This window comes from Lissotriton vulgaris, unplaced genomic scaffold (assembly GCF_964263255.1).
Source record: "Lissotriton vulgaris unplaced genomic scaffold, aLisVul1.2 SCAFFOLD_1829, whole genome shotgun sequence".
In the NCBI taxonomy this organism is placed as follows: Eukaryota; Metazoa; Chordata; class Amphibia; order Caudata; family Salamandridae; genus Lissotriton; species Lissotriton vulgaris.
In genome coordinates, this window is record NW_028244774.1 from 113,175 (window position 1) to 185,263 (window position 72,089).

The 72,089-nt window shown below is 43.7% G+C and overlaps 1 protein-coding gene across 1 annotated transcript; it reads left to right on the forward strand.

Annotated features, from left to right (window-relative positions):
• The first annotated feature begins 831 nt into the window (after positions 1 to 831).
• On the forward strand, positions 832 to 57,312 carry LOC147666744 (phospholipase A2 inhibitor and Ly6/PLAUR domain-containing protein-like). The gene is made up of 5 exons (XM_086948908.1): positions 832 to 883; positions 13,623 to 13,739; positions 14,347 to 14,502; positions 22,839 to 22,988; positions 57,182 to 57,312. The coding sequence occupies exons 1-5, from the start codon at positions 832 to 834 to the stop codon at positions 57,310 to 57,312; spliced, it is 606 nt and encodes a 201-aa protein (XP_086805034.1).
• Positions 57,313 to 72,089: the final 14,777 nt, after the last annotated feature.

Below are 72,089 nucleotides of genomic sequence, written 5' to 3' on the forward strand. Positions count from 1 at the left end.
TCCAACTGAGTATTGGATGTACCAAGTAGTAGCCGAGAGGCACAGTTCTGAACAACTTGAAATCTTCTTGTCTTTAAATTAGGAGATCTCAAATAAAGGGAGTCCCCGTAGTCCTATCGAGAGAGCACTAAGGCCTGGACCATGATTCTTCTCATGAGTAGGAGAGGTAGAATTTTCCGTAGGAATCATGGAAAGCCAGCATCACAGCTTGGTGGTCAAATTTAAATGATTTGTCTAGCGAAACACCTAGGCTTTTGATTTTAATATTGGGAGTAGAATTAGCGCTGGCAATGTGGGAAAGCATGTGGATGCAGTATTTACCACCACAAATTCTTCATGTTTTGCTTATTTTCTGATAAATTTCAGCTTCATTGACCATTCAAAATGTGTCAGCGGAAAACTGACAGAGATGCGGTAAATATCCTATGCAGCGATTTCCATTTGTGAGTTTGTGAGTCAATACCCTAAGAAGAAAATTAATGTTTCTCATTATTATGGCTCTTGCACACATTTTTATTTGTAAAGGAACCAGAATTCAGCCCTGCACTTACAGTTGTGGCTTCAGTACAATTTGGTAAGAAAAAACATTCACATTACATAATATCATAAGATTTTTTTAGTATATCTCTAAGTGCATCCGTTCACAAGGCAGTCACAAATCAAAGGTTCAGCAACATAAATATTGTTCCTGTGTATGGAGCTCAGGTATCCTGTGCCCGCCTCTTCTGTGACAGTATAAAAGACATGCCCTGAGCATGAGATGTACAAAGGACACAGGAAGGTGACCAGGCTCAGATACTCCATCATCCTACTTTTTACTCTCCTAGCACCATGAGGTCCATCCTTGCAGCTGTTGTCATCTTCCAATCACTGAAAACTGGAGGTAAGATAGTCATAACCTTCTGTGTTCTTGAAGAATGTCAACGCGCAAAGATGCACATTGATATGAAGAAGGTAGTGTTCAGAATAGGGCTTACCTCTCTCCAGAAAACTGCTGTTAAGTGACATGGTTCAAGCTAACTCTTAGTACTATCACATTATTGCCATTTCCTCTCCCCCCTGTATTTGTCTTCTTTAGCTCAGTTTTAAACACTCTTTAATTGTAATGGATGTCTCCAAACTTAAATGTTAGTGTTCCCTAGGTTTACTCTTGATGCACTCTGGAGTAGGCTATGATTCAACCTTGTCTCAATGACTTGTAGTCCTCACATGATGTCACACTTTACAGAGGTTCTACCTAGTTACACCTTGCTAAGATTTTGAGTTGCAGTAACTGTACCCAGGGACTATTCCTGTATCTCTCCGTGACATCAGAATCTAGTAACCTCATAGAAACTAAGCACGCTTTGCTAATGAATGTAAATCATCATTAACACGGTTTGGATTATGTTTCCAATAATTATCCTGTACATTGCAATAGGTGCAATGGACATATGATCACAATACCCTTCAGGGAACCAGTTGTCATGGTGACCATTAGATGATCACTAACACAGTTTTGCATGAAAGTTGACTATACGATGGCAGATGGCTTCTGCCAGTAGAGAAACAACAGATTCTGAAGTTTCACAACAACTTATTCCTGCCTCATGCTCTTTTGTCCCCAGTGTATGACAGAGGGGAATACACAAAGGTCCCTCTAGATTTACAGTGCACTCTTGGAAGCAGAGTAAACATTCTATACTTAGGAAGGACAGTCTGCTCAGAGTACATTGTTGGATATTTTGAGTTTTAGAATGGACCTAAACTGATTATTAAATAGTCAAAACAAGAGAGATGCTGTATTTCCACACTGCTGTCTTGGAATAAACAACCTGTTTGTCTTTATTTCATTTTTGTATACCTTCCATTAGCTTTTCATTTTATAACAGTGAGCCTGATTCATTAAGACATCAAACATAGTAGCTGCATTTGTGCAGATTTCTGATGTATACAAATTGGCAAACGTTTCCAACAACACTGGTATGAACATGTGACATTAATATGATTCAGAGGAATCAGTTTGTACATCTCAATTTGACATCAGAAGCTGTACATGCTTACGTGTGAACATGAGAAACAATATTAAATTCATGTTTTGATTTTCTCCATGAGTAAAATAAAAAAAGTTCAGATTCAACATGGCCTTGGGCTTCTCTCAAGCAGAGCAGATGCTACCTTTCTTCAGTTGATATTGTGTCCTTCCAGACATGACCAATAGGTTTCAGAGAATCAAGCTAAAGGAATATCTACTTTCCACTGGTGAACTAGTTCTCATTTGGTGACCCCAGCTTCTTCAAGACCTTTTATTATCTCCATCTTGACATGTCAAGGGTGTAAGCATGCTTCACTGGCAGGACCTAGACACGCATATGTTTGAGTCTTAGCGCATGTTTAGTGCAACTGGCCAATGGATAGGGTCTCATTCCCCAAGGGTCAAGACACAGCTGCAAACAACTGTTTCCACAGTCCTCTGTCAGGCGCATAGGAGTCAGTAACGTCTTCATCTGTCCCAGGTAGTTCTATGCTGGGGGTGGGTCACATTGTAAGCGGTATAACCAGTCAGCCATTGCTAATAATGTTAAATAGAAAAGAATTACAATTGTCAGGCTTTTCCACACAGAACTTGCATCAGTTTGACTCAATTTGTTTCTGGTGAATTAAATCCTATTGTCTCATTTAGCCCAGTAGTGAGTTGGTGAAATTGTGTTCCTACTCGCTATGATGGCCCAGTTACTCTTATGAAGTTTGAAACATAATCTGTTCCAATACCCACAATTATATATTCTTGGACAGTTTTTATGCTTATGGCTATTGAGCTGATGTCTAGCAGGGTATCTTGTGCTCTGTCTTTTTTGCATATTCAGGGCCTCAATTATGAAAGATGTTGCATTGCTGGGGGAAATAGAGATGCAACACTTTTCAGTGCGTCCTCCTTGCAACACCATTGATGACCCGTATTTACAGTACGGTGCTCCATGTAGCAACGATTGACAGATGCTTCCGGAATCCTGACTTATCTGTCGGCTCAAAACCCACGTATTGCTGGAGTTGTGTTGTAAGCGTGACGCAACTCCATTAATGCATTGGGGAGACCTATATGTTTTGCACTGCATCACCCCTATGCCTGCTGTGAGGCAGACTTAACGTTTTGATGCAGTGGCGTCCTAGAAGTGGTGCAGTTAAGTCTGATAGATTTCACTGTGTCACTTCTACAAGGCTTTCTTGAGTTTGGACGCCCACCATCCATACATTATACCTGTCACAAGTATAATGTATCCAGGGATTCACAAAGTGACACATCTGCACTTTGTAAATATGGTGGAACATGGCACATTATTAACACTACGATCGAAGGTAGGAAACCGCCGAATTTCATTTGAATATGGCTATATGTGTAAAGGGGAATGATATTCACGTGATTTTGGTTAAAGGTTATAGTGCTTAATTTAGCGCATAGCGGGAAAATGTCTATCAGTACATGTAGTAATGTTATTTTAATAACATGGTTGAAATACGACTAATCGGCTATACCGAACAGTTATGTTTGTTTAAATTTGTAGTGAGGCCCTGAAGAAGGGCTACACGATAAGCCCAAAATGCATTTGGAACAAGAAAAATCACTTAAGATTTGTTTTAAAGTACAAGGATGCGACAGCAAGAGGTTATTAACACAGCTGCCGTGTAGAAGCAGTGTTACTTTTTACTGTCTACTTTGTAACAAGCTCAACTGAGGAAACTATTTAAATTCATCCGTAAATAAAAGGATCAAAATCTGAAGTTATTAGTGGACTTTTGATATACACCGTTCTGGCAAACGCAGTGCGCTCGCGTTTGAGGTTACGCGCTTCAATTTCATTGTCATGTATACACCACGTGGTTTCAGGACAAACCACCATTGAGCAGTACCTTAAAAAGTTGTAAATTTGGATAAACAGAGAAATTGCTTTACCACATGGGAGTGCACTTGACCTTGAACGTTACATTATTAACAATGCCACTGCATCTAAAAAAAGTGATGCATCTGTGTTGCAAAAGTGTTGCAAGGGACTCATAAATAAGCCCTTACTTTGTTCATGTCCTGAGACTAGTTTTTATGAATTTTAATAAGGAACGTTTTTATTGTCCTTTTTATCTGTGTGACTCTTTTATGGATAGTGTTGAAGCAAATAAAGATGTATTGATTGGTTGCAAAATGTATAAGGCTTGTGTCCAAACTCAACTTCAAAGAGTATGGGAAAACTATTCAAAGCCAAATATACTCACAATTTTACCATCCAAGGCAACTTCGTTTGTTAAACCAGACCTTGGCTGGACCGTAACCAGACAAGACTGAAAAATCTGATCCATGCAGCACTACAGCTGAGCTTTGCGGACTGTATTGTTGCAAAATGGCGACATCTATAGGTAAACTATTTTTATTTTTAGTCCTCATTTCACTGTAAGCATCTGCAATTTTCACCATGAAAACCTCTTCCAACCTGGGCGCCCTATACCGCTTTAGGCCCACTATACCAGCTTCGTTTGTGCGAGGCTTGTTGTAATCATTGGACCATTAATAAAAAAAAATGTAATGATGATACTTGTAAAGCGCACTGTTACCCCATCTCGGGGTGTCCTGGCGCTGAAGACCGCTGGGGAACCCGTCCTGGCTTTCCCTGTGACATGGTCCCTTCTGGGTATCCCCAAGGTGAAACCAGGCATTCCCGGCGTCTGTGTGGGGCCGTTGTAGAGATGAGGCAAGCTTAATGCCCAGAGTTGCCGAGTGTGATCCCTGGTTAGAGTAGGCACCGAGGCGAGAATTATCAAGTCCGTTGACCCTGGTCCACGACCCTGCCGCGTCGGGAATTGAACCCTGGTCCCGGGCCGTTCTCTGCTTCCGGGTCTGCCGCCTCTAACAAGTGAGCCACACCACTCCAGACCTTAGACCAGCCTCATTTCCATACCCCAAGACATTAATGGTGACCAGATGTTTTCCCCACCATCAGGCCCGGACTGGCCGTTGCGGGCACCGGGCAATCCCCCGGTGGGCTGCATGGTTGGGGGCTGGTTTTGGGCCCCTGGGGGCCTTTTTATGTTACAGGGACGTTTTTGCAGCTATGCTGCAAAAACGGCCCTGTAACAAAAACGGCCGAAAACCGGCCCTGGCACAGAGCGCGGCGCACCCTTCCCCCCCCCCCCCCCCCACCCCCCCCCCCCCCCACCCCTCCTCCCGGAGGGGGGCCGGCCGAGCACTTTGCCAGGGCCGGTTCTGGTTCCCAGTCCGGCCCTGCCCACCATGGTCCAATCTCGACCATACCCAATGGTGCAACTAGCCAGTTTTCATAAAGCGGGGCTCTAGGGTCTTTCCACAATTTACAGATCTCCCTACAGGCTATTAAAAATAGACAGAGAAGTAAACCTATTAGCTTATTAGGGAATCAACATGTAAGGTTATTGTCAATACCGAATATAACTAGGGCGAGGTTAAGGTTCTACTTAAATTAGATTCCCTCCAGTGAATTCTCCACGTTCTGCCAAAAAAGTCTTTAGTGGACGCATTCAAAAGCATAAGAAATCATCCGCCTCCACCAAATCACACCTTGGATATTTGGGAGATGAACTTGGTGCAAATGTTGCTATTTTTTTGGCATGTAATATAACCTATTAATAACGTAAAAATGATTATTTTTTAAAGAAGCTGGCTTGACACACTTATATAGGTTTTGGAGAGACAGAGCGTAAAGGTTGACAGATGTATCTCCCAAAGCAGATGAATTCCATACTAAATCAGAGGGAGGAAGCTCTGCATCCTCAGCGTCAAGTGGACTCCTGTACCAAAGCACAACCTCCTTTTTTCTAGGATTTTGGAATATATATTTCACCTCCCAGTTTCCACCAATATGTTTCTTCTCTGCTGAATACCAGGAGCATAGTTGCAAATATTTAAATCTGGAAAAAGAGTCTCCTATTTTGGCCCTTAAAACCCCACACGAGTAGACACTGTCCGAAGATATTAAATCAGACCAGATCGAGATTCCCGCCCTCTTAATAGGGGTGGCTAGGTTACCTTTTAGACAAGCAGGGAGGCCCGGTGAGTCCCAAATTGGGGCAAAGTCTGAGTAGTATCTCATCCCCCATCCGCTTTAACATTATGCCATACATTGAGTGCAGATCGTATTACTTTTAGGCGCACCTTCTTGTAAAACCTGGGCTCCCGAAACTTATAGAGGAACCCAGTACCCCCTCCCTCAAAGTTGGCCATGACACTCAGGATCCTCCCCCAGTTGGTTTCAGCAAGACTAGAGAGCAAACAACAAATGTTTTCAAACTGGAAGGCAAGGGAATACCCAAACACATCCGGAAGAGCAAGACCACCCTTTGATAACCTCCGTTTTAGCTTCTTCCAAGATAACATGGAGCTTTTGTTGGGCCAGATGAAATTCCTTATTTTGCTTTGGATTTTAGCCAAACATTTTTCGGGGAAGCCTAGGGGAATAGTACCAAAAAGGTACGTCAATTTAGGTAGAATAACCATTTTGACAAGGTTTACCCAACCGTAGATAGTGAGGGGTAAATTCTGCCATCTCAAGAAAAGGTGGTCAATTTCCTTGGACAATTTCCTCAAGTTAATCAGGAGAATATCCGCTAGGTCTTGTGCTATGGTGATTCCCAGATACCTGAGCTCCCCACAGCATCTCCCGGCCCAGCTGGCAACGCCCCAGCAGATTACCTCAGTCTTAGAGGGGGTGACTGAGTACCCAGAGTACAGACCGAATTCCTTCAGGGTATTTTCTACCCTGGAAAGCACCTCCACAGGATTATTAGTATAGACCAGCAGGTCATCTGCATATAAGGCCAGCTTGCAGTTGTAATCTGAGACCTGGAAAGGGGTAATTTGTACATCGAGTCTCAGGGCTTGAGCAAGAGGTTCAAAATAGATGTTGAACAGCAAGGGTGAAATCAGGCACCCTTGTTGTGTTCCCCTTTGTATACTGAAGCTTGATGTCAATGAGCCGTTAAGGAGGATGCCAGCAGAAGCCCCCTCATAGCACTTGATAAGGGTGCCTATAAATGATGGACCAAACCCCATCTCTTTTAGAGTCTCCCAAAGGTAGGCCCAGTTGACACGATCGAACGCCTTGGCGGCTTTGTAAGTGGCCACCCCAAGGGGTCCGACCGTGCCACTGCCAGATCGATGCAGCCAATTAGTTGTAAAGTTTGTTCTTGAATAAATCTTCCCGGAATGAACCCTTTTGATCTACATTAATCAGCTGGGGGCAAACCCTGACCAACCTCCCTGCCAAAATGCTAGTAAAGATCTTATAGTCTGCCTTTAGCAGGGAGATTGGTCTGTACGAGTCCTCTTTAAGCGTATCCTTTGCGGGCTTCAGGATTAGCACTATTGTTGCTTCCTTCCATGATGGAGGGATCCTACCTTCAGGGCTATAGATGTAATTAAACAGCTCACAAAGTCTAGGCACTATCACATCTTCCAGGGCCTTACAATCGTTGCCCGGGAGAGCGTCTATACCTGCAGCTTTGTTATTCGTAATCCTTTTTATATGGCGCTTAATTTCTTATTCTAAAATGGGGCCATCTAGCATGTCCCGGCCCTCTCTTGTCAGTGTAGATAGGACTTTATTTTTTAACCATTCTTGGATTAATTCGGTACTTGCCACTGTCTCTTCTTTGTAAAGCCTAGAAAATAAGGAAAGAAGGCCCCTCTGCATATCCTCCTGTCGCACCGTTCTCATCTATAATTAATTTGTTAATATCATTCTTTACTCTGTCAACCTTTACCTTCCATGCCAAAGTGGCTCCTGCTTTTTCCCCATATTCATAATTTTCCAAATTATGGGCTTCCCATTGGGCTCTAACTTTTTGATCTAGTTTACCTCTGTAGTCCAAACGCAGGCGCTCCAGGTCCCTAAGGACTTGAGACAAATCGTCAGGTTGGCAGCTCAGCCTGGCTTTTTCTAGCCTGGATATCTCATTCTCTACCTTTTGAAATTCTAACGCCTGTTCCTTATTTTTGGAACATATCAAGCTGTGTAGCACGCCACGAACATGGGCCTTAAATGCGTCCCATACATAGTCTAGAGATGTTGACCCTATATTTTCGGTAAACTACTCGACAGTAGATGTTTTAATAACACTAATTATCTCCTGGTTAGATAGCATGGCCCTTGTTAATGTTCACCTGGGGGGGGGGGGGGGGTGTTAGGTATACTACTTAATATGAAAAGGTTATAGGGGCATGATCTGATAAGATGCTAGGAAGGATGGAAGTATCCACTAGATTCTCCAAACCCCGTTTATCACTAAGAATATAATCTATTCTCGAGCAATGGCCATGTTTTTTACAAAAAATAGTAAAATCCGGTTCTCTATCCCTATTAACCCTCCAAGCGTCTACCAGCCCAAGCTCGTGGATCAAATTAATCAACGCACGAAGTGTGCGAGGTGTGGCCACATGTCGGCCATTTGACCTGTCTTTTGTGGGATTAAGGAGAACATCAAAGTCGCCCCCGATTATTATCGGAACGGTGACTTCTACAAGTTTGGTCTGTACTTTAAAAAGGCAGGCAGGGTCATCTACGTTGGGGCCATAGTAAGATATAATTGTGAGTTTGTTCCCCCCTATGACCACCTGTACCAGAATCCACCTGCCAGATTGATCAGTTAGCGTGGACTTGATGATTCTGCCTACACCGGATCTTATCACAACCGCAACCTACTTGTTATGTACCATCTGCTCAGAACAGCAGAAATATTCAACCCAACAACGTTTACCAAAAACAGTTCTGACTCACTGTGACTTAAGTGAGTCTCTTGCAAGAGACAGACCTGGACTGAGGATTGTTCCAGGTATTTCATAATCAGCCTTTGTCTACGGGTACATTGAAACCCGTTGACATTCCATGAAATAAACTTTATCTTTATGGGCGACATTCTTTCCCAGGTCTTCCTCCCTCCCTCACCTTAGCCAGACACGTTAAAAACAGCTTACTCTTCAAAAGAAAATGGAAAAGAGGAAATGTTTTATATTTTCTCCCATTGCAACACCACCCGTGCACCCCCTCTCCCGCTCCTCCCTCCCCTGTGATCCCATCAACCCCCCGCATCCCAGGGGAACCTCCCTTTTCCTCTGGGCATATGCCCTGGACAGAAACTCTCCTCAATGTGTGGCTGCAAAGAACTAATTACACAGTTAATGCTAGTATACTGACCCTGCCCAACGGCAGCGGCACATCGCTGTTCTATTCACTCCCCCCTGCTGTTATTTTTTTGTTTTAACCTTTATAGTTAATTTCATTTAGGTGTTGTACACTCCCTTAAAGGTTACACCTTGCTAACACTTCCACTTCCATTTCCACCCCCGCCTCCATTTCTGTTCTTATCTATTAAGGAGTCTACTTCGTCTAGTTGGCGTATATTGCACATGTGGTTATTCCACATGTCCGCAAAGATGCAGGGAATCCTAGTTGGGTCTTAGCTCCTAATGCATTCAAGATTGTCATCCTTTTGTCCAGTTCCCACTGTTTTGTAGCAGTGATATGAGTAAAATCTGAACGAATGGAAACAGAGAATTGGCTGGAGAACGAACTACACTAGAGATGGCTGGCTTTCAGGGCTGAATATAGATGTCTCTCCTTGATAGTATACATGAGAAAGTTCACCAAAATGTTTCTAGGACGCTCCTTTCCGGGCGTTCTCCTGAATGGGCCGTGGTGGACCCTTTGGATGCCGGCAATCAAGTCCAAATCTGCATCCAGAGAATCTTTCAAAATGGTTACCTTCAAGAGAGAAACAACAAAGTTCTTAATATCACTCTTTTCCAGATCTTTCAGGAGATTTAAGATTTTCAAGTTATTTTTCCTGGAGTGATTTTCCAGGCGCTCAATGTCGCCTTTCAAATCCTGATTCTGGTAGGCCAACTTTTTCATCGTGACAGAAAACGTGTATAGAGCCTCCTTAATTTTAGGGATCTCAGCCTCGAGAGCATCCGTTCTCTGTGAAACCTCCTCTACCTTCTGTGCTAGTAAATTGCAGGAGGCATGCACCTCATTGGCCTCTGAAGTTGTACACCTCCTATTGATGTCGTCTCTCAAACTTAGCACAATGTCAGCCAGTGTCCAGGTGTAGGCAGGGAGGATGGCAAAAGTGTGACAGACGGTATAGTTGATTGAGACCCCGATTGAGACTCTTCCCCCTTCTCAGATGCCGTGCTGGGGACATTTCCCTGATCCAGGCTCTGAATTTCTAGTGCTGAAAAGCCGTTTGATAGTTCCACCGATGAGTGTACTATAACCAGATGATCTTGCAAGGGTAAACCCTCTACTGTTCTTCTCACTACCCATTTGACCAGCTACGGTGGCACTGGTTGAAACGGTGAGATCAGCAGGGGCAGTATCCATATTGGTAACTTTATCTTGCCCACAGACCACAGTAGTAGTGGAAAGAACCTTATAGAAAGACTTTAGCGATGGCATGATTTTTTATTTAGTAGAGGGCCCCCCCTCTTTTTATCCTGCCTATTCCCTTGCCTTGGGGTGTTCCTTCGGTTATACAGGCGCCTTTCACCTGTCTTGTGCTAGCCTTCACTTCTACTATAGGAGGTGAAACAACCTTTGGTCTGGACAAAACTGAAAGACTACTAGGGGGCCTGTTGCGCAAGGTGTACCGGCGAACAGCGGGCTCATAAGAAGATATTGCTTTAGCATAAGGCAAACCGCTGTCCGAGTTGCCGCTCCCTCGCTTCTCCATACAATACAGTACTTGATGTAGGGCTGCAGTCTCGACTGTATTGATGTTAATAAATGACTTTAAAGAGCCTCTAGGCTCTATGGTTATGGAGCGCTATTCCCTCTCCGAAAACCACCAGGGCAGGGGGAGACAAAACAGCTGCCGAGCACAACCCAATCTCCACAGGAGGCTCCCACCCCTTACCCCGGTCTCCGGTGCTGTGGAAACAGGCGCCCTCCGCGCTCTACGCCGCGGCTCCTACCGCTGTGCGCAGGAAACCGAGTGCCGCTCTCCTCGATGCGCTGAAGGCAGGAGGGCTGACACCGCGGGTGAGGACAGCCGGAGCTGCAGACAGGAAGCCCTCCGTCTCCACTCTCGTGCCGCGCCGAAGATACGGCTACACGGAGGCTCCAAACCGCCCCGCCCCGCCCCGCCCCCAGCGTCTCGCCCCATCAGCAAAACACCCGTCGAGTCGAGCTGCTCGAGGAGAGCAAACGCAAGGTACCGGGCAAAAAGAATGAAGGACCACGTTGAAAAAAATCCGAATCGTTCCCTCTGATGCTAAGACGTTTGACATTACGCGAGGAGGAGAAAAAAAACAGGAACAGCTAGCTGCTGTTATAGTGCGTCAGACGCCATAAACGCCACACATCCAGAGAGCTCTGCCACGGCCGTTAGCTTCCGGCCGCCATGTTCCCCCGCCAATCTATAGATAAACTATGACCAGCCCATTCATTGCTCTATACTGGATCACCTGCTGCAAATTCACGGTTATGGGACATTTTATCAAAATGTTACAAATAAATGTCTTCATCAAGATTTTATTTGAAAACAGTGTTGGCATCCTTTCTCCGGAAAGCATATACCTCTAAAAGCAAGTCACAGTTCAGGTGACAAATGTTTTACCTTCACACCAACAGTTTACTTACAAATGTAGGATAATAAACTAGATTTGGTTCATTGCTGATTAAGTACAGAATGTGCAACTGTTGATTGATCAGTAGATCTGACCCACAGAAGAGGTCTGAAGTTCTGTCGTGATCCTGTGTCTTACAGGACAGGACTGGCTACCGGGCTGGCAGGGTGGGGGCTGCTTTCACTGCTGTGAGGGCAGGTTTACTAGCTGGGGTTCTGCGGGCCATGTTCCTTCTTGCGACGCTTTTAAATAAACAATGTACAACAAATAGTTTCAAATTGTGTTTTTACCCTGTTTGTTAAGAATAAAACGCCCAGTAACCAGTCCAGCCGTGGCGTCTTCCAAGCAGAGACGCCTTTCATTTCAGCATGGAAACATGGGTTATTGAACATGCTGCAAGGGATGAACTGTTATTCCATCAAATGCACGTTCATAGCATGTTCTTCTGTTCTGTAAATGTGTCATGAAGTTATGATAATCCAGAATATGCAAAAACACAATCACTGATTGTTTAGTTCAGAAATCATTCTGTGGTGTGCGCTCTAATCTATGAGCGTGTACGCGATGACGCGTCACGCCATAGACTGGAGCGGTAGGCATGCGCAGAGCGGGATAAGGAGAAGGCGCGAACGGGGAAAACGGCAGTTGGCGACCGGAGCTTGAGCTAGATAGAAGCTCGGCGCCCTAAGCTCTGTATACCTTGTATAAATGCAATAAACCAGATCTTCACCTACAGTGGCTCAGTGTGTGAGTGTGGGGGCGAGGAAAAGACATTACACATTCTAAGCTATCATAAACACTACATCCGTGCCCCTTTAAAATTCTATTATTTCATTTATAATATTCATTTGCGTTTTAGGCTTTCTTTTTATTTTGGTAGAATGGTTGAGGTTCTTAAACACATGCAGCCCAATGTACTAAAGTGGGCAGGGGGTAGATCATATCGAAGCGCGGGCAGAAATTCTCTCCCCCTGCAGAGTTTTGCCCTCTCGCCGTTACACTTGTGATTCGGAGTTGTGGCACCGCTTTTTTATATGCATTTCGTCAATTTAAAATTGTCTGGTGCGAGTGAGACTTTGTTTCCCCTAGCTCCATTTTCTGAGGCTAAATGCCACCTGGCGAGAATTTCTTAAGGTTGGGAGTCTCTGTAGGTCGCAACCGTAAGTGTTCAGAAAGCTGCGTCTTGTGAAGAAAAGCGACTTGAGCAGCAGAAAGAAGTGGCGCCCTCTGGTGCACAGTGTGGTGCCAGTCACGATCATTTGAATGCGCTGAACACGCTCCGCTGCTAAAAATCAGTGCAAGCAGTGCGACGCGCCAAATTCTGCCTACCAGCTGAACTCTCAGGATTCTTGCAGAGTTTATGTATCTCTGCCCAATTCCAGAATGTAACTCTGCATACTCCACAGACCATTAATCATATCTTAGTAGATATGGTCCTGTTCTGCTCTCTCCCTTTGACACAAAGCAGCACATCAACTTTGGTTGCTGCTCTTAGTTGAGTCAAATGTTAGTAATTCTATCCCTCAGTCTTTACCTGTCTCTAAGTCTGTCTGTCTTTGTCTCAGTGTATTTGTATCTCTTGCTATCTGCCTCTGCCTACTCATTTCTCTGTATCTGCCTGACACTTTCTTTATGTTGTATTCTTCATTCTGCCTCAGTTTTTGCTTGTCTCTAGTCTTCGTCTCTTCCTCATGTGCCATTTGGAGTTTACGCTCCATCTCTTTTCTTCGCCCCAAAGAATGTAACTCTCTGCTACATTCAATTTCCATCCTCTCACCACTAGTTGCTGGTTCATTTGTTTTGTATTTATTTTTGCATTACACTGTGCACCAGAACTTTATTATCTTCTCCTTATCCCCAAAACATTTCAACCCAAAGAGTGAAAGTCCCCCACTCCAGTCACCCCAGCCCTTTTTTAAAAAAATCTGCATTGTTTTTTAAAAATAATTAAAAACAAAGTGATATACAGAACTTTCTTTTGAATTTCTCTTTTCTGCAGATTGCCTACAATGCGAGCAGTGTTTCGCTCTCCACACCAGCAGCTGCTCGGGTATCATGACGCCGTGCCCTCCTGACGTCACTCACTGCGTCGCAGGCCTAGAGAACAGCACACGGGGTGAGAGCAACGCGCTGCATATCTGTAACATGTGACCCCATTGGAAGCATTGTGGCCATTGATGAAGGTGCCTGAAAGCTTCCTGTTTGACCTCCAGAATGCCCCTCCCTTATGTCCACAAGGAACCACCTTCTGTTTGGCTAATATGTGCTGTCTGGTCTAAATTCCACAATTCTCACATCCAGAGCTCTTGCTTGCCTGATTTCAAACTCATAATTTGCAAACAATTTATGGAAGAAAACAAGCTCAGGAAGGGCAGAATTTTGGAAATGTATACAAAAGGATCTGATGTAAAGCTCAGGGGTAAGATGCCAGGGAGTAAGCAGCATTGTGGGTGGAGGGAAGTGTGACACCCAATTCATAAAAAGCTCAGAAAAATGTATTGCCTAATTAAAATTGTCATGGGATGAATAACATAGAGCTATGTTTTTAAAAAAAATAATAACACATGAACTCTTGCTCAAACACATTAAAGATGAACAAGTAGTGGCTGCACCTGTTTCACCACTGGTAAATCACCAGACTCCTTCTAGATGACCATGTATGTGCTGCAACTTATGCTCAGATCTGTTTTATGTTACATCAAAGTATGCATTTTTTCCAACAGGGGGTGATAATATTCTAACTGCGTTCAAGGACTGTCTGGATCCCTCCCAAAAAGCAGCCTGTGGCAGAGAGTTCTCTTACAAAAACTCAGTGGCCTCTGTATGGACAAGCAGAGTGTGCTGTGACTCTGATTTCTGCAACAGCGGGGATCTGAAGGGTACGTACAGTTTGTGAACTGCAAACCGTAAAACACAGGGATGGACAAGGTACATGCAATCTGTAACTCCCACATCAGTAATGCAGGAGATGTGTAGGGAATGTTCAGTCTGAGACTCCAACATCTGTAACAGAGGAGTTGAGTATGATACATACAGTTGTTGACTCTGAAATCTTTAACACAGGGGATGTGTAGTGTACATGCAGTCTGTGACTCTAACATCTGTAACAGAAGGAATGATCTGTCTAAGACTCTGATAGCTATAACAGAGGGGATGTGTAGGGTATGTGCAGTTTGCGACTCCAACATCTGTAACAGAGGGAATGTGTAGGGTACATGCAGTCTGCGACTCCAACATCTGTAACAGAGGGGATGTGTAGGGTACATGCAGTCTGCGACTCCAACATCTGTAACAGAGGGGATGTTCAGGGTACGTGCAGTCTGTGACTCCCACATTTGTAACGGAGGGTGTGCGCAGGGTACATGCAACCTGTGACTCTGATATCTGTAACAGAGGGGACGTGAATGTAAATGTATTTCAGCTTGTAAAGTGCAATGCTACCCATCCATAGGTCTCCTGGCGCTGTATAACTCTGGGGAACCCGTCCTGGCTTTCCCTGTGGAATGGTCCCTGCTGGGAGTCCCCAAGGTGGAGCCAGGCATCCCCGGAATTGATGGGGCCATTGTGGAGATGAAGCAAGCTAATGGCCAGAGTTGCCGAGTGGAACCCCTTATTAGAGTGGGCACCGAGGCGAGAATTATCGAGTCCGCTGACCAAGGTCCACGACCCTGCCTCGTCGGGAATTGAACCCTGGTCCCAGGCCTTCCTCTGCTTCCGGGTCTGCCGCCTCTAACCAGTGAGCCACACCACTCCACTTGTTCAGGGTACGTGCAGGCTGTGACTCCCACATTTGTAATGGAGGGGATGTGTAGGGTACGTCCAATCTGTGACTCTAATATCTGTAACATAGGAGATGTGCAGGCTACATGTAGTCTGCGACTCTGAAATATGTACCAGAGAGAATGTGCTTTGCACAGCAACAGAGGCGGTATGCAAGGTACAAACAGTCAGAGACTCTGATACTAATAACAGATCAGATGTGTATGGTACGTACAGTTTGTGACTCTGAAAAATGTATCACAGGGGATGTGCAGGGTACATGCAGTCTGTGACTCCCACATCTGTAACATAGAAGGTGTGTAGGGTATGTGCAGTCTGTGACTCCCACATTTGTAAACGAGGGGATGCACAGGGTACGTTCAGTCTGTGACTCTGACATCTGTAACAGAAGGGATATGCAGGGAACAAACAGTCTGTGACGCCATCTGTAACAGAGGGCAAGTGAAGGGTGAATTTTCTTTGCCCCTCTGACATCTATAGCAGAGAGAGTAGCAGAGTAGGAACAGTAACAGAGGGAATGTGCAGGGTAAATGCAGTATGTAAAGGTGAGTGTTTGGAAGGACGCAGCATAGGGGAGCAGTGGGCTTGTGTGAGTGTGGTTTGATGTTTGGTGTTTGCAGTGTGGGTTGTGTGTGGTGCATGCATAGGTTGTCAGAGGGTGCAAGAGACACCGGAGAAAGACTATATGGTGTAGTCTGGTGGGCCTTGGCCATAACTCAAGGACAAGCAGCTGCTCTGAGGTGCGTTGGATGAGCGGATGACCACGACAGGGACTCTTGAGACAAGTGCCGTGACTAGGTCCTTGGGATGCCTTCTGACAGGGACGCTCGAGACAAGTGCATGGACCAGGTCCTTGGGATGCCTTACCGCAGGGACACTTGTGACAAGGGCCCGTACAAGGTCCTTGGGTTGCCTACCACTTGGACTCTTGAGAAAAGTGCCTTACCAAGGTCCTTGGGATGCGTTTTAGCATGGACTTTTAAGACAAGTGCCTCAACAAGGTCCTTGGGATGCATTTCGGCAGGGACTCTTGAGAGAGGTGCCCGGACCAGGCACTTGGGATGCCTTACAGCTGGGACTGTTGAGGCAGGTGCATATTATTATTTGGTATTTATAGAGTGCATAGCTGCCCAAGGGCTTTCAAGCGTTAGGAGACTGAATGCTAGGTTTTTATTTTTTATTTAAAGAGTTTTGTATAGCGTGAACAAGACCTTTGGGTATCAGAGCCCTTTATATTGCATGAGGTAGAATGGAGACACAACTTGGATAGTAAGGCTATACACAGTGATATGACATTATTTAAGTATACATCCCTAAAGATAAAAACTAAATATACCGTTAACACAATATATACAATGCGTGAGATTAGATTTGAGATAGAACTATCTTTATATTGTGACTTCCTGATTGCAAAAAGGTTTTAAGTGACCTTTCCTAAGCATTCTATATTCTACAAATTCTGGTTCAAGATTAGTATAGTGCCGGGCGAGGCTATCTCCCAAATATTTGTATGCCTATAAAAACGGGTTAACATAGTATGAACAGTGACATGAGGTAGATTTGGGGTACATCCCAGTGTAAAGGATTGTAGTTGACTTATCCTGTAAATTCCACCTTCTCCAACCCTGGAGTACCGCCCTCGAGTAAGTCCAACTCAGCTGGTGAGTTTCTTTTCACTTCTCTTGAGTAAATGTCTTCCTAACTCTGTCACGGTGCTAAAAAGGATCCATATTGTCTATGGGAGGAACTTTCTCATTGGAAATATTTTCGTTCCCCTCTTAAATGTTGCTGTGTTTGTTATCTTTCTAATGTTTGGTGGAAGAGAGTTCCAGATTCCCGGAGCTGCTCCTGAAAAAGCTCTATCATAAGTTTTCTTCTTCCGGAAAATGGGTGGTCTCAGAACCAGCTCCATGGCACTCTTAGCTGATCTATTTCCTCCAGATACTTAAAATTTCTGGGCAAGGTATCTTGGTGTGTTGTAATGAAGCACATGAAAAGCATTAAACTGGCTTTGTACGGTAGCCAGTTTAATGCTTTTAGGTGTGGAGAGATATGGTCAACCTTCCTCGAACCGGTGATAATTCTTGCAGCTGCGTTGAGGCATGCTTTTAGAGGTGCTGTGGAAATTTTTGATAGACCTGCTAAAGTAGTGCAACCATATTCAATCCTCGAGATGACCAATGATTGGACTGCGAGTTTGAGATCTGACTTAGAAATGAAAGGTTTCACTTTTCTAATGTAGTTCAGGTGAAAGAGGGCACTTTTTGCCATTGCTTTGATGTGGGCTTTCATATCAAGGTTCTCGTTGAGTGTGATTCCAAGAGATTTAGCAGAGTCAACTAAGGTAGGGGTGCAGTTAAGCGCCATGATTTTTTTAGCCAATTCTTTAACCTCTGTGTGGTTCTTTGGTGGTGATATTAGAAGGAATTCTGTTTTTTGAGCGTTTAGCTTCAGATGATTGACCATTTTAATGTCATTTTTAAGGCTTCATTCATTAACCTGATGTCTTCCAGAGACGAGATCTTGATGTATATCTGCATGTCGTCCGCGTACATATGAAAGGCAATTTTGGAGTTTCGAAGAATTTCTGTAAGCGGTTCGATATACAGGTTAAACAGAGATGGAGATAGTGTACATCCTTGAGGGACTCCAAATGTGTTAGGACATGAAGGTGACAGAGATTGATTGACCAGGAATCTTTGCGTTCTATCCTGTAGGAAGGATTCAAACCATTTCAGCGCCATACCCAATATTCCCATCCTGTCATGGAGCTTGTTCAGAAATTTTAAATGATTTACCATGTTGAATGCAGATGACATGTCTAGGAGGTTGAGTAGACATGTTTAGCATCATTGACTATATGTAGAAACGCCGTTTCCGTGCTGTGTCCTGTTCTGAAACCCCACTGGCAGTCATCCAGTAGAGAGAAATTGTCTATGTGTTGGTTAAGTTGTTTTTGTACACATTTTTCTATTAGTTTGGCAAGCACAGGAATGTTGGTTTCCGGGTGAAAGTTATTCGGATCTGCCGGGTCCGCTGTCGGTTTTTTGATAATGGGGACTACTTGACACGTTTTAGGAAGTCTAGAAGTAGCCCTTGTGATAGAGAGGCATTAATAATTTTTGTCCATATAGGAATCACAACATGGCTGATTTCTTTCATGCATTTTGATGGGAGTGGATCATTATAGTGGTTATTAGATTTGATATCTAGTAGCGTTTTGACGATGTTATTCTGGGCGAATAACTTGAAAGTATCCCAATGTGCCTTGTTTTTTGCCCCATCTTCTTTAATTATAGTGTTGGTATTGCTCGTTGTGGGTTTTTGGTTGTCTAGGTTATCCCCTGCACTCCTGAGCTCACTTTCCAACGTGTTGGCTTTGTTGATGAAGAATGATGAGAATACATCAGAGTTTAGTTGTATCTTTGTGATTTCTTGGGCTGATTTGGCTGACTTGTTGGATTGTTGTTTTAATATTTTGAATAATTTCCGAGGTCTGTTTTTGGCAGAATCCAATTTTGATCTAATAAATTCCTTTTTGGAGTTGAGGATTTTTTTGTTACATTTTTTTCTGGTTTCTCTGAGGGATTTCAGTTCGGGAGATGATGAGTGTTGTCCCCATTTTCTTCCCGTGAGTCTCAGTTTCCGTCTTTCCTCATTCAGTGTCCCGTTGAACAATGGACTTTTAACCTTCTCTGTAACTCTTTTCTGTTTTAGAGGCATATCTGTTATTGATGTATAGTAGTGGTCCGTTAGATCATTCACGTTCTGCAAGTTCTCACAGCTTCCTAATAGAAGTGCAATGTTCAAGTCTTTAGTGTCCCGCATCCACTTTTTAACTATATTAGGTTGTGCGTGCTTTTTCTTTTTACATGTGGGAATCAGGAATATTATGGCATGGTGATCTGATCAGTCGCACGGCTCTATTAATAGAACTGAAATGTTCTATTTTTTTTAAATTATCCCGACCAACGTAGCTCCTTTTGAGTGAGTTGGCTGTGTGCATGCTTGAGAGATATTTAGCTTGGTTAGAAAGTCTTTACAAGCATTGACTTGTTTGTCATTGTTGTCGTTCCTCTGTAGATTGAAATCCCCTAGGAATATATTGTTTGTGTCAGTATTAGAGTTTGCCGTGATGATCTCCATTAGTTGTTCTTTAACCTCTTAAGCACTGCTGACGGCCAACGGTCGTCACGAGCGCTACCTCTCCAGTGCTGCGCACGACCATTGAACGTCCATTCAGCACCAGTTCCAATGGACAGCGCAGCACTGGGGAGGGATATTTGCGAAGCAGCTAAGGTGATAAAAGGCATATTGTTACCTGGTGGGTGACAAAAGTGCATGCAAATTGCATCTTTGGTTGTTGGCCGATCTTATATTGAGACCAAGGTATTCACAAGATTTGAGAGGTTCTGAATGTATTTTGCCTACTTCTATATCCGAGCGGTGGATGCAGGCTATGCCACCCCCTGTCTTTTTTTGTATATCCAGTCTAAATTATGCTAGTACATCCATGACCGGAGATGATGATTCCGATAGTCATGTTTCCGTGAGGACTGCAATGCCAATTTCCTGGCTAATGATAAGGTCAGCTATGTCTGATGCATGTTTAGCTGCGGACTTACAGTTTATCAGAAGGCATTTCAACATTTTTCCAGCGTTGTTTTAGATCATAATTTTTGGTTCGGTGATTATCTGGACTTGTAAGTTATGAAGGTTGGGTTTTCTTTCATTCTGTCTGGATGTTCTATTGGCATTGATCTAGACTGTTCTGATTTACTCCCCCCTAATGCGTTCTGTCGTCTCATACTCCCGGAGAAAGGATAGGGTTTCTTCTTCCGATAAGTCATTTATGTTTCCTGTCTGGTCGAGTATGCCTATTTGATAATGGCATCACCGTCTCATTACTTTTTCTTTGAGAGTTATATATTAGTTCTATGATGTGCTTGACTTTGGTGTGGGAGTTTTCTGTAATTTCATGTTGTTTTTCTATCTCTTGCAGAGCTTAGTATGTCTTGCAACATGTTGTTCATTTTTATTCGAAGCTCTTTAATTTCTCTCATGGTCTGAGGTGATGTTTGCTGTGTTCCCCTGTTTGTAATGGGATTCACCTTTTGTTTTCCTGTTTTTTTGTTCTGTTCTTTTCATCCGGATCCTTATCTTTTTGAGATTAGTTTGGTGGTTTGTTTCACCTTTATTTGTTTTGTTGGATGCTCTATCCTGACTTTGTGTACTTAATAGCATGTTTGGTTGAGATACCTTTCTTGCAATTCGAGATGTTCTTTGAGCTGGAGTAGAATGGGGCATAGCTGGGGTGAGATTTTCTATATCTGGAATTTATCGGAATTCAGAGTGTAGCCTAATCATCGGAGATGCTCCGTGAATGAGGCGGAGTGGTGATTCTTCCCTCTGATCCTCTATGCCATTTTTTGTGTATCGTGTATATATTTCTGTTATATCTGAATCTTTTTTGGGTGACGTGCTTCCTAATCCGCTTTTGTCTGTAACTTGCGTAGATTGTTGTGGTTCCTGAGGTTCTATAGTTATTTTGTTGTCTGTGGAGGTAGTGTTCTCGGAGTCTGGAGTGCCTTCTCGTTGACTCAGGTGTTGTTCAGATCTTGTGTTCTCAGTATACTTTTTGAAAGTTGGGAATAAGTTGACACATTTTTCTAATTTGGTGCTACTAGAGTGTATCAGCACTATTAAGTTCTTGTACATAGTTATGCAGAGGTCAGCTCTGCATCTTGGTGCTGACTTAGTCATAATTATTGTGCCATGTTGTATATTGGTTATAGATTTTATGTTGAGCATATTAGTAATGGCATAGCGCCATTTAGCTGTTCATCTTGAAAAGAATATCATGTCATTCACGATAGTGCCTTTAACTATGTTAAACGTGGGGTCTGATATCAGCGTTTATGGGATTTTCCTCATTAGTTGATGCTCGAATTTTTTAGCTGCATTCTTGGTAGGATACCTTATGATATGGGTGTTCATGTTTACTCGTTCTAAATAGTTGTCTGCCTTGATTGTTGACTGACCGTGTTGAAAGTTCCAGTAATCTTGACTAGCTAGATTTTTGTTTTCTTTTCGTTTACCTTCTGCTTAATCTGAGTAGCCAGCCCAAAGATCATTGATCTTTCTTTTATTTCAAGAATATTATAAGAATATTTCAACAATATTTCAAGAATATTTCAAGATGGCCACCGATTTTGTCAGCCTTCTCTGTGATCTGATTGCCTTTCTTTCTCTCTACTGCTGAGTAGTCCTCTTTCCCTTGCTTTCACCCGGTGCTACTTAGTAGTCCTTTGTAGACCTCTTTCCCTTGCTCTTACTTGTTGCTCCCATTTTGGAGAAGATAGTCTACAACAATATACTCAGGATGGCCGTACTCAACAGCAGTAGACGATGTCCTACAGTGTGTGCAGATCGAAATTGCAGTAACAACAGAGAGGAGGGGACTGCTGTAACTGACCACATAACTGGATGTCCTCGGCAGCTGCCATTTTAAGGTCAGGCACGCCGGGTCCTGACTCCTCTGCTATCTCCTCCCTTTTCAAAGTCTTTCTAATGTCTTAATATATTTTTCTGGCGATCATATTATATGTGTTTTCTGCTGTACGGGGGTCCTTTAAAGAAATTTAAGGAAACATCAATGATAATGGAACATTAGATGGGCAAGTCTTCATTGGTCTGATTCACAACAGTAAAATACATTTTAAGTAACTGTACAACTGTTAGCAGTCACTAGATCTGAGTGGAAGTTACTAGTAAAAAACTAAAAACAAAAAAATTAGTAGGTGCATCACCACACAGGGCCAACCACTGCTACTGCAACAACCTCAGTTAGAAAATAATGGAGGTAGGAAATTAAAATAAAACCCCATGGAAAATAATGTTGAATTCAGTTATTGAATAAAAAATAGTAAAACATGCAGATAAATATAAATTAGGTGTACTGTTACCTTAATATTTAAGTTGCAAATTAGTTATTAAAATGTCTTATAATTATTTTTTTATATTCACCATTTATATATCTTTTTTGGAATTCATTTATATTTATTTAGATTTTGAAATTTTTAAAATATTTTTATTTAGTAGCTTAAAAGGCAAGGGTGAATTGCATATTATTGTATTGTGGATATGTGTGTGTATTGATTCGCTTACTACTCACTTGGATGAAACAAACAATGAGGCTAGTCAGCTACTCAAACCACATACAATTCTACAGCACTCACTGGTAACAAAACCCTTTTATAGACAAACATACAGTTGAAAAATCTCAGACTTAAGAGACAAATCTAACATTTCTGTAATTGCATACAAATTGGGGTGTCTAAAGTGGTTATTGTGTGAATATAGGGATTTAGACATGAGTTAGCTCCTTTTTATGAACAGAAATGTGCTTCTCAATTCCTGTCCTTGGTTATTTCAGTGCCTCCTGAAGACAACACCCCCAATGGCTACATATGTGAAGATTGTTTCAATGACCAGTCCGATGACCTGTGTACAGCGACTGGAGTAGTTCAGTGCACTGGGAAGCAGAACGCCTGTGGCACCTTCGCTGGAACTGTCTCCATTCAAGGTGAGATACATTGATTCTTACAATTAAGAGTTTTGTATCCCGCTGCATTACACCTCATGGTTTCCAGCTATTTCTTTAGATTGTAATTATGTTCACGCTAATTATTTGCAATTCATAGAAACTGAATGTCTTCAGCAAGCATCATCATTGTACAAAGCACAAATCATGTAGATTAACCTTACGGTTTTTATGGTTATGTTTATCTGATCAGATTGTCTACATATGGTGCCAAAGTCCTTTCAAAAAGTGCCGGTTTTTGTAAACCTGAATGTTTGTGAAACTAAGTCCAAGGCTCCCAAAATGTGCCTGTCTTTTTGCATCCATTTTAAGTCCAGATAGCTGTAGCTGCACTTCAAAAGGTCCATCAGCCTCAATCAATCAATCCATTCTTTATTCGATCCGTTAAAGGTACGTCTGGGCCATGAACTCCGCTCTGCTCACTGAGTTTACAAAGATTTCTGCACTCACCTTTAAACAGAGCACGCAGAGTTCCAAAATACTCCGCTCAGCAGGCAGAGCAGAGGCTTTTTTTCCACGCTTGTGTTCATCAACGTCCAGTTGGCGAGTGCGAGTTAGGAAAATCCACCTCCGGGCGAGATTTTATCCTCGTTCGTGATCATCAACATCAAGTTGGTGAATGCAAGTGTGGAAAATCAACCCGATTTCTCAACGGAGTCAGTCAGATTTCTTATTGCGAGTGGTCGTGTATGCTTATGCCCACTGACATTTAGTAACTGTCTGTTTGCGTTAAGAGAGCTGCTGCTGGAGTGAAAACCTACTTGAGCGTCAGAAAGGAAGCAGCGCCCACTTGTGCTGTGCATGGTGCCATTTGCGATGATTGGACAGTGCAGGCAAGCACCTGGGGCCTGATTTATGAAAAGTGATGCATCCCTGCGTGAAAACAGCGATGCGTCACTTTTCACTGCGCTCTCCTTGCAACACAAATGATGCGTCATATTTACAGTATGACACATCATGGCGCAAGGAGTTACAGATATGTCAGTATTTCTGATGTATCTGTAGGTGCAAAAGTGACACATTGCTGGGGTGTGTCACAAACATGACACAACTCCAGCAATGTGTCCTTTCACATGGGGCAAGCCCCATGTGAAAGGGCCTGCATCAGTCTTACGCCTGCTGTGAGGCAAGTGTAAGACATTGACGCATTTCTGTCCTAGAAGTAACACAGATAAATCTTATAGATTTCACTGCGTCACTTCTATGACCCTTTCTTGTGTCAGAACGCCCCCCCCGCATACATTATACCTTGCGTAGGTATAATGTAGCGCAGGTGTTTACAAAGTTACGCATCTACCTAGATGCATCACTTTGTAAATATGGTGCAACAAGGCGCATTTTTCACGCTGTTGGTGCGTCACAAAAAGTGACGCACCAGCGGCGTAAAAGTGACGCACGGCCTCATAAATGAGGCCCCTGGCACTGAAAATCACAGTGCACTCCGCCACTTGTGGAGCTCCGCATAGCAAGGCAGAGTTTTGTTTGCACTTTGCAGAGTTCCGCATAGCAGAACTCGGCAAACTCCACCCAGGCTTGGTTAAAAGCAGTTACAGATCACAAATATAAAGAATATAAAATGAATATCAAAAGACCATACAACAAAGACACAGTTACGTTCAGATACGTCTTAAACATAGCAAATGAGAAACCCAACTTGTACCCTAATCTCTGAAGTCCATTAAATTCAAAAAATAAATAAATAATTAACAATAAAAAACGTATAACAAGGTATGAAATATGATCACAAAAATGGAGAAACAACAATATCATCAGACAAACATATACATACATTTTTGAAAGGACAAAATACCGTTTTTGGGACTAAAAGAGCTGCTTTCATCTTTTTCAAGAGCACAGATGACAAAGTAATTTCTACTTCCTAGGCAAGCGACTAAAAGGAGGCTAATGCAAAGCAAATGACTGGATCATGAAGATTCTTCTTTGAAAACAATAAAGCGGGTGACATTGCCCGTTTTTAAGTATCTTTTCAATCTCATAAAAACCACAAAAAAGAATATATGAAGGTCAGACTCCTCTGATCTCTTGCCACAAGGGCAAGGCGAAAGGTCAGTATTTCTATACCTCTTAGCAGAGAAGCCTAACATCAGTGGAATTATATTTAGTCGAAATCTCAAGAGAATATATCTATTTTGACCATTTCCTACACTCTGTAAATATTAGTAGTCCCCCTCAAGTATCGGTGATGACAGTTGGTACAACATCACTGTTTCTTTAAACAATTTTCTCTGTGGCGGTCATAAGCCGCCTTTGAAAAGAAGATGGACTTCAGAGTATGCTTCAAGATTGGTTTACACGCACTGGGGGTAATAAATAGTTCCCAAAGCAGGCAGGTTTCATCTCACATACTGGAGGCTAGGAATTTTCCATCGTTAATACATACCTAGGCAGTTTTTAATTATAATCTGGGTTAGGTTCAAGAGTAAGGGGTCGAACTAAATAGTTTCTGTTATATAAGGTACTCCTGATTCAAGATGGCAAATATTATTTGGGCACTATGTGGTAAGGGTGTTATATTTATCAATTATCATGGGTAAATTGAAGCACTGGTCTTCAGAGTCTTTAGCACTCTGAAAATCATATAGCACATGCAACAAAATATCCTTCTCTTTTGCCCACTCTTCCAGCCTATCTAAAAGTAGGCACCCCATTTACTTGATTTGGTATCCAGCAGTGAGATGGGTCTTTGAATCTGGGGCTTTTCTTGTTCACCCTTTTGTATATAGGAACAATGGGCCATATTATCAAGAAAGGGGCGATACATTATCGCCGCTTTTAGCGGAAGGAAACTGGTGCTGTTAAACTGGGCTTCTATGGGAATTCACAAGCGTATATTTTCAAACACATTATCACCGCTTTAGCAGCAGTGCCCTGCCGATAAATGCAGCGATAATGTATCGCCCTTTCTTGATAATATGGCCCAATAATAGTAGTTTTCCATGATGCCTAAGGGGTGGATTTACCCATTTCATTACATATATTAGTTAATAACGGGGCACCATATATCTTGGTTCTCAAGGAAAAAGTAAATAGGGACACCATCAGGCCCCAGTGCCTTTCCACTAGAGCACTTTTCCAATCCCTGCCATCCTCCTGTACTGAAAATATCAAAGTTACGCTCTGTGATGATTCTACAATTGGGCATTCAGTTGCTGAGGTGTTATTTAAAAATGAATGTGTTCAAAGTTGGCCCCCATTAGGCTTCACTAGCATGTGAGTCTAGACCGGGGTCAATCGTACTTTTAAAGAAGGGGGCATTAATCACCTTCTAGGAATATTTACAATTCTTCTGGCTCCTGCTATCTCTAGGTTTACCCATGCGTCTTCTCTTAGAGCACTTTCCCTATTCTTCCTAGCTGCCACATTCACTTTGCAGGGCATCTTAATTTGGTCCTTAACTCTGGGTTGTTTTTTTAAAGTCCTAAGCAAGGTCCCCAAGGCTTTAGAACAGACTTCATAAACCACCGTTTCACTGGGAGTTCCTTGAGTGGACTCTCAATAGAAGAAGGCAATAAATATGTATTACCCTCCAATTATATGCATTTTAAGACCAGCCTCATATTTCAAGCTCTGAATTGTGGGACCAAATTTATCGATTTAGGGACATTTTAGCTGGTTTCCATTTTTTCTAGCCAAGATAGGTTGCTTCATATTTTGTACGAGTATATATTTTTTTACCTCTACAAATAATGTAGTAAAAAGTATAGCGTGGTCAGTAAAAGCTGTAAATTGTCAGTCTATTTGAGCAGTCTGTCTCCGAATAGACTATTACGTATTCAATAGTGGACTCATAGTGACATATTCACAAGGACTTATCACCGAGTTAGTGGTACTTTATCGCAGCCAAAGTGGCAATAACTATATCGCCCTGTTCACAAGCTGGTGCTAACAGCTGATATCACCAATTTTCCTGCAATAGCAGTCGCAAAAAACATTGCCACAGATGACACTGGCAACTAACGCTAATGATATGCAGAGTAGGCGTTCCCATGCAAAAAGCTGTGAAAACGCCACTTTTCAACGTTCTCAACGACCAGCCAGATCGGTGGTAAGATCCAAAACTGGCAATAAGGCACGTTATCAGCAGGGATTTGACACCTGCTCTTAACTGGTGTAAAGTCAGACGACATCCTGCACCATAAAAGGGAGCCCAACCCAGAGCCAAATCTGAAGAAGAAGAGATGACATGGAGCTACTTATCATGCAGCCCGGACACGCAAGAGGGCCACAACACCCACCGCCACCACCTCCAAGGCCAGCCCCCCCTCTGCCGGGTACCCCCGAACAAAGATGTTACATCAACTTTACGAATTCATAATCAAAACAATTCACCTGATGTCGCACAAGTACAATAATCAACATTCATGTGTGGTCAGAAAAAGAAGTATCATTCATTCATCTTTGAATTTCCAAACAAATCATTTTATTCAAATTAAACTCAAAACAACTATTTGGATGAGTCATGGCGGGTATTCTCTGGACAATCTGTAAGTCACAGCATGCAAGACAAAAGTCAAGATAGGAAGGTGTGTCATGTGCTCATCAACAAACTGAGAGAGAGGGAGAGAGAGAGAAAAAGAAAGGGAGAGAGAGAGAAAGAAAGGGAGGGAGAGAGGGAGAGATGGAAGGAGAGAGAGAGAGAAAGAGAGGGAGAGAGCGGGAGAGAGAGAGAAAGAGAGAGGAGAGAGAGAGAAAGAGAGAGAAAGAAAGGGAGAGAAAGAGAGAGGAAAAGAGAAAGAGAGAGAAAGAGAGGGCAAGAGAGTGAGAGAGAGAGAGAGAAAGAGAGAGAGAGAGAGAGAGAGAGAGAGAGAGAGAGAGAAAAAAAAGAGGGAGAGAGAGAGAGAGTAAAAGGAAGTGAGGGAGAGTTAGAGAGAGTGCTGACACCGCGGTGCCAAGCCTCACTGCTAACCTGTTGCCACTGGTGTGTTTCCACCCACGTGCCGGTATACACTGCAGTCCACCAGGTCCCTTATCTGAAACAGAGTCCAGATATATCAAAGGCAGAGTCCATATAATTGCACATGCCATCATCGCTTGCCCACCCATGCGCACAAAGGCTGCTGCACCCCAGCCCCTCCTGTCTCCCATCGGTGATTGCCCGCCCCTGCGCACCCAGGCTTCACTGCTCACCTTCCACCACCAGAGTGTCTCTAAGAGGGCCCACCACGTGCTGGTGCAAGATCCAAGCCCGGGGCCCACCAACATGTCAGCCTCCACATCATGTAACCTGCACCGCAGGACACAAGGTCACACATGTGATAATGTGTCTTGATTTTGCAATGACAGAAATCATAACAGTGCAAACGCCATCATCGCAGGCTGCACACCCTCTCAGCTCTTTAGGTGCCACCAACTGTGTGAACTGCGAGGCAACGCATGCTACCCATTGGCTCAGGCCTACACTGCAGTCCAGCCGGGCTCACACAAGTCTTTACCAGGACGGCACATCAGCGCAGGCTGCACACCCACTCAGTACTTAAGTTGCCCCTACCACAGTGCATCAAAATTCACCGTCCCTTGGTGGTAGGCCCGTGCCGGCCGCAGTGTATCTGGTGCTACCAACTCTGTGCTACACAAGTCATGGACCCTCTATGATTGAGTATTGTGGTGTGGACGCCAGCATATCACCTCCAGCAGTGGAGAATGTGATGTGGTAGGGCCCTAGGCCCTCATGCATAAATAATAACTACACAGATACACCCAGATAGAGTGGAAATAGCATCGAGCATGTGCGCCCAGCCCTTTTTATTAGCAGGGTCACATGTCCTGTGACACGTGTGCTGGATGGGTGTGGTGTGGGTGTAAACCAGCCGTGAGGAAAATTCTGTGACATGCTGACAACTAGACCTGTGATCAGCAGATCACTACAGGGAAGACCCAGGACATGTAGCATTGTCATCCTCCTTGTAGGTGTAAGGGGCTCTGGGCGTTGTTCCGTCCTGCGCTGGACAAGGAAATAACTAATGCATGTGTCTCTGCTGTATTGTCTGCGCCACCCCGACAGCCATTGGTAATGTTGCACCCTGTGACTTAAGTCTGAGCAACATGGACATAAGGGAAAATCAGTGTCCCTACATTCATCCATACTTCCACAATTGAATGATCATAGACATGACACATCTGTGTGGAAATGAATGTTTAATGCACATTCAGTGGAGTGTTGTAGCTCGAGCAGAACAGGGCCCTGCAAACCCCACTTTACATTGTTGGCCCATGGAGGGCCAGTCAGAGGCCTTGAGGGAATGACAAGTTCATCGGAAAAGGAAGATTTCAGTCCACAGTCTGATTGCTGTGTCATTGGTAACCAAACTGAATATGGTAGTCCATGTCGAGGTCCAAGGTGAGTGTCTCAGATTGTGTCAGGGGACAGTGGAAGGTGATGGTGCAGAGGCAAGAACCAAGCAGACACAGGCCATATGGCAGAGATGAATGCTACTACGTCCTTCTTACCACTAAGGCAGAATCATCTGCATCATTGTCCACTGCTGTTTCATGTGCCTTACATGTGGGTGGTGGTGTTCTGTCTCTAGCACTGTGTGGCAGTGACACCTCAGGGGATGGAGGTGGAATGTATGCCACACTGTCTGGAACTGACATTTCGGTGGGAGGAGATGTGGATAGAATGGTACCAGCAGCATTCATCTGCGCCAGGCCTTGTGGCAGCAATGCCATGAGGAGGGTCTGCAGGGCATTGAGGAATCCAGCTACCTCACGCTGGTGTGCAGCCGTGGCAGCTGTTCTTTCTGCCTGCATCTGCTGCATGTTCTCCCTTTATCCTCCGCATGTGTCCCAACTCCCGGGTGACATTGCTGGAGCCACTCTGACTAGAAAGTTATTCTTGTGTCTGAGTCAGGACTCTAGCGATGTCAGTCATGGATGATTGGAGAGTTTGGAGCGGACTGTGGGTGTCCATTAGGGACTGTGAGTGGTCCCTGATGGGACTTAGACACCCACGTATGGCATCTAGTTTGGCTGCCATGTGGTCGAACCCCACTCTCACCTGTTCAGCCATCTTATCCTGGCACCCCAACACACATAGTTGGAAGGCCATGTGTTGTTCATGGGGGTCCTGGGAGGCCATTGTGGTTGTGGGTGCAGCCTGAAGTGTGGTCTGTGCAGGGGGTGGGGTCTCATCGATGCAACTGGGCTGGCCTGATCCTGGAGGCGGGTTGACGAAGCTGTCAATGAACTCTTGGAGGGCGTTGGTGTCAAAGATTTTGAGGTCCTCTTCGTCATCAGAGAAGAAAGGTTCGGTCTGCTCTGCAGGAGGTGCTGGTTTTCCCTCTACAATGTGAGGGGGAGATGCAGTTTAAAATTGTGTTCACATGTATGTTGACACATTGTTCATGTTTACAAACAGACTGCATGACATGGTACTTTGTGACTGTTTGGAAGGAGCTGCCTATTTGATAAGGGACAGTGGACATTTTGAGAACATCACGGATGTATTTGTACTTATACATTATCAGCTCATACTTCCCTGCTATGCCAAATGTGATTGGCCAGTTTCTACCCACAAGCGGCAACCAGTTGTGTCCTATCTTCTGTTGTGGATGTGTTGTGGTCTGTACCACATTGTTGTCGATGTTGAGATGCTCTGAATGTTATGTGTGTGTGCTGCATTTTGGAAGAGTCACCCCTGCGGCTCTGAATTTGCTACCCCTTAACCATTTCATGCGGTGTGCATTTGACTTCTGTGCTTATACAGTGCTGCGATGTTGCAGACTTCGGTACATTGGGCTCTTGGTGGGAGTTGTGGGTCTGGGGCATGGTTTGTCTGCAGATGTGTTGTTGACGTCAGGGGTTGTTTGTGCACGTGTATGTTTCAGAGTGGGACCTGCTCCTTTCCAGACGTGTTCCACACTCAGTGTCGTGGCATGCAACATTTCATGATATCTTGACTGCAGCAATGCTATTCGTCATGCAGTGTCACTTGCATTGTCAGTGTTGCTCACAGACCAGCCGCTTTGCTGGATTTGACACATGTGCATGGGTTGGTTGTGAGATTGGTGATGTGTTGGAAGGGCCCCCTCTGGGCACATAGTCAATGGAGGCCTACTTGCTGTTTCTAGGTGTGTTGCAGAGTGCCAAAGGGATCAGGGACATGATCCAGAGTAATTGTGGCTGTGCACTGTGCTCTACTATATTGTGCACGTCTGCCATTCTGCCCTTCTCCCCCTGTCCCCCCAGACCCTGAATATTACTCACCCTGTTGCTGTTGTACCAGGTCATATTGAGCAGTGCCCGCCCCCCAACTCCTGCCACTGTCTCCACACTGATGACTGTAGACACTATATTCTTCATCTCATCCAGCTCCTCCTGTGGTGCTGGACTGCCACCTCCAGTCTGCATTGCTGCCTTCTGGTTGTTGGTGAGTTTCTTCATGGTTTTGCGCTTCACATCATTTCAGCGCCTCTTAACCTCTTCCATTGTCCTCCTCAGCACTCTGACAGCATTCACCTTGCCCACAATGGACTGCCATATTCAATTTTTTGATGCTAATGGCTCAGTGGAGGTGACGAACAGTAGTTGATGGTGTTCTATCACCTCCGTTATCAGGATCCTGTTTTCCTGCAGACTGAACCGCAGCTTACTCTTCTTCTTGTCCTTGTCCTTCCCTGACTCAGAAATGCCAGGCTGATTCTCTGGGATGCTTGTGGAGTTCTGGTTGTCCTCTGTACTTGCCCCGGCTACCTCTATTGAGCTTCGTAATTCTTTTGCTTTTGATTGTATTTTTTTTTTACTTTTATGGTGATTTTTCCCGCCTGACATGTATGAATTGCAGGCCCGGCGCAGCTTATCGCTGTTTTCTTTATCGTGGTTGGGCAACTATTTTTATGTTGGGGTTTAGATTTTTATCACCATCCCGTTGCCTTTATTGTGGACATTTGACACGTTATCAGGAGACTATCGCATGTTACTGCTGTGTTGTGAATAGGACGTGATAGACAGCAATATGAGACATTGCGTTACTCGATTTTGGCGATGATTTTCGCACGTTGTTGAGAATATCCCCCATAGTTGTTTCTAGTGCATGTCTTGTGAAGTTTACCATTTCTTGTAACCACCCCATTTCCAATTTCCAAATCTCTTGCATAGAGCAGTCTATTCAAACACTTTCCAAATTTATGGTGTGTAAAATGTTGAATCGGCTCACCCTGTGCATCTACAAAACAACACATTTTGTTAAATTTATATATGCACAGCTGCACGTTAAAATCGCCCATCCAGACTATGTTAATGGCTTTCTTCCCCTTTACTTTGATAAATTGTCTTGGTTTGCTTTCTAAGGGATGCACACTGATTGTAGGTCTCTAAAATTATTATAATAAAAATGTATTGACAAACAATCTTGGTAGCTGTCCCCCTCTAACAATAAAAAATACGATTGTGAACTTAGGGTCACAATTTTTCATAATGTTGATAGGCAGTGCCCTCGCTATTAATGTTAGGAGATCTCCTCTTGCTCTACCTGCAAGAGATGGAATTGCATTTGTTTAGTATGAGCAGAACTCATCTATATAAATGATTTCAGGCATCTAAGTCTCCTGAAAGCATACAATGTCCTGGTTTTCTCACACTGCTAACCACAGAGAATTATTCAATTTTGTGCATATACCTTCCAGATTCTAAAAAGCTATTTTCAAGCCATGGTTAGAAACCTCACTCCGGGTTATAGGGTTATTTGTTCTTTCCTGTTTAGGTGACAGTGGTGCCTTCAATAATTCCCTTTATACGGTTTGGTTTAGACCTGTGGAAGTTAGTCAATCACATGCTTCCAGGTCTGTAAGCTGTGCAGATCTGTTTCCCACTGTTACTCTTGGCTCACCTAATAGGGCCATGTTTCTTACATTGTTAGACATGGGTTAACACAAGATCTTACAGTAGGAGCTCTAGCCAAAGGATTAATATAGGGTGATATGTGATTACAGAAAAGGTCATGAGAAGACCAAATATATGTGACCTCAGAGGTGACAATTCAGCCACCTGAGCCAACAGGAGCCTGAATACCGCTTTGTTGTTCAAGCTTAATACAACACAATTGCCTGGATGAACTTTATTGTACTTATTTTATTTTATTTATTTTTAGAGTTTTATACAGCGCTTACAAGACCCTTGCGGGTACAGAGCACTTTACAGGGAAGTGTCTTAGTTACATAGTACTTGTAAATGACATAGGGTTTAATGCAAGTCAATAATAGTATAGACATAGTCTCATAGATACATAGTTATGTGGTACATAGCAAAAATGATCCCAAAAGAACATGAATCATGTAGTTACACTGTCTAGGATATCTGGATGAACAGTAGGTATTCTAAAGTCGATATCGAAGATACGTTGGGTTGCATAATATCAGTCATCCAAGCTCAGGTGAATTTAGACACGAGGAGCGATTTCACTTCTTTTTTGAAAGATGCAGTAGAGGGAATAAGTCTGGTTTCTGGGGGTAGATCATTCCAGATTCTGGGCGCCATCCCTGAAAAGGATTGTTTATATGTTTTCTTCTTGTTGAATCTTTGCGGTTTCAGTAGCAGGTTTTTAGCACTTCTTGAAGATCTGACACCAAATGAGGGCACCAGTTTCTGTGCCAGATAGCTGAGTGCATGGTGATGATGGCTTTATGTGTCATACATGCTATTTTTAAATGAATTCTGGCTTCAAAAATGTAGCCAATTAAGGGATTTTAGGTCCGGGGAAATGTGGGAGCTTCTTTTCAAGCCAGTGATAAATCTTGCTGCAGCATTGATTGATGCTCTTAGCGGGCTGTTGCGGCTTTGGGTAGGCCTGAGAGAGAGACACTCCTGTAATCCACTCTTGGGATGACTAGTGCTTGTAATGCCAGCTTGATGTCCTTTTCCGGCAGGAAAGGTTTCAGCTTTCTCAACGTATTTATCTGAAAATTTGCTCTGTTTGTTGCGTTGCTGATGTGTTTTTGCATATTGAGGGTTCTGGCCAGTGTTATTCCCAATGATTTAGCTGAGTCCACGATCATAGGTTGGCAGATGAGTGCAGTGCGGCGTTTGATACAGCCTTGCATTATGGGTACTTGGGCAGGAGGGGCGATAAGGAGGAATTCGGTTTTGAGGGCATTCAATTTTAGATGGTTTTCCACCAGCCAAGAGTTGTGCTGAGCTATCCAGATTCTGGGCGCCATCCCTGAAAGTTGTGTGTCATCAGTGTACGTGTGATATTGCACGTTAAACACGTGGAGACTTTCGGAGAGTGGTTCCATAAAAAGATTGAACAGCATCGGAGATAGTGAAGAACCTTGTGGGACGCCTAAAGTGACTACGACAGGTTTGGACAGGGAGTGGTTGACCTTGAATCGTTGTGATCTGTTTTAGAAGAACGAGGTGAACCAATTTCGAACTGATCCCGATAATCCCATTCTGAGTTCCAGAAGGTCTATCAGGTTATTGTGTTTGATGGTATCGAAGAGCGAGTAAAGGTCTTGCAAGATGAGTAAGCAGGCTCCATTCTGATCTAGGATTTGTAGAGCATCGTCAACTAAATAAGGTATGGCGGATTCTGTGCTTTGACCTGCATGGAAACCTGATTGATATTTGTTGAGTGGGTTAAAATGTTCAATATGTCTTATCAGCTGAAGGTGCACACATTTTTCTAGGAGTTTGGCCAAGGTAGTGATGTTGGATATAGGGCGGTAGTTGTTTAAGTCTGCAGGGTCACCCTTGGGTTTCTTTAGAATATGGGTTATCTGCCCGGCTTTGAGGGTGTCTGGGATGCAACCTTGACGCAAAGAGTTATTTACGATCTTGGTCCAGTGAGTTAACAGCAGTAGGGTGAAGTCTTTTACGGCGTTTGCAGGGAGAGGGCCAGTGAAGTGATTGGCAGGGTTCAGAGAAATAAGCATTTTGCGAATAGATTCTTTGTTGTAAGTATTAAAGATGACCAATATGCATTATTTTTTAGGTCAAACTTTGCTGAGATTCGATGTGGTGCAATTGGAAGGGATGTTGAGGGGTTCGTATGTGAGACAGAGTATATGATTAGATCATTGAGAAGGTCCTTCTTGATGCTGTTGGTCTTCTGAGTGAAGAAGGAAGCAAATTCTTCAGTTGGGTCATGGACCTAATGTATCTTGGGGGCGGTGAGGTGCATCCTTAGATTGAGTTATGATTAACTTGAAAAGTTTTTGGGGGCAATTTTTGCCTAGTCTAATTGGTGGCTGAAGAAGTCTGCTTTAGTGCGCTTGATCTTTCTGTAGTATGCGTTTCTCTTCTTTCTTGGTATCTTGAGGTGATGGATCAGATCTCCATGTGCAATCAGATGTTCTTAGAGATCATCTGTCCTCATTGAATCTTCCATTGTTTCAAGGCTTAAAGTATTTTGTTGAAACTCTCTTTAGTTGAAGGGGGCTACCTCATTTAGTATCAAGTTCATGGAATTGAAGTAGTGGTTGGTGAGATCATGAACTTCGGATATCCGTTCAGGGGGAAGAAGTAGGTTATAGCTGGGAGTTGTGATTATGTTGGGATAAATGTTTTTCAAATTCCTCTTCCATACTTTAAGTCTTGTGGTTTGAACCGAGTTGAGTTTTACAGTTTCATTGATGAAGAAGGTGATAATATGATGATCGGACCAATCACAAGGATGGATCATACCTAACTGGTTAGAGTCAACTTTAGAAATGACTAAAGGATTGATCTCCGAGAAAGATTTGGGTATTTTGATGTCCGGTATTAGAAGAGACAATATCCATGAAATGTTCAGTAAAGGTCAGGTTATGACCTGGTGGATGGAGAGGGTGTGTAGGGAGCATACTGGTTTGCCATTGCAAGTTATGTTGAGGCATAAGTATTCACAAGAAGGGAATACAGGGGATATGGTTCCGTTTACTGAAATATTATTATGGTGTATGCAGGCGATACCACTCCCTGTCTTATCAATTCTATCCAGTCTGATGACGTCATAGTTTGGGGGTACTAGTATGTCAATAATGGATGTAGAGGATTCTTTTAGCCAAGTTTTGGTTAAGATTAGCAAGTCCGGTTCTTGTGTGAGAATGAGGTCAGCTATGTCGGCTGCGTGCCTTGAGGCCGATCTACAGTTTATGAGTATACACTTAAGACAGGACGTGATGTGGGATGTATTGGGTTCCTGAATGAGGGTAACTTGCCTAAGGTTGTGTTTGATTATGCCTCCAGGCTTCTGTTTCGTGTACCTGTGAGTGTTAGGGGAAATAGTTGATATTGGAGCCATTTGGGCGGATGATCTGGAGACATAGGGGCCCATTAGGATGTCGAGCGGATAGCCCCCACCAGGCTGGCGGTAGCCACCGCCGGCCTGGCGTGGGCAATCTGCCCGACATCCTCACCAGAATTCCCCCCGCCATATTAGAATGGCGGGGTGACTGCGGTGGAAGGAAAGACCGTCCGCCGCTTTTTCGCCCCAGTCATAAGGCGACCAGAGCGGAAAATGGTTTCTATGGTGGCGTGTCTGTCAGACACCGCCTGCCATATTAGGATGCCTTATCACTAATGCCTGGTCCACTGTCCACAACACTACCAACACCAGCATTATATTTCGACATGGATATGTGTGTGGTCTGCATACTGCAGTCTGTCCAGCACATCCACGCCACATTCATGGGTCAGTCGCCTCCTTCACACATGCCTGGTTCACACCTCTACCCACCTACTGCAGAGGTGCCATGCCATTGATGGCGCTTGTACATGGCTAGCCCATGTTGCCAGAATATGTTGTGCTGTTTTGTCTGGTGGGTGGATATGTTGTTTGGCATGTTATATGTGGGTTTGTAACGTGTGTATTGCAGGAGTTTTGAGTTGCATGATTATGGAGTATAGGTGTTTGGTGTGTTCATTTGGTACTTACCGACGAGCACTGCATTTCCGTTTTTGCCATTCTGGAAGCGCTGGTTATTGATGGATTTTTTACAATATGTATGAGTCATGCACACTGCCTGGGTAGTTGGTGTCAACATTGGTGATGAATTTGTGGTGGTTCACCATTGCTCTAGTGGAGATTGAAAGTATTTCAGGTGTGTGTCTCCGCAGTATAACTTAACAAAGTATACTTAAACAAAAGCCCTCAACCTTCCCCACACTGCGCTTTACAAACAAAAGAGTAGAGCAAGTTTAAAAACACAGCGTGTAAAGTACATGCTGTATTTTTAACTTGCTCCACTCTTTGGTTTGAAAAGGGAAAGCCCACAACCTTCCCCACACTTTGAAGCAGATGCCAAGAGCTTCTCCCCTCAGCGCAGTGACTGCAAGACAGTAAATTGCAGGTGTAATCTTTTTTCAATAGAACTGTGTCTAACTGAAAAAATCTTTTATTCAATTATGAACTTATCAGTGCTTTGTTTTTCCCAATGGCGATGGTATAATGAGTCATGAATAACTGACCTGGAAAAGTCTGAAACTCAAGTGTATATATGTAGATTGAAGCATCACAATAATATTTGTAGATAAATACCTGGATCACCTCCTTTCCCCTGTGCCCATGACACAGCCCACAATTTTGTGAATTTGCGATTCGCAAATTTGTGGCTTTGCGAATTAGTGATCCGCAAAATTTGCGAATTTGTGCGAATTCGCACATTATTTTGCATGTTCGAGGGGCGATATGCGTGTTTGCGGGGCGCTTTGCGTGTTCGCGGGTTTTTTTGTGCGAGACATCTCGTTGCTGTGCCCTTCTGCCTCTGCCCCACTCGTTTTTGTGCCATTCTGCCCTCTGTCCTACTCGTTTTTGTGCCCTTCTGCCATCTGCACACTCGTTTTTGTGCCATTCTGCCCTCTACCCCACTCGTTTTTGTGCCCTTCTGCCCTCTGCCCCACTTGTTTTTGTGCCATTCTGCCCTCTGCCCCACTCGTTGTTGTGCCATTCTGCCCTCTGCCCCAATCGTAGTTGTGCCCTTCTGCCCTCTTCCCCACTTGTTGTGCCCTTCTGCCCTCTGCCCCACTCGTTGTTGTGCCCCTCTGCCCTCTGCCACACTTGTTGTTGTGCCCTTCTGCCCTCTGTCCCTCTCCTGTTTTATTTTAGAATGGTACCGGCAAGCTGCCAGCGCCATTCTAAAAAAGTTACTAAGTTAGCTTCATCAGGAAGCACTAATAGATAAAATAAAGCAGGTGCTCGAATTCAGTTAAACTCGAGCACCTGCTTCTATTAGTGCTTCCTGTTGAAGCTAACTTAGTAACTATTTTAGAATGGCGCTGGCAGCTTGCCGGCGCCATTCTAAAATAGTTGCAAGCTTGAAGCTTGAACTTTTGCCGCCCTGATCCGTTCCCCTCCGGATTCGCGAATTTTTGGCAAATTTGTGGGAATTTGCGGATTGCGTATTTGCCGAAAATCCGCAAAATCCACGAGTGGAACGGATTTTGCGCCCATACTTATTTATGAGCGATACATAAAGATTTAAACTTAATCCTTTCACGAATGGGGAGCCAGAAAAGCGATTTGAGTGCTGGCTTTGTTGACGTCCTAGCTGAGATACCCATTAATAGCCTAGCTGCGGCATTTTGAGTCTGTTGAAGTTTGTTGATGGTGGCTTCAGGGGCCCCCAAAAAAATGGCATTTCAGTAATATAATCTGGACAAAACTAGTCCTTGTACTAGCAGCTTCCTAGAATACTGGGGAAGGAGAGGAAGAACTTTTCGGGCAGACCGTAGAAGGCCTAAACAGGTTCTTGCCGTTTTTTTGCTTGTGCAAGAGATCCTGTTCCAACCAGACCCCTAAGATTTAAATTTCTTTTTTTGGGCTGGGAAGATCCCCCAGACAAGCAGGCCAGATGGTAGTGGGTATAGAGGTGCCCTTTTGACCTAGTAACATAATTTTGGTTTTAGACCCGATCAATTTGAGAGAGGAATCACACATCCAGGCATGTATTTTCGTCAAACAAGAGTGAAAACAGTCCGGGCATCGATCAAGTTGGGAGAGTGAAACGACCAGTTGGGTGTCGTCTGTGTAACTTACAATTTTAATCCCAAACGGGACAACCAAATCCTCCAGGGGTGCCATGTACACATTAAACAATGTGGGGCTTAAAGACGAGCCCAGCAGCACGCCACACTGGAGGGGGATTGAGGCAGATCGTGAATTGCCTTCCCAGACTTGAAAGGTGCGATTGTTCAGATAAGATGTTAACTAAGCCAGAGCGGACCCCCTTACTCCGACCTCGGCCAGGCGCTGGATAAGGACACAGTGATTAACCGTGTCAAAGGCTGCACTCAGATCTAGGAGGATCACTGCCACTGATCCCCCTGAATCCAAGATGCACCTTGCCTCCTCGATGACGGAGAGGAGGGCTGTATCCGTGCCCTGGCCTGGGCGGAAACCGGTTTCAGAGCTCCGCAGTAGTTCGTTTGACTCCAGAAAGTGGGAGAGTCGGAAATTCACCAATCTTTCTGTGATCTTACTGAGTCCTGTGAGTAGTGAAATAGGTATAAAATTTGCCATCTCCAATGGGTCAAGATGAGGTTTCTTTAAGAGGCCCTTCACAATGGCTCCTTTCCAACTTGGTGGGACAATGCCCTGGGAAAGTGAGGTGTTAATAAGCTCAGTTGCCTGTGTAGTAATGGTAGTGGCGATCTGTTTAAGAAACCGCATAGGGACCGAGTCACTAGGGGAGCCACTTTTCATAGCTGCTAGGACTTTAAGAAATTCCTCACCTGATACATAATTAAAAGCATTAAGCTGAGGGCCCACGGCAGGGAGCAGGCTGTTGGCGTTTGCATGACTGACCAACTGAGGCTGGGTAGTTAGGATGTACGCACATACGCAGACGGCATGCTACACTCTGACCAGGGTCCTGCATTTAGCTCTCGAGCTTACAAGGAGGCCAAGGCCAAATAGGGTGTTGCATTGCAGTTTTCTAGTCCATTCCATCCTGCAGGAAATTCGGTAATAGAGAGAAAAAAACGGGACATAAAGCAATCTATTACAGCTAGGGTATTAGGATCGGGTGACGGGTGGGTCAAGCATTCAATAAGTGTGCAACGTAGTTGCAAAGAAGTTCTCTAGGGAGTATCACTCCATATGTGGTCCTTTTTGGAACTAGAATGCTGGTTGCAAACCTTGATTGTCAATGGTGGATCAGGAAGATTTTGATATCAAAGATCATTTGGCTGGTTTACAGGGCTTAAAAGAAATAAGAACAAAACAAAGTAACGTTATGCTGAAACCCACCACCACTGAGGAAAAACCGACCGTCCCAGCAAGGCCTGTCTGGATCCCAAAGCTTGGTGATCTATTCAGAGAGAAGATCGTGGACAAGAAAGAATTTGGGCCTTCTTACAGACAACCAGTACCTGTCCTAGCAATCCACGGATGAAGAACAATATTAATGCCGCCCATGCTTGTGTCCATCGACCTGGTCAAACTACATCATGTGGCTGATAATAAGCAGTAGGCTGAGTGGACTCCACCAATGTAGCAGATACCCTGCTCTAGCTACTATCCAAGAGGTTCAAACTGAGAGACTCATTACCTTTGAAGAGTCTGCAGTGCAAAATGAAGGACTAAGCAACAAAGCTATGGAACGTGTACCTCTTGAAACCCAAATAACAGTTTGTTAAGAAATACCTGTCTACAACAAAGTAGCATCTGTCTACACAAACAAAACAAGTGATCCTGGATTTCCAGTGATTTCAACGAATCCTGATGCAATCCCTACAGTTGACAGAACTGCCTCTGGCTATTTCATTAACGTTTTCTGAGAATCACAGCAAGCCTTAAACAATGCCAGTAAAAAGAACTTTAAAAGAACAAGCAACAGACCTTTTTCAACACCTGGATAAGACTCATCTGGTTTCACCATGGATTGAAATTTGGATTGTGTTGGGTGTACTTTTTCTTCTACTTTGGTGGACTCTGGTAATAACTTTGGGAATGCTGATAAATATATGTCAAAATGGACACAGCAAGTAAGAACATCAACCTACTCCTCAAGCCACACAAATCATCCCATCTTGAACAAAGAGACTTGTCATCAGTGATCATCACAGCCGTTCCTATACCTGGTGGTATAGCTTGGGACAAAACAGATTATGACATTTTTGGCCCATCGGAGCTGTTTAAGATTTCACACTTATTCAAGATTTCATTAAGTGACTTTGTTTCATTCAGTACCTTTTCTGATAATTGGGATTTTGAGACTGTTAATAATATGGTGTAAGACTTAGAAATGTCTGCAGTATTTACAAATCATGAATATTTAGAAAGTTCATCCGACTATGAACAAATGCATTGTTATAATCATTATGGTCATCATTTCTTGCACAAATCTACAAATCCTAGAAATGTTTTAATGTACAACCAATGGGAACAGTGTCCTACGCCACCAAAGGGTAGTTCAAAAACATTTGCGAGAAAATGTCTGTACTTTTCAGGGTTCAATGTATCCAATCAAGAATCATTTTACTTTATGAATGTAAACAAGACAGGCATCAAGAGTATGTTGACAAACACTAAACAGATTTATTCGGTAGCCTTTAATGCTCAAATGTCTAAACTAGGTTTTGACTTTTGGAAAGACAACATTGAGACAACAGCTGTCTGGGGCACAAAAAGTTGGCAGGTCCAGGGCATAGAAGTTTATTTAGAGCCTGTATCATGGCTGAGCAAATTATGTTTTTGAATGAAACTGTCCAACAGACGCCTTGCCTTGGGTTAGCCAATATAAACGACATGAACAACCCATCCATACCTACCTACATCTGTTAGTGATAACACTTCAGAGGGGGAGGTCAACGTACATGCTATTTTGCTTCACAGCAGAACAGATCCAGATTGGAATAAATGGTAGATATGGCCCACAGACACAAACAACTGTCAAGAGAGATTCCTGAACAAGACACAGGGTTTCACATTCAATAGGCCAGACCCAAGATACGTTCAGAGACAGCATCCAGGAACAGTAACAACATACAGTGTAAGGAAGATGTGAATTGATTGGCTATATAGATCTACACTTAAGTATGTAAAGCAAAACTTATTTTTACTTAAAGATGGCGCTGATCTTGGGGAATTCTTGCTAGGACCAAGAACACTGCGTCAAAAATGTTTTATATATGCCAGTATCTATGCTACTTATAATGAAGCATGGAAGATTACGTAAGCAGAGACTGCAGAAAGAATACAAGAAATTGATCATATTATTTTAGAGAAAACTCTCTCTGTGGTTGACAATGGGTTGACGACTCTGTTGTCCAGGATATATTCATTGGATAGCATAGTGTCTTCTGCCATAGACATCATGGAACAGGATTTGGTCATGCTGCAACATGGTCAATTGCAACTACGTTCTATCATGCTATTAGGCTGGATGTTGCAAAACTTTTGTTCAGGATATGTGCCTTGGCGTTTAATCAATACTATGTCACCGTTTTCAGAATTCAATCTCACTGATGAACAGATCAAACTGGCACAGAGGGGAGCAGACTATACAGTGCCGAGCATTGAAAAACTGGAAAGATTGCCATTTACGGTAGCAGAGAAACCAGCTATTGAATGGATTATATACGGAACAATCACTCTGCCTGTTACAATTTTTCATTTTCAATGTTGCCTAAAACACATACCAGCAGGCACATATGAAAGGCTGGGTAAAGAATGTAACAAGACATCCTGGGAATAACAGTACACACATAGATGTTGGAGTAGGGGAAGTGAAGTGTTTCTAAGTGGGAAAAACTGTAAAAACGCACTAAGCGGTTCTCTCCTTTGTCAGGGCATAAACTTAACGGGGCCTGCGATGATTCCTCTAACAACTTATCCTGCCACCTGCAAGGTTCACCAGCTGCGGTGATTGATCCAATTTTTGGACAACTTTCAAATGGAAGTTACCTCATGTTGAACTTTACTGTGATTAATTTTTTTTTTCTTCCCAAATCTGTATTTTTTCATTTTTGACACAAGTAATCTGCTTATAGTGGAACTATTCATATAGAACAAGATTTCTTTGAAAACTTCCAGAGACAATATTTGACCTTGTCCACATACAAATCATTTTTATGTAATCTGACGTGAAATGGTTTTGGTACTTTTGTTCTGTATTTATGAGCCATTTCACATTTTCGTGATTCATTCAGTCAGCATTTCAAACGTCAACTACATGCTTAAGAATGGAAAGTTGCTTTGAATGCATACAGCACCAATGCTCTTTTGTGTACAACTAGTACTGATGCATATTTGTGTGTGTTTTGGGTGAGTTTTAAACACTTGTTGTGTAGATATATTGTAGATATGTTTCAACATGTTTAGGACTTAGTATTTAGTAGAAGTCATACAAAAGAAAGTGGAGTGGGTGTTGTATGTCGATTTAGATTACGTATGAATTTCCCGATTCATGCCCTTATATAGGTACAATTCGCGTTACCCATATATAGGCATAGGAATCAAGCCTTTATTTAGGCATAGCCCATGTTGCCCAAATACAGGCTTGGCTACTTCCATCTGTTCATCTACGTCACAACGATTTCTTGGAAAACCAGACTCTTAAGCTGTTAGGGACTTCTCCTTGCTTAAATATTGATTCCTTCAATAACTCAGTTATTATACATGAACATCTATTCCTTAGGGGTTCATACATGATTTTCATATGCCTGACTTTACATCAAACCTGGCATTCCTAAACACCTTTAAGGTATTAATATACCTTCACTTGCTATGGCAAAGCACAGTGTGGTTTGGTGCAGTTTGACTACCTAATTGCACGACAAAGTTCGCTACAGCAAGTGCCGAAGGAAGCCAACTTTCCAGCTGTAGCACTGATCCAGAAATCCAGCTCCAGTGCTTCTGACTCCCCTTGCGCGGTGTTGGGAAATCGAGTGCATGAAAGACATACCAACCTCTCGCTTTCTACGGTATGGAGCTGTTTAGAGCCTAGAGAAACCTTTGGCAATTCTTGGAAACATATGCTAAAGACAGCACCTACTTCTCTCCTGATACTTGACCTAGGTTAGGTACACTGGGGTAGGTATATTTTAGAAGCACCAGTTGAGTATTTTATCCTGTGTTATTTATGTATGTATTTTTATATGTCATAGCACCAGACAATACTATTACAGTATTATTTTATATTACCATTTACGCTGTACGCATTATACTTCTGTCTAACGATTGTAGCAGTTCACCTCTCTTGCATGAGAAAGAAGACTGTCCAACAAACCCCTTCTATTGAAACACCTGTGACTCTATTTATATACAAATCTGTAGAAACAAAGCATGTTCGATTGACTGAGCAAAATAGTTATCTATTGTTTCCACAACTCTGAAGATACGTTTTGTTCTTGGGAGACAAATCTGTCATATTTATGCCGTTGTCAGAAACGAATCCCTTCTTGTTCATTTGAGAAATTTCTAGTGACCTATGAGTTAGCTGGCACTCACAATTAAGTTTAGTATACTCGATAGAGACATACTGACCTCGGTCCTATGTCATATCTATAGGGTATATTATTCCAATGCGCAGAGCCTATTGGGAATATAGGAACTACACTACAGTGGGACCTAACAGCATACCCATAGAACTCTACAAATAAACAACTAACACAATTGCCCCATATCTCTTTCATATGTATCTAGGAAGTCTGGAGGCGAAGGAGCTCCAACAAGATCAACGTACGGCCACCATAGTAACGATACCTAATCCAGGTAAACCTCCCGAGGAATGTACCTCAAACCGCCCAATATCATTGATTAATGCTGAGGCTAAAATCCTTTCTAAACTCCTTGCCACTAGATTAACCCCCATCTCGCTGCCCTAATACACCCAGACCAACCAGGTTTAATGCCTGGAAGAAACATGGCCCTCAATCGGAGACGCCAACGTGTAGTGATGGCCCACATACCCTATATCCAGGAAGCAGTCGTTATCCTCTCATTGGACACCCTATGGCATTTGATATGGTGGAGTGGCCATTCCTCTTCACGGTTCGAAGTTCTTGGGCTTTGGCCCCACATTTTGTGCATTGGTGCACTTGCTCTATTCAAAGCCTTTGGCTCATGCAACAGCAAACAGTCACATATCAGAAGATTTGTTGCTAGGGCGAGGAACACGTCAGGGATGTCCTCTCTCACCACTACTATTCGCCCTCGTTTTGGAGCCCTTGACTGCTTGGATTAGATGGGAACCAACTATCCGAGGGCTCAAATAGACAGCGGGCTGGGAGGATCGCATCTCCCTATAAGCCGCCGATATATTATTATATATGACATCTCCCGGGCGATCCATCTTAGTGCTCCTCAATATCTTTAACCTCTATGGCCAAGTCTCTGGTTACACAATTAATTGGTCTAAATCGATTATATATATACTTCACGGCCCACCACCGCAATTCCCAAAAGGCTGTGCATTGCAGATTAAAGAGAGCAGTTTTAAGTACATAGGTATCCACATCACACCAAGCCCTGATGAATTTATTTTTAAAAATCTTATGCCTCCCCTGGAATGTCTACAAAGGGACACGGTACACTGGCTTTCCCTACCATTGACATTACTTGGGAAAGCTGCACTTTTTAAAATGATCGCACGCCTCAGGTTTCTTTATGCTCTGGAGAGTACTTCGTTTTTAGTGCCACCAAAATATTTTAAAGCAATAACGGCGGAGGTTTCTAGTTTGCTGTGGCGGTATAAACTGACAAGCAATGCCATGGACAAATTGGTCCGAGGTTTGTACAACATACAATTGTATTACTGGGCCTCACTGATGAAAGTGATTAATCAGTGGATACATGCCCCGCAAACAGATCCCGCGTTTAGGGTGGACTGGTGTGAGTTAGGAGAGGGAGGAGTCATGAGGGCGCTATATAACAAAAAGCGATCAATCCCCCTAATTGGACCAACGGCACATACGGTTTAGATTTGGTTGGAATTGGGCCCGTACCCAACTCACCCCGCTTTGGGACACAACGGCTGGGATGACTTAGAAATAGTAAAGGTTTCCATAGATGGGATACTATAGACAACCCCATGGTAGGTGACTTATGGATTAAGGGTGAGATGGCTACCTTCGCACATCTGCAGGAACAATACGAGTTGGCACCCTCTGAAATATTCCGATACATACAGATCAGGCATGCACTTACGGCAGCTATACCACCTTGCACCGCACTGCCGGAGGCCTCACCCCTGGAAGATAGGTTGCTGACCGACCCCATGGATAAAAAGGCTATCTCTCTTACCTACCGTAAACTCATCAACAATCTACCGGATCCAATGCACTCTTTACGCGTAAAATGGTCCACTGAGCTATGGGAATTTGATTACATTGATTGGCAGGAGACACTATCAATCCTGCAGGAAGTAGCATAACCCTCATGATTGAGACTGATACAACTCAAGATACTACATCGCACATACTATACTAGATTGACCTTACACAAGATATGGAGTGCCACACCTCCATTTTGTTTGAGAGAATGTGGGGATGAGGATACATTCTAATACACCCTGTGGCACTGTCCGCAGATAACGCCTTACTGGACAGCGGTGATGCAAACTATATCCCAAGTTGGTGAAGTCTCACTTATGCTTGAGCCCAAAAGGTGTTTATTCAACATATGGGAGCCCAAGGATCTTACCCATGCAGCACAAGATTGGGCGATCCTCTGAGCTAGATTCTGGGGCTCGCTGTATTCGCCTAAGCTCCATGACTGGTGCACAGATATGGACGAGGCCATGGTGGCAGAAAAAGTGGCATATGTCCACCGGGGCTGTCTCCCCAAATGGGAGAGAATATGGGGAGCATGGAACAAATATAGGGGATATATCTGTACTCCGCCTACAACAACATCTGTTGACAATTCTGAATGAAGGGGGTGGGGAGAAATCAGGGGATTTATATTGTTCAATCTCGTATTTAATGTGCTAACTGTATTATGAACATGTATGTGCCATCGGAGTAACAAACAGAAATATTTTTTCATTGTGTATTGAGTCATCAATTTGCATATTTATTAATAAACAGAATTAAAAAATATATATATTTGAGTTGGAGTTCCTGAAAGATGAATATGGTGATGACTGACTGTTGACTAGAGCCTTGGGAATGTTAGTCGTGTAACCCTGCCCAAATGTCTCAGGTTTATAAAAAATCCAAGAGGAAGAGCCATGATGGATGACTTGGGTCAAAGAGGAGCCTTATTTGTGGTTGTAACCAAAGTCCTTTCAACAATGTGGTTCTATTAAAATTGATAATAACACACTCACCCTTACAGGATTTATAAGAACTGCCAACCCAGTTGACCCTTCGCATCATGTTAATGTTTTTCTCTACCCATGTTCCAAGAGCACTATTACAGGATAACAAATATAAGACTTTATTCTTCAGTTGAGAATAATCCTTCTTAATGCCCTGAGGTAGAGTTAGCATATTCCCCAGGATCACAAAATATGATGTTGATTTTGCTGACAGATGTATGACAGGCATGTTCTGCATAAAGCCCTCCCTTTCACCCTGAGATGGCTCTCCAGCTATATTACTCCCAGGAGTGGGTTGATTGTGTGTAGAAAACCTTTCCACAAAGCAAATGTCTGCACCCGACATTGACACTGTGTGGATCCGGGATGAAGGCGAAACCCATCAGGAGTGTGCCTGGCCCCTTGAAGACCTTAGGAGGAAGGTGGAAACTCACTAGTGTTGAGTGTGGGGTGGCCATAGGGTAACAAACCATTGCTGGAGGAGGTATTAATGGCCTTCATTTCAGGTTGACGGCTTCACCACTTAGGGGTAAACAGCATTTCAGGTCAGAAAGTCCCTTTTCAATCAAGGTCAAACGTTGTAATAACAAACCCAATTTGAAGTCCATCATAGCCTTCAAGTATCCACCACATGCCCCTGACTTAAAGGTACATTGTCTCCCCTAGAATTGTTAACCACAATAGTGGGTGTAAGGGGTGACTACTGGCCACTTGTGCAACTCTTAAATCCGATGGGTTCTTGCACCCTGGAGTTATTTGATGATCCATCAGCACAATCCACATGCATGGGAGGACAACCATTTACAGGTGACCTAGAAAAACGCCTGTTGGACTTGGCCCTTTTTGCAGGGTCATCCCTGAGCTTTTTGCCTTCCTCCTGTATTTTGTCTGACCTGTTTTGTTGATTTTATGACTCTCTGCACTTTACCACTGCTGATCAGTGTTAAAGTGCATATGCTCTCCCAATTATAAATTGATGTATGGATTAGTGATTCCATGATTGGCTTGTTTAGTTTACTTGTCAGACCCTAGTACACTGCACCAGTAGTGCCCATGGGTGGTAATCCAAATGCTGCTAGTGGGCTTGCAGCACTGGTTGTGCCACTAACAGAAGCAGCCTGTAGAAGTGTGTCTAAGGCCTGCCATTGCAGAGCCTGTGTGCAGTCTGGTATTATGAACTGATGTGGTGTTAGGACAATCGCACTCCTAAGTTTATGTTTTTTCTATCAAAGTATGGTCTTTGACGTTTAGTTGGTGCTATCCGGTAATCCGTAAATGTTACTATGCACGATTGATGTACAAGCCTTGTACACCTCAATTCCTCACAACTTGGGAACAGAAGCAGTGGCATCCTTTTTGGTGACATCAGAAATGGAAGAAAATTTTTCGATATTCCTCATGGAATTACTAAATTTCACCTTATACCATAGCTACTTTCAATGGAACGATGAGTACTACATCCAATCCTCCGGTACCGCCATGGGAAATTGCGCCGCGCCGGCGTACGCGAATCTATTCATGCACAGGTACGAACTCGATCACATTTTGAACAACCACTTATGGACGAACAACTTAATTCTATACAAAAGATATAAAGACGATATCTTTATTTTGTGGAAAGGAACGAGAGAAAGCCTGATGATTGCCATCAAACACTTGAATGAGATAAATGAAAGAATTCAATTTACCCACAATATACAGAAAGACAAAATATCCTTTTTGGATGTAATGATTGAAAACAAACAGGGTCAATTGGAAACGACGATCTTCACCAAAGCTACCGACAGAAACAATTTGCTACATTTTCAAAGTTTTCACCAACCATCCCTGAAACAACACCTCCCGTACTCTCAGCTATTGAGAGTAAAAAGAATATCTTCATCTGAACACATTTACAATGAAAACTTCCCCAAACTCATTGACAAATTCCAGAAGCGAGGTTATCCCGCGGCAATCCTTGAGGAAGCAAAAACCAAGGCATCCAACATCTCCAGAACCACACTATTGAAAGACAAGGTAATCACCACCCAGCAAGAGAGAATAGCATTCACTTCAAAATACTCCACAGAAAGCTATCAGATCAAAAAAATCATTCTCAAACACTGGCCATTACTGGCACTTGAAGAAGATTTTAAGGGTATTTTCTCAAGTCCACCCAGATTTGCATACCAGCGATCCAGAAACATCAAGGAGATATTGAACACCAAAACAGAAAGAAAAACAGCTGTCCACAAAGGTACTCTGCCATGCCACAACTGTGGTAATTGCAACGCTATCATTAAAGGAAATCAAGTGAGACATCCCAGTCAAGGAACTGTGATCAAATTGAAAGTATCCGCTACCTGCGACAGTCGCAATGTTATTTATATGTTGAAATGCCCATGTGGCTTGGCCTATGTTGGCAAGACTGAGCGAAAAATAAAAACTAGGCTCACAGAACACAAGAGTAATATTCGTACCAAGAATTCCAAATCCCCCTTGGCAGCACATTTTGAACTTCATAATCACACCCCCAGCCAACTGAGATTTCTAGTGTTGGAACAACCGAGTATTTTACCCGGTAGAGACAATAGCCAGCACTTATTAAGACGGGAAATATATTGGATAGACCGTCTTACCACGACCCATCCTAAAGGATTAAATGATCGAATTGACTTTCATTGCTTTCTGTAAACCAGACACGTCAATCATTGTATTTCTCTTGCACCTAGTCTCACCTTGCTGTATAATATTACCCAGTTTTTGCACCACGTAATAGACATATGTACTTTATTTTTCCATTGTGGTGATGTTCATCATCTTATCGCTGTACATTAATTCCATTTGTTATGTTGTTTTTATACTTGTCTGCTTACAGCTTCAGTGCTTGTTTGGCCCTGTACAGCTGCGCCCGGTGTTACACAACTCCGACGTTCACCCCCGGTTTTCACGAGTCTTTCCACCCCTGTACACGAACTCCGTAGACCCCGAGCAGTCTGTTTTCCACCCCTGTCAATCACGTGAACGTACACGTCACACGTCATTTCACGTAGAAAAACACACACGGCACTTCCGCATTCCATCCCGCCGATCGCACATGGAGGGCGACTTTGTTGCCAGTGCTCCGCACTGATACCGGTAAGCCATCGTTGTTTAGTTTAAATTGTAGCCGACTGGCGGAATCCATTCCACAACCATCCGCCTAACCCGCCTTCCCCTCTCCCGGGTTGAGACCTTCTCTATACTTTTAATGTTCCATGGGTTTATCAATTTGGACGGGTTTTATTAATTTGGACGGGTTTCCATGTTTACTAGTTTAATGTTGCTGACATTCATTTCTTCCACCAGCCTTCACCTTTCCTCCACCGAACGGACCCCAGTCAGTACCTACTCTATTTAAACGGTCCCAGACATCTCCACCCGTGTTGTTTAACTTCATGTCACACTTGATATATTTTCGGGAGCTAAATGTGTACTTTATTCATTTATTTAAACCGGGTTACGTTTTCTGATGATTATAACCAGATTGATGCTTAAGAGACCTATCGATTTCTTGAAATGTGTTGATTTTCATTGCAGACACTAGATGACGTATTAAATATGTGTATCATTTTTCTTTTTTGCCAACAGTATAATTAAATCCCCTGATGAAGGGCCCCAAGCCCGAAATGCATTGGGAATTCATGGGGAATCTTTTGAATTAACAAAGAAATGAAGATGGATGTATCAATTTCATTATGTGAATACAACATTTTGAAGGAAGTTAAAATTTGATCCGCAATAAAATATTTTCAAACGCCCTAATTACTTCGCTGGAAATTTTCTTTCACTGTGTGCATCCGGTGCTGCTACCCACGTTTGGGATAGCGCAACTCAGCATTGCAGTCTGGTATTGCCATGCTTGCTGGGAAAGATCACCTCTTTGGCAGTCCCTAAACCTTCCCTTTTCTTCATATCAGACACCCCTATGGTAGGCCCAAGGGCAGGGTGCATTGTAAGTATAAGGTAGGACCTGCCCTGGTGTGTGTGGCATGTCCTAATAGTGAATTACAGCCATTTTCGTTTTTCACTGTTGCAAGGCTACCTGTTCTCCATAGGACAGATGGGTAGTTAGATTATTACGTCTTATAATCCTAACTAACTCAGGGAACATGGTAGAAATTTGAGCTTAGTACGCCTAAACTCAGAATGACAAAATACATTTTTTAGTGAAGTTGGTTTTAACATTCTGTGTTTGAAAGTACCACTTTTAGCAAGTAGGTATTTTCTTGTCTAACTATCCAAACCTGCCTCTGCTAGGTTGTGTATTGCTTGTCTGGAGTTTGAGTGACAGGGCTGGGGGATTCCAGGAGACAAGATGAGTCAGCTCAGTGGTGAATAGAGAGATCTGCATGTAGATGGGTGGGAGGAGTTGCACCTTGGACCGTAACAGGGATGTGCCTGCCTCCACAATGCCGGCTCCATCCCTGTGGTGCGTCTGATGTCCCTGCCCTATACTGTGAAAGAAGAGAAGGAATCATGTCAACAAAGTGCTCCTGGGCTGTGCCTTTTCTCCACAATGCTGGCTCCACCTCCTGTAGGGTGTCTGATGTTTCTGACCTGCACTGTGAAAGGAAAGAAGGAGTCATGTAAATAGAGTGCTCCTGAACTGGTTTGGGCTAGGCAAAGACCCCTCTGCCCTCAGAGGGCAAATGATTTTGGGGTATAAAGATTGGCACCATGATCCCAAAAAATGAGATCACTTTTGGACTACAAGAAGAAACCTTTATTGAGGAGAGGAACCTGAAGAAACTGAGGAGAGACTATCCCTAAGCTGAAGTGCTGCTTAGGGTTTGGCCTGCCGTGGTTGCCTCACTGCCAAAGAAAGGAACTTTGTGTACTTTATTTCAACTTGTAAGGATCTCCAAGGGGTTGGAACAGAGCTTGCCTCCTGCTGAAGTCCCAGCGACAACAGACTTCACCCACCAGCTCCCTAATCAATCAATCAATCAATCAATCAATCATGGCATTTGTAAAGCACACTACATACCTGTTAGGGTCTCAAGGCGCTGAGGGGGAGCTGCTACTGTTCGAAGAGCCAGGTCTTGAGGAGACTTCTGAAGGTCAGAAGGTCTTCGGTCTGCCGCGGGTGGATGGGGAGGGTGTTCCATGTCTTGGTGGCGAGGTGGGAGAATGATCTACCTCTGGCGGTCACTCTTCGGATGCGGGGGATGATGGCAAGGGTGCTTTCTGCGGAGTAGAGCTGGTGAGTGGGGGTGTAGAGGCGGAGTCGACTGTTGAGGTACGCTGGTCTGGTGTTGCGGAGTGTCTTGTGTGCATGGGTGAGGAGTATCCTCTTGTTGATAGGGAGCCAGTGCAGGTCACGCAGGTGGGGTGTGATGTGGCTTCAGTGAGGGATGTCGAGGATCAGGCTACGGCGGTTTTCTGGATGCGTTGGAGCCGTTTCAGGAGTTTGGCCGGGGCTCCTGTGTAGAGTGCGTTTCCGTAGTCCAGTCTACTTCTGACGATGGCCTGGGTGACCGTCCTTCTTGTTTTGGTGGGGATTCACTTGAAGATTCTGTGAAGCAACCGGAGGGTGTTGAAGCAGGAGAAGGAGACAGCGTTGACCTGCTTCGTCATGGAAAGAGTAGAGTCGAGGATGACCCCTAGGTTGCGTGCATGGTCACCAGGTGTCGGGGAAGCTCCTAGTGCAGTCGGCCACCAAGTGTCGTCCCAGGCCAAGGGGGTGGATCCGAGGATGAGGACTTCTGTCTTTTCTGAGTTTAGCTTCAGTCGGCTGTTCCTCATCCAGTCGACGATGGACTTTATTCCTTCATGGAGGTTGATTTTGGCGGTGAGGGAGTCTTGGCGAGGGAGAGGATCAGCTGGGTGTCGTCGGAGTAGGAAATGATGTTGAGGTTGTGCTGTCGTGCGACGTGGGCGAACGGTGCCATGTAGATGTTGAACAGCATTGGGCTGAGGGATGAACCTTGGGGAATGCCGCAGATTATCCTGGTGCCTTTGGAGCAGAAGGGGAGAGGTGAACGCACTGTGTTCTACAGGGGAGGACGGAAGTGGTCCAGTCCAGGGCCTTCTCTTGGATTCCGGCGTCGTGGAGGCATTTTTGTAGTGTGCGGTGGTAGACCGTGTCAAAGGTGGCTGACAGGTCCAGGAGGATGAGGGCCGCGGTTTTGACGTTGTCAAGAAGGGTCCTGATGTCATTGGTGGCAGTGGTGCCGTCGCATCTCTGAACAAGGGTGTTGCCGCCGTAACTGACACATTGCACCACATCAAGAGATGCATCTCGCACTGAAGAAGAAGTGTGTCGTCGTCGCAGCCGCTGCTGTTGCATTTCTGAACAAGGATGTCACCGCTGTAGCTGACGCATTGCACCTCATCGAAGAAAAGCGCCATGCATCCACGGAGAAGAGTGCCGCTGCCAAAGCCACTGTCATTGCATTTCCGTACAAGGGTATCGCCGCATCGAGCAGAGAGTTCTCGCTACATCGGAGAAGCATGCCCCATCTGGAAGATCTTCACTTCTTTATTTCATGCACCAGAACTTTACCGTATTTCCATCACTGCAACACTTTTGTTGTGGAAGCGTCACCCATCGTAAGGTACATTGACTTAAAGTGTCGCATTTTAAGAACTGAACAGAACTAAACTCAAACTACCATTTTAAGCACAGTATTGTGAATTTTTGTGGTTTGTAGTCTTGTGTTAAGTCTATAAAAACCTGTGTGGTGTCCATCTGTAGTGTTGTCACAGGGTTACTGTATGTGGTCACAAATGCTTTACACACTGCCTTTGAGATAAGCCTGTCTGCCCGTGCTAAGCTACCAAGTGGGTGAGCAGGGGTTTCTTTAGGAGTGTACCTCCTTACGCTGACTAGAGGCACCTACCTGTGCCAACTAGAGACCCCCAAATCTAAAAATGCAGGTTCACCAGCTCTATCTCCTTATCGAGCACCACTGCTGCCCGCTGTAAAAATGAGCCCATAGTCAACATAGTACCTACCCTGGCCCTCCCCGGATCTGTAGTCACCTTACTTTTCCCCATGGTATAACAAGGTTCTATTAACTGAGTGATGGGCTTCAAAACAAGAAAAAACAAACATAATGTCTACTGCTACACACAAAGGTGGTTAAGCACACAGGCCAGGTGGCTCTGGATAAATCAACACAAAGTCCCTAAATTACCTTATAGTCCAGCCCTGTAACCAGTGAACAATTTACAGATGTCTATGAAGATGAACTTAAGGGTAGCTTTCTCCCTACCTGCTCCTCTGCCACTGGAACTGGAAGATGATCAAACTTGCTATGGCATGGTGCTGGGGATTGAAGAGGGTGGAAAAAAGCAACCAAGAGAGAAGGCCAAGTTTAGCCTCCTCCAGTCTCAGATTGGGGCAGATGGGGCCCGCTTGGAACAGGCTTCATGTCCTACACTGCAGGACCCCGGATATCATTATAAATGTCTCCTGGTGTAAATTACATGTGTTGGTGGTCCTGCTACTTGGCCCACTGGGAGAGAGAGTCCTCCCTAGATGGCTGCTGATAAAGTGGCTTTCTGCTGTGCAAAGGGCTCGTCCCATGCTGCGGGTCCCTGGAGTTCCTTATAAGCACCTCCTGTCACGAAAACATGTGTTGACGGCTCCTGCTGCTTGTCCCCCTGGGAGATAGAGTCTCCCATGCTGGCTGTTGATAAACTTGCGTTGTGCTGTGCAAAGGGCACGTCCCACGCTGCGGGACCCTGGAGATCCTTTTAAGTGTCTCCAGGCACAAATTACACATGGAATGGAATGGAAAGGAATGGAATGGAAAGAGGATTTATAAAACGCGATAGTTACCCTGAGGCGTCCTAGCGCTAAATGTCGTCGGCTCCTGCCACTCGGCCCACTGAGAGATAGAGACCTCCCTTGCTGGCTGCTGATAAAGTGGCATTGTGCTTTGCAAAGGGTTGTCATAAGTAGAGCTAGGGAAAACATGCGAGCAAATTTTAAAAAGCAGAAACCCATTTGAAAAATTTGCATCAATACGAAATCGCCCCAAATGTGAATTTCAGGCCATATTATATAGTATCTATATAAAAAAGTTAATGATTAATTTCAGTGACTGGAAAAATAAGGTTACACAGCCCTACTCATAATGTACTCAGCCATTCCAATGGTCTGCAGAATTGAAGGTGATTGAAAGGATGAATAGAATAGGTGCAGCTGCCAGATACTGTTTACAAGCAAGAGTTATTCTGCTTTAGCAGAGTGAAATTATGTCAAATCCATGCCACGTGTAGGACTAGAACTCAAATACTCATCATGTGAGGAGATCCAGTACTATGTTGATATGTCTTATATTTTCCCAAAACTCCAAAATACCAGTTAATACCCAGGCTAATAACTAAAAACCCTAAGCACAATCAATCCACAAGATGCCTTTTTAGAACACTTTTTGGTTGTTCTGACCGCTGTGGGAAGAGATTATAGGATAATTACATAGATGACAGATAATACCACCCCCTATTTCTGTGCACTTCTTACCTTTCTGCTATGACAAAATTCAAGATAGCCTGCCTGATACACAAATGTCTCCATGGACAAGGGCCTGCATATCTTGAAAACAAATTTATTCCTTACATTCCATCTCGAACACTAAGATCAAGCAATAATCTGCTCCTAGTGGTGCCCCGCGCCAAGAAAGCGAGGCATGGGAATAAAGCATTGTCAATTGCAGGACCCACATTAAGACAGTGTACTGAGCACTTAAAATTCAGAAGGCAACTGAAAACTGTCTTATTTAAAAATGAGATCTAGCATCTGCTCCAATTCACATCTTCTGTTTAGCCGGCACCATAAGCGCAGAGATACTCCATCTGGAGTTGATTCAAGCGCTATAAAAACCAGCAAATAAATAAATAAATAAATAAATAAATAAATAAATAAATGACTGCATACCCATCATAGAGGACATCCCAAGGGAGCCCTTCCCAGAAGGACAATACCCTCTGAAATAATAAGAAGATATGGAAGTCACAGGTGAGCTAGAAGGTGACAATCCAGCATTACTAACAGTTTCCTCCTCAAATACTCACCATGTAAATGTTCGGTAACTATCTGCTGGTGTCAGTACCAGCCATGACATTTTGCCATGTGTTCGTTTCAGGTATTTCGGAGAACTCACACTCATTAACACACAACTGAGGTGCATTGGTATTGTAAGTTGTATGCTAAAATTAAGTCCACCTTCAGAGTTTGCACGAAGAGGTAATAAAAAAAAACATAATTTCTGCCAAGAAGGTGGTACACCTCATTGCAGCATTTAATTAACAAGTACTGAGTATTATTTTGTGTTTTCTTTTGATTTGATTTCTTCTGCCAGCCTCAAATAGAAAGAAAAGACAAAAGAATACAAGAAAACTGTGTTTATATGACATTGTTTGTGCTAGTAGACTTATGTGCCTTTTTTGTTTCTCATTGGAGGCAGGGGTTACCTCCTTTCTCCTTAAGCATCGCACTGATACAACACGCTAGAAGAACGGTGTGCACTGTGTTGTTAAGCGCTGTATCACCTTGAATCTCCCCTGTATAACAACACCTGAATAGTCTTGGTTTCAGTTGAATCAAATGTGCAAATTGCAAAGGAAATAAAAAATGAGAGTCCAAAAACTTATAAAATAGCATGATTTCTTACATAATCTCTGTCCCAAAAATATTATGATCATTCTAAGCAATAAATAGCTGAGACTATAACGTACAAGTCAGGCCAACAGTGTCCTTGTCCTGTTCACTGCTCTTAGTTTCAAACATGAGGACATGCATGGACCGTCTGTAACGCTTACAATTCAACAATAAATCCCAGGCCCTGGAACCTGGGTCTAGTGGCCTCCAACCATTACTGTTGAGGGTCAGCGGCCAATCAGTGTCCTTGGGCAATGGGATGGAAGTGATTTTCTTCCTAAATCCAGAAACCATTAATCTAACAGCAATGTTAACGACTGATTATTGTTTGTGTTTTTCAACAGGTGGAGCTGGGAGATCAAATAGCGGGAAAGGCTGCGTTACGCAAGATTTCTGCAAAATTGGAGTTTTCAACATGCCGGGAACACAAGCCTTCGATTATGGTTTGAAGTGTGCCCCTGCCCTGAAAGTGTGAGTCCTTTGTTTATACCTCAAAGGCACACCCTCCCCAGCTTAGTCATTGTTGATAGAAGCATTCCTACATTCTATACACGTACTGCAGTGTCTGGTCTTGTAAAACAGAAGCCTTTGAACTCATATCAGTCTCTCTGAGACACAGTGTACAAGTAGCCAATGCACTCAGTACAATCCAGTCCAGCATGCGGTTTAACCACCGGCTTCTCCATTCGGCCATCTTAAGCACCTGGGCATCTCAGAGGGTTATCTTAGATTCATGGATTGAGTGGTCCAAACACAGGCCATGCAATCACCCAACAATTCTGTCTTATGGTTGTAGAAGGTGCTTCCCCTAATGTGCTACTAATGCTTGAGTAGCCATGAACAGCCATTCCTGCTTTTCTTCTGCTTCTTGTGTTTAGAGCTGAACACCTCTTCTGCCATAAAGTAATGGAGAATATATGGCACCATTCATTTGATCTTTTCAAAATACAAGAAAATATGGTTATTGGTTCATATCTCCACTTATATTTGCAGTGTAATCCAGCAATCAGCATGCTTTGTGCCACAGCTATAATCCATAATAGAAAGAAAATATCGACCTGCGTTATACTGCACACTGAACAAAATGAATAAACATTAGTTTACACTACTTTATCTATGATGGGTCCGTGTCTTTAATGGCTAGCTAGGGGTTGGGTGCTTAATGACAGAGGGGTAACAGGAATGAAGGTAAATACCATACCCAGACCAGGTACTTCAGTCAGGATTAAGCATCAAAAAAAGACATTCAATGCAAAGCAGACAACAGAATGAAAACCCAGAATCTGATATTATCAGTTAGACCTGCACATGCTCAAGACCTCCGATGGAACCCTCACTATCGTCATTCTTTGGTGGATGCCTTGACTGTTATTACGGTAGAGTTTTTTTACAGGCAGGTCGCTCCCCACGCAGCACAGCACCACCTGTGTGCCCGTGCCCTGAGCCCCAGCTGCCACTGCTGATGGAGTTCGAGGCCCTCCACCGCCCGCCGGCTACCACCTGCGCCTCATCCCTCGTGGCCCGCGGTAGGCCGTAGGTTTTGCTCTTGCTCATGTTTTGTATTGTAATTTATTTTTATTTGTTTTGTTGGTTTTATTGTCTCTCTCCTCCTTTCCCTCTTGTACTATTACTGTGCTCTGTGCCCTTTTGCCTTCTGTATCCTTCGCCGTTCCTCCCTCCCGTTTTTCACGCCGCTGCATCCCCTGCAGCCCTGCCCCCACACCTCCACTCGCCCATTCGTCCGCTCCCACCTCCCAGCTGCTCTTTCCTCCCACCTCCCTTTCTTATGGCGGCCACTGTGCGGTGATGAGAGCAAACCTTGACTCTTTTACAGGCAGGTCGCTCCCCACGCAGCACAGCACCACCTGTGTGCCCGTGCCCTGAGCCCCAGCTGCCACTGCTGATGGAGTTCGAGGCCCTCCACCGCCCGCCGGCTACCACCTGCGCCTCATCCCTCGTGGCCAGCGGTAGGCCGTAGGTTTTGCTCTTGCTTGTGTTTTGTATTGTAATTTATTTTTATTTGTTTTGTTGGTTTTATTGTCTCTTTCCTCCTTTCCCTCTTGTACTATTACTGTGCTCTGTGCCCTTTTGCCTTCTGTATCCTTCGCCGTTCCTCCCTCCCGTTTTTCACGCCGCTGCATCCCCTGCCCCCCACACCCCCGCTCGCCCATTCGTCAGCTCCCACCTCCCAGCTGCTCCTTCCTCCCACCTCCCTTTCTTATGGCGGCCGCTGTGCGGTGATGAGAGCAAACCTTGACTCTTTTACAGGCAGGTCGCTCCCCACGCAGCACAGCACCACCTGTGTGCCCGTGCCCTGAGCCCCAGCTGCCACTGCTGATGGAGTTCGAGGCCCTCCACCGCCCGCCGGCTACCACCTGCGCCTCATCCCTCGTGGCCCGCGGTAGGCCGTAGGTTTTGCTCTTGCTCGTGTTTTGTATTGTAATTTATTTTTATTTGTTTTGTTGGTTTTATTGTCTCTTTCCTCCTTTCCCTCTTGTACTATTACTGTGCTCTGTGCCCTTTTGCCTTCTGTATCCTTCGCCGTTCCTCCCTCCCGTTTTTCACGCCGCTGCATCCCCTGCAGCCCTGCCCCCACACCTCCACTCGCCCATTCGTCCGCTCCCACCTCCCAGCTGCTCTTTCCTCCCACCTCCCTTTCTTATGGCGGCCGCTGTGCGGTGATGAGAGCAAACCTTGACTCTTTTACAGGCAGGTCGCTCCCCACACAGCACAACACCACCTGTGTGCCCGTGCCCTGAGCCCCAGCTGCCACTGCTGATGGAGTTCGAGGCCCTCCACCGCCCGCCGGCTACCACCTGCGCCTCATCCCTGGTGGCCAGCGGTAGGCCGTAGGTTTTGCTCTTGCTAGTGCTTTGTATTGTAATTTTTTAAAATTTGTTAAGTCGTGTGTGGACTTCCCCAGCAGTAGTCGCATTTCCAAGTAAAGCAGAGCTAAAGGCTGCCTATTGGCTTATGATAAATCTTAGACGGTTTACAGTTTCCCCCATGTCTACTCTGTCTAGTACCTTTCTGGGGATCAGACACAAACCCAAACTGGAGCCTTATTGGGACCTTATCACTTGCACATGTGATAGAAAATGACTCCATCAGTTTAGAGTGGGAACTCTACCCACCAAGGTCTTTACCTCGAAATGGTCTAACCTAGATGGAAGTAGCAGAAACTGCCCATTTTGCTTAGATAAGGAAGAATCAACGCCTCATATCCTTTTCGCATGCCCTGCTTACAGTAACCCGAGGCAGCGCTGGCTGAAACCTATTTGTCTAGCCCTTGGTATCAGGTCATACATTGAGGTTTTTACATTATTTAAAACATCAGTTGATGGACCCATCACGATAGCGGTAGCCAAATTTCTGGGTCGGGTGTGTGTTATCCGGTGGACTAAAGGGAGATATAGATAAAGTCATCCCCTTGTCTACCAACTGAGTTATTTGTTCTTTTTTGATTTTTTTTTAAATCATTTTATGTGATGAATTCATGTTGTGATTAGATGCTCTTTTGTAAGTTCCCCGCCGATCAAATGAGGATTGTTTTAGAGTTTTTATTAAATTATTTATTTTCTTATTGATTACTGTTATATGTCTTGCACCAAATTAGTATGGTTACAAAGTGACAATCTGGTATTTTTAACCCGGTCTTGATGTTTGTTTGTGAATACTTTTGTGATTTTTTTAAATCGAAGTAAAGTTTATAAACTGAACTGATATACCTTATGTTTGTTGTTGGTTATGTTTATAACCTGATGTCTGATCAGACGGTCCTCATATGGTGCCAATGCCCTTTCAAAAAGTGTTGTGTTTTGTAAACCGCAGTGTTTGTGGAACGAAAAAGAAAAAGTGAAAAAGGAGTCCAATAAATATATAACATAACATGATTTCTCACATAATCTCTATCAAATAATATGAGACTATTACGTACAAGTCAGGCTGACAGTGTCCTTGTCCCATGCAGCGCTCTTAATTCGCACCATGAGAACATGTATGGACCGTCTGTAGCGGTTACATTTCAACAATAAATCCCAGGCCCTTGAACCTGGCCCAGGTGGAGTCCAACAATTACTGTTGTGGGTCAGTGGCCATTCAGAGTCCTTGGGCACTGAGATGGAAGTGATTTCCTTCCTAGATGCATAAAACCTTAATCTAACAGCAGTGTTAATGACTGTTTGTTGTTTGTGTTTTTCAACAGGTGAAGCTGGGAGATCATATAGCGTGAAAGCATGCACTACCCAAGATTTCTGCAAACTTGGAATTTTTAACCTGGAGGGAACGCAAGCCTACAATTATGGTTTAAAGTGTTCCCCTGCCCTGAAAGTTTGAAACCTTCGTTCATACCTCATAGGCACTCCTACTCCAGCCTAGTAATTGTTGGTATACACATTCCTAAAGCTCAAAAAGTATTTGGAATGTCTGTTCTTGTAAAACGGAGGACTTTGAACTCATGTCAGCCTCCCTGAGACACAGTCTACAAGTGGCCAATGTGCTCAGTACAATCCATGCTGGGATGCGATTCAACCACTGGCTTCTCTATTCGCCATCTTATGCACCTGGGCATCTCAGAGGCTTCTCTTGGATTCATGCATTGAGTGGTCCAAGCCCAGCCCTGCAATCACCCATCAAAACTGTCTTATGGTTGAAGCAAGAGCTTGCCCTGATGTGCCATTAATGCTGACTTCATGAGTAGCCATGAACAGCCATTCCTGTTTTTCTTCTGCTTCTTGGTTTTAGACCTGAATACCTCTTCTAACATAAAGTAATGGAGAATATCTCGCACAAATGTGTTGATGATGTCAAAATACAAGAGCTCAGGGTTAATGGTTCATCTCTCCAATGTTAATGTGCAGTGTAATACAGCAATCAGCATGCTTTGTTCTACAGCTATGACTCATTATAGAAAGAACATATACACCTGCCTTATATTGCACGTTGAAAAATGAATAAATATTAGTTTACACCACTTCATCTATGATGGGTCTGTGTCTTTAATTGCTAGCTAGGGGTTGGGTGCTTAATGACAGAGGGGTAAAAGGAATGAAGGTAAATACACAGCAACATAGACCAGTTACTTAAGTCAGGATAAAAAATCAAAGAAATCCCTTCAATGCAATGCAGGCAACAGAATGAAGACCCAGAGTCTTAATTTATCAGTTAGACCTGCCCATGCTCAAGACCTCTGATGGAACCCACACTGTCGTCATGACATGGTGGATTCCTTGACTGATATTACGGTGGAGTCCAATAGAGGGCAGGTTGCACCAGAGTGAAGTTCATTGCGCATCTGGATAAAGAAAAACAGAATGGAGTGTTAGAGCATGTCTTTTTTTGACCAGCATGATTACCTGATCTTTTTGTTTTTCAAGCCCTTCTACGCTAGGGTGTTCACATGATTTCTTTTTTCATGAGCATCAATATATGTCAGCCCAGTGCTTAGATTCTCCACTTTGTTTTTCTTGTTCCAGATACGCAGTGAGGTTACAGCTTTCTTTTGATACCAACCTTACGTATGTCATGTGAATCTGGATGGGGAAACATCGTTTACAACGCGGTCGTTACATTGCAATGCCATTACATCGCTGTTTTTAGAACACAAGTCGTTACAATGACTTGGGCTGGATGGCGCTCTAGGACAAGGAATAGTATAATTTACTATCCAACACCTTCCCTACTGTATGTAGACTGGAGTTGGAATAGTAAATTATACTACTCCTAAGTCCAGCGCCCTCCAACGCAAGTCGTTGCAATGACTTGCGTTGTAAAAACCGCGATGTAATGGCATGCGATGTATTAGCATGCGTTGTAATGTCATACAGCCATCTGGATGGCATTCTAATTATTATGTTCCTATACAGGAACATTAAGGAGTGGCACTGTAGTGTAGTTCCTATTTCCCTGATAGATTCTGCGCATTGGAATAACATACACTATAGACTTGGCATAGGATCGAGGTCAGTATGCCCCTATTGCATATATTAAACTTAATTACTGTGTACCAGCTAGCTCAGAGGTCACTAGATACTTCTTGAAACAAGAAAAGGGAATAGCTTCTGGCAACCACATAAAATACAACCCTGATTCCTCAGGATCGTGGAAACACTATACTACTTTTAATTCAGTCACTCATCTCAGAGAAGTACATAGAAGAAACAGTGGGGTGTGTTTACAATAACGTTTATTGCACAGATGTTATTCTAGTACTGGTTGCTGTGAAAATTGTTGGACAGTAGCAGAGAAATATGGCCAGCAGCCCAGTTAAATAAAAAGGCATTGTATAGTTCTACCATTTTGCAATTGTAATGAACACATACATGAAATACAGAATGCATTAAGATAAATCCTATACCCCTATGATGCCTAACTAGATGTACCTAAGTGTAGCTAGCATGTGTGTAGGTCTTAGAGAGCCAAGAATACCGCTAGAATTTAGTCTAACCCATTTCCTTAGAGGGACTTAATCCTGATCTTGAACTGGACACCCAAGGATGGGTGGATGGACCTCTGCCACCTGGAGCTGTGGCATGACGCAGGTTGCAGCATCTCATGTCAGAGTGTCTGCATGGAAGTCTCATCCCCTCTGGTTTGCTAGGGCAAAGGGAGGTACATTTGTACCCAATGGGTGCCTTGGAATGTTGGTATTGACGTAAAGTTGGTCAGAGGTAGACGTCAGGAATGAACCCTTAGGGAATAGTGGTTCATTCATATTTAATAAGTGTTTGGAGAAATCAATTATCCTGTGCTAGGGAAAATCCCAAGAGCCTAAGGGTCTGTTTCTAAGAATTTGTTGTGACGTAGGTTAGCCACTGTTGGACATGTACATTATGTATTTAGGATGGACCGTCTTCTGCACACAGAGCACACGTCCGATAAGGGACAGCCTCTGTTGCTCGTTATTGTGAAGGGAGGGCTAATGTAGGTGAAAGGGCCTTTAGTGGGTGAAAGGGCCTGCCTCTCTTTGTGGCACAAAGGATTTGTGCCTTTGAAACGGCGTACCTATGTTAGTGCCTCAATCCAGCACATAACAGCACCAATAGGATTTTGTGTCCTGTAGGTCCTGATAAAGAGCAAATAGGAGCAAGACTCGAAACATGTTGACCGAACTGAAGGGATAAACTCATTGTTACCTATTTCATCCTACCAAAACACCTGATTTTACCTTTACCGACTAGAGGCAGGGATAAAGTAGGGGTCCTACTAGTCAGGTATTTTTAGCCTGATAGCATTCGCATTTCAGTCGCCTCACAGACACTGTCTATATCATAGTCTTTATGTACAGGTGCTCCCTTGTTTTTGCCTGGTCACAGCATGCCTGGATCTGCAGCGGATCGGAAGGAACCCTGTATGTTTTTTTTATTTGTTATTGCATTTGGTTTGAGGTCGAAACTATTCTGTTAATACTTTAAGGAATCTTTGTAGTGGAAAACGGACACCTTAAAAAAGGATAATTCCCCTTATTGCAGGAATTGGATTCAGAAAACATACTATTCCCCCTATCCTTGTATGGGACTTTAAGAATTATGCTACGCAAACATGAAGAATCGATTGTTCTGCTATTTTCTTTGTGATTAATCACATCTGGACCATTTGTGTTACATTGTGTAACAAGGAATGTTTGAAATATTTGATGTTTCTGTATAATTGATTTATATTCATGTATCACCAATACATATGTTCTATATTTATGGTTCACATGATAGTCTGTCTGTTAGAGTTTATTGATTTTGTTGTCATGTTGTATGTCCTATTCACAATCAGTCCTATCTCGAAAAAAAACAAGTTAGAAATCATTTAAAAAACCAAGATTCAAAGCCTTAGTGGTGCTTAGTTAAAATTGATCTTGATTAATGGCAACTGGGGGGGGCCTTTTAGGATCAAACAACAGCTGATTAATTGAGTTTTTAGAGAAGCACACTAGGGTTCATCTAAAATAATGTATATACTTTGGGATCATTCTGCCTATTGACTGATTAGCACTGAAAAGTTATTTCATATGCTTACCCATCTATGTGAAATGTCTGGATTGCAAACACTCTGAAGATGAAAGTGGTGAACTCTTTAGAAGACTGTCTGCATTTAATCCAGGAGGGGAAAATCTAACTTGACAAATAGTGAATAGGATAAACATACTCTTCTAAAGAAACAACAGATATGCACCTTCATGGGGAAATCCTTCTGGAACACTGATGAAATTAAACCATTCCTTTAGATCGTCAACTAAAAAATGTGCTTGTTATTTTCATAGACTACCCAGAGTGCCATGGTGATTGCAGCTGCATAGGAAGGAAGTGTTCCAGAGACTGGATGTTCCTGTCTATAAAAACAGCGGAACCTATGAGCAAGAAGTACTTGGAACTGATCAAGGAACTGGAGGAAGCCCTCAAAACTAACTCTACCACCTCAGATGCGAACCCATGTTAGCTCGTATTGAGAAAGAAATTGGCGACTTCAAGATAAATATCAATCAAATTGAATTTGTAAATTGGGGCTAATCACCTTTGATGGTATCTAGGCACTGTGTTCTTAGTGGAATCAGTCAATAAACAGAAGGAGAAAACAAGAAGAAAGTAATACAAATGAGGGAAAAGCAAGGAGAGATCATTCAAAAAAAGGGGGAAAAGCAACATGAAAGAAGTGAAAACAAGGGAAAAGCTAGGAGAAGGCACACAAACTATGGGGGAAAAGGAGGGAGAAAGCAGTAAAAAGGAGGTAAAGCAAGGAACAGGCATTCTCAAAATGAGGGAAAAAGCAAGGAGAAAGGAGTAAAAATGTGGGAAATGCAAGGGGAATACAGGAGCATGAGCGATGCAATGGTACAGGGAAAGCTGCACATGAGACCTGTTCCATGGGGTCACTGTGGCTTCCATTAAGTAGGTTGTATGAAGAGGGAAGGGCACTGGGATGAGGTGGGCAGGAAAATAAGGTGGAAAGTGGGAGTGGCAATGAGGGAAAAACAAGATGAAAGCAATGAGAATGGGAGACAGCAAAGATAAGGCACACCAAAAGTGCAGAGGACGGAAGGAGAAATCAGTAAAAATGAGGGGAAAGCAAGTAGAAGACACTCAGAGGGAAAAATGAAGCAGAAATCAGTGAGAATATGAAAAAAGCAAGAAGACAAGAGCAATAGTGATGCAGCAGCATGGGGAAAGCTGGGCCTGGGACTGAAACCAATAAGAAAAATAAACTACAGAAGAACATAGTACATTTCTTGAAGGAAACAGTATATCCATATTTGAATATAATATTTTTTAACTAAGAACGCATCTGCTACCTACCCCAAAATCATGCAAGAAGTAAGAGGTGATGCATTAGCTTTTCTAAAAGTTTATACTACTCTGACATTAATATAGGTGATTCTGCACCATCAACGAGTGCCGCTGCAGGTGGCTGAAGGGGTACAAAAGGGGGTGGTGATGGACGGAGCATCAGAATCAATCAAACACTCACACCCAGTCAAAAGATCTGGGTGGGGGGGCTGAAGACGGCTGGAATGCCAGAAACCGGTCCTCGGAAGCTTGTTTCCGGTCCAGGGAAGACATGGCTTGGCAGTTCGGGCTGAACTGTTCCCATGAGGCACAGGGTCAAGGGTGATTTGCATATAGCCATGTCTGAACTGGGGTGGCAGAGTGGGCTAAAGAACGGTGATAGATTAAACCCAGATCTTTTGACTGGGTGTGAGTGTTTGATTGATTCAGTTGCTCCGTCCATCACCACCCCCTTTTGTACCGCTTTTGGCCGTCATAAGTGTGGCAGGGTATGCTCAGACGTGAGTCCCTTGCTCACTTTGCCACTGGATTCAAGCAAGCCGGGCTGAAGACGGCTGGAATGCCAGAAACCGTTCCTCGGAAGCTTGTTTCCGGTCCAGGGAAGACATGGCATGGCAGTTCGGGCTGGACTGTTCCCATGAGGCACAGGGTCAGACTGATTTGCATATAGCCATTAGGAATGGGAGAATTTTGCGAATTCGCGATCCGCGAATCTGCAGATTTGCGAATTCGCAATCTGCAAAATTCATGAATTTGCACGAGTTTGCAGATTTTTTATTTTTGCGTGTTCTCGGGTGTTCGCCGGTGTTAGCAGGGAACTTTGTATATTCGCGGGGCGCTTTGCGTATTCGCGGTTTTTTTTTTGCCTTGTTTATTACTGCCACCCTCTTGTTTTTTATGCCCTTCTGCCCTCTGTAACACTTGTTTTTGTGCCTTTCTGCATTCTGCCCCACTCTTGTTTGTGCCCTTTTGCCCTCTGCCCCACTGGTTTCTGTGCCCTTCTGCCCTCTGCCTAACTCATGCCCTCTGTCCCACTTTGTGCCCTTCTGCCATCAGCCATTATAGTCAGCTTCAACAGGAAGCACTAATAGATAAAGTAAAGCAGGTGCTTGAGTTGAAGGTCAAATTAAGTTACACAGTCATTAATCACCCCAAGTTTGGGGTGATTAATGATTGTGTAACTGAATTTGAGATTCAACTCTAGCACCTGCTTTTCTTTATCTATTAGTGCTTCCTGTTGAAGCTGACTTTTGTAACTATTTAAGAGGCTCTGGCAGCTTGCCGGCGCCATTCTAAAACAGTTACAAAAAGTCAGCTTGAACTTTTGACCCAATCCATTCCGCTCGCGGATTTTGCAGGAAATTCGCGAATCTCGTTGATTGCGAATTTACCGAAAATTCGCAAAATCCGGGAGCGGAATGGATTTTCCGCCCATGCTTAATAGCCATGTCTGAACTGGGGTGGCAGAGTGGGCTAAAGAACGGTGATGGATTAAACCCAGATCTTTTGACTGGGTGTGAGTGTTTGAATGATTCAGATGCTCAGTCCATCACCACCCCCTTTTGTACCGCTTTTGACCACCATAAGTGTCGCAGGGTATTCTCAGACGTGAGTCCCTTGCTCACTTTGCCACTGGATTCAAGCAAGCCGGGCTGAAGACGCCTGGAATGCCAGAAACCGGTCCTCGGAAGCTTGTTTCCGGTCCAGGGAAGACATGGCTTGGCATGTGAGTGTTTGATTGATTCAGATGCTCCGTCCATCACCACCCCCTTTTGTACCGCTTTTGGCCGCCATATGTGTGGCAGGGTAGCAGGGTATGCTCAGACGTGAGTCCCTTGCTCACTTTGCCACTGGATTCAAGCAAGCCGGGCTGAAGACGACTGGAATGCCAGAAACCAGTCCTCGGAAGCTTGTTTCCGGTCCAGCGAAGACATGGCTTGGCAGTTCGGGCAGGACTGTTCCCATGAGGCACAGGGTCAGACTGATTTGCATATAGCCATGTCTGAACTGGGGTGGCAGAGTGGGCTAAAGAACGGTGATGGATTAAACCCAGATCCTTTGACTGGGTGTGAGTGTTTGATTGATTCAGATGCTCCGTCCATCACCACCCCCTTTTGTATCGCTTGTGGCCACCATAAGTGTGGCAGGGTATGCTCAGACGTGAGTCCCTTGCTCACTTTGCCACTGGATTCAAGCAAGCTGGGCTGAAGACGGCTGGAATGCCAGAAACCGGTCCTCGGAAGCGTGTTTCCGGTCCAGGGAAGACATGGCTTGGCAGTTCGGGCTGGACTGTTCCCATGAGGCACAGGGTCAGACTGATTTGCATATAGCCATGTCTGAACTGGGGTGGCAGAGTGGGCTAAAGAACGGTGATGGCTTAATTCCAGACTTTTGACTAGGCGTGAGTGTTTGATTGATTCATATGCTCCGTCCATCACCACCCCCTTTTGTACCGCTTTTGGCCACCATATGTGTGGCAGGGTAGCAGGGTATGCTCAGACGTGAGTCCCTTGCTCACTTTGCCACTGGATTCAAGCAAGCCGGGCTGAAGACGGCTGGAATGCCAGAAACCAGTCCTCGGAAGCTTGTTTCCGGTCCAGCGAAGACATGGCTTGGCAGTTCGGGCAGGACTGTTCCCATGAGGCACAGGGTCAGACTGATTTGCATATAGCCATGTCTGAAATGGGGTGGCAGAGTGGGCTAAAGAACGGGGATGGATTAAACCCAGATCCTTTGACTGGGTGTGAGTGGTTGATTGATTCAGATGCTCCGTCCATCACCACCCCCTTTTGTATCGCTTGTGGCCACCATAAGTGTGGCAGGGTATGCTCAGACGTGAGTCCCTTGCTCACTTTGCCACTGGATTCAAGCAAGCTGGGCTGAAGACGACTGGAATGCCAGAAACCGGTCCTCGGAAGCTTGTTTCTGGTCCAGGGAAGACATGGCTTGGCAGTTCGGGCTGAACTGTTCCCATGAGGCACAGGGTCAGACTGATTTGCATATAGCCATGTCTGAACTTGGGTGGCAGAGTGGGCTAAAGAACGGTTATGGATTAAACCCAAATCTTTTGACTGGGTGTGAGTGTTTGATTGATTCAGATGCTCCGTCCATCACCACCCCCTTTTGTACCGCGCAGGTCGCTGAAGGGGCTGTTTTTTTAGAAAGCAGACGAGTGAGAAGAACAGGAAGAAGAGAGTTGAACCCCAACCAGGGGATCGGGGAGATACGTATGAGGCAACAAGTTTCAAGGTGGGTGATTGACTACTATTACCCCACTACAACTTATCAAAAAATGCCTTTGTGTGGACATGAGCAAAGTGTATTAATGATGAGATTGACATCTGTCCCTTCTGGAAAGCCAGATTACACATGACCAAGATATGACGTAACACAAAGTTTTCGTAAAATGAGGCTCAAATGTCTCTGAGACAAAAGACTCCCAAATAGGTGGATCCTCCGGTCTAAGGAAACGTTCAAGTTTCCTTCCCCTACAAACAATATGCTGGTTGAATGGATCTCTTTTGAGAAGACTGTACTTCAGGAATTGCATCAGATTGAACCAAAAAACAAAAACATTAGACACACCCTACATCAGGAATAGTGCTCGGCTTTAAACTGATCAATGGATGATGATGATGATGGAGGTAGGACTATAGCTTTAAAGGAAGAAAAATATAAAAATGACAAATCAGCAACTCTTATAGGAATCCATGTACAGAAAAACTGTTGGAGATCTCTCACCTGCAATCTTAGGTGAAATAAAGAGATCTATTAAAAAAATTGTTTATGGTGACTGGCTGACAGATAAAGAGACGTTATTTCTGATTAATACAACTCCTATAATTCCTGTTTTGTACTTTTTACCAAAGATTCACAAAGATCCCTGCTAATCCACAATCTCGTCCGGTCATTTCAGGAGTCAAATTGATCCTGGAACCATTGGCCACATATGTCGATATCTTTACTTAAATATTATATAACTCAGATTGATAGTTATTTGAAAGATACTAGGCATATATTGAAGAAGTGGAATTTAATTGATTTTGATACCGACAATGATCTTCTTGTCACCCTCGACATCACAAGTCTATACACTCCCACTCCCCAAGAGGCTAGCCTGGAGGCCACAGAATCATTTTTGGATTAGTGACTGCTCTCATCAGCAGGTGGGTGTCAGGACTTAGATGTACTATATGAAATACACCCTTATTTACAAGTAAGGGTAGAATCATAGACGGTTCTTACCTTAGCATATGTTTGTCAGTGCTCAACTCCTCTAATTACTACTTCACACATTCAGGAAACAAGAAAGGATTCAGTATACTTGAACTTCTTCACATGGGTGGCAGAAATGGTGTGTGTACCTTTGGATCTGCGGTCTAGTGGTCCAGTCTGTAGTCACATGTTCAATTTTGGTGACTATTTAAGCAGAGTTGGACCCAAGATCTGTGCTCTTGCTGTGTCAGCAGCTGAAGTAGGATGCCTTAACCTCTGCCCTTCCTGATATTTGTTTCACTGATTCTTAACTGCTGTTTTTTCTGAGAGTTAAAAAGACTGGAACTCAGGATTGGATGTTAATTACTTAAAAGATAGATGCAGCTTGACCATAATTGTTCTATTATTTTGTATGATTTAGAGAGTGTGCATCTGAGCGTTATGACATAAGTTGATTCTATTTGTGTTCAGGAAGGAGCAACATTGCCATCTAGTGACTCAATATAGAACCACTATAAGAAATATTTCGTGTGAAGTCACAGTTCTGCAATTATTGTGAACATAAAAGAAATGTCATGAACATTGAAAATTATATTCCAATCACCAGGTAACTATGCACAGAAATTCTTGCATACACGATGTAGATGAACATGATAATGTCACTTTCATATTCTATGTTTAATATTATTAAAAAATCATTTGTTTTCTACATATAAACCTATATATGTATATCTCTACAGAGAGGCAGTCAGTCAAGAAATATTGTGTTAAGTAATAGATGGGTTTCATTCTTGGTGTCTATAACATCTAAAGTAATACAGACAAATTAATGAGAGTTTATCTTCTTATTTCGGCATTGACCAATGGATCCATTACTGGCTGCTGTCTTCTTTACCCCTGACTCTTGACCGGGTGTTCCTGCCCTATAACATTGTTATTGGAGGTTGAGCATCAACAGGGCAAGGAGTGAATAATCTTCTGCAGTCCATGATATCCCTGTGGTGGAATTCAGGTGTGATAGTCTCTATAGCAGGGACAGATTGTGAAGCCTAAAATATAAACCACCGCCTGGTATAATGAAATCTGCAGGTTTCACCCTAAGTCATGTGGGAAACTATTGCAACAAAGTCAAAAGGATCTCTCAGACCTTTCGAATAGAAGTGACGGGCTACATGCCTCCCATCAGCCTGCTCCTGTTCCATCTTCATTAGAAGGGCAAGATAGTTCTAGTAGTGCCAGAGACACCTATAGCTATACCAGCTACTCCAATTTATTTGACCCCATTGGAGAGATATGGGGGGATCCCCAGAAATTAGATGCATTTTTTTACACAATGTAGTTTTCATTTTACTTGTACAGCTATTCTATTTCTTATCTCACAGTCTAAAGTTGCTTTTAACACTTATTTTACTGGAGACACAGCTTTGTGGTCAATGCCATTAGTCTCTCAGGGCAGCCATCTGTTATACAATTATGATGAATTCTGTAAAGAAATGAAGAAACTGTTTGACAGAAGACCTCTAACTCAATCTGTAGATAGTGGATTATTGGAGTAAAGCAAAAGAAAGAAGTATTTATTACAATATATGACTCAATGTAGGTGTTTTATGTTTGTGGCAAAATGGGCGCAAGATAAATGGGTGCACTGTTCTGCTGTGGGCTGAATGATAATTTAAATATTTGTTATCTCAGGTTCCAAACAGACCTACTGAACCCAAAGAATTTGTGGATTTGGTTTTTCAGATTGACCATAGACACAATGAAA

Coding starts and splice junctions, on each gene's coding strand:
- LOC147666744 (XM_086948908.1), top strand. CDS start 832: ATGAGGTCCATCCTTGCAGCTGTTGTCATCTTCCAATCACTGAAAACT. Junction 13,740..14,346: donor CCTAGAGAACAGCACACGGG/GTGAGAGCAACG, acceptor TTTTTCCAACAG/GGGGTGATAATATTCTAACT. Junction 14,503..22,838: donor CAACAGCGGGGATCTGAAGG/GTACGTACAGTT, acceptor TGGTTATTTCAG/TGCCTCCTGAAGACAACACC.